We start from the raw sequence: 54,200 nt of genomic DNA, 5'->3' as shown, positions 1-54,200 counted from the left end.
CTACCATTATCAAGTTATGAATTTGTTGTCAAAATTATAGAAGTTAACAATACTAATAAGGTTTTCAATGCGCTGAAATCAGACATCTGATTTATCTCATAGAAGTTAGCTTGATTCTTTAGCTAGTTATGTTGTTTGTCAGTCTACGTTTTAAATGCTTCTGTACTTTTATCAGTTTATCAAATAAAAACAACTTGAAGTTATGATGATTCTTTCTGTAGAAAGAGCCCACATAGAATTAGGTCCATGTACCACGTATATAAATTAATAAAAGAAACAATTCTTCATCGAATAAAGTAATATGAAATAAGCGATGAAAACACAAAAAAGATTGATAAAGGAAAGTAGTTTTCATCATTTTACTGACATTCTACAGGCAGACATTAATGATATCACTTTGTAGTTTGATACCATAGCTGTCGATCTTTTACTTGTCAATTAAACTCTGGTTATTGGGTTATTAACTTCAAGTATCGATGTGGATCTTATCAAGTGACCCAGTTATATTTGATTTACTGGTTTGAAATAATTCAAAGAACACTTGCAGCTCACAAATTACAAAAGGCGATGCTTAGCGCAATAGGTAAGACGAATATTATGAACTAAAATATATTTCAGAAATATGTGTTTTCGTATATGTGTGATGTCATTCCTCAATTATTATAAAAAAAATATTTAAAGAAATTTATTTCTTTAAGAAATTTCTACGAATCAACAGTGTTACCTATAATATTCAATTTCTTTGGTTATTAATATACTGGTAAGTGTAACTATTAGTAGACTTCTTACACAGAATAAAAAAATAATATCAGTAAAAAGTTTATCTTTAAGATATAACACAGATAAGTAGATGTAATGGAATATAAAACACGTGAAAAAATATGAGACAATTGATTTCAGTACGCAAAGAAACCAATAGGTTTAATATAGTAACTAATCTTTGATGTAAAATAATTGCTTGTGTGATCATGCTAATTGGTCATTTCATTATTGATCCCATTACCAGTATGAAAAAAAGAATAATCTTTTACAACATATTTTGTAAAATAACTGTAATGTACATTCTAATATGGCAAGTTCACACCAATATAGTTTTTCTTTATTCAAACGTAAGCTGCCATAAATAATACATTTATGATTAGTAACCCTTATTAATATAAATATATAATTAGATATATGATGTACCTTGGAAATGAGACCTCTTGAACTCTTTCTATATGCAATGTTTAGAACGCAGTTCTGTACCAAGAAACGTACACATACTGGTGATAATTCATTACTGAGTGTAGTAATTCCCTTGTGGAAGTTTTCCAATAACGCAAAGGATAAATCAACTTTTGGTTGTGTAACTATCATTTTCTGAAAATTTTGATGGAGGACAAATTCTGAATGTCAGGTTTCTTTTTGTGTGTGAATAATTGAATAATCAGAAACAATCCGTTAATATATCCGCCATTCAATCTGTCTTTTGATCGATATGTTAAACTAAGGACAATCGTTTTGGCATTACTAGATTGTGCTTTGTGTTTACGAAATAAAGACATTAACTCAAATAAAGAGATACAGACTTTGTAATACATTTGATTAACTATGATTCTGTACACAGGAAACTGGCATTTGTCGACTGACATATGTTGTTGGAGTGAATTTTAGTAGCTAATCAGAAGTGTTAGACAAGGAGTGATACACAATAGGGTAAGTATAGTTTATATTTTCTTTGTATAGTATATTTTAGATATACGAAGATTGATGTGGTGATAACCGTTTTCCAAAACTAAAATAACACAATCGTGATAGGTGCTACTGACTGAGCAATACATGCATACCCTTTCTGAGTACCTCTGGGTAGATGAATGTAATGCTTAGGATTTTCAATCGAAACAAATTCAATTATCGGAAAGATCTGCAATATTTAAATAAGCTTGGTGTGTTAATACGTTTCAGGGACCTTCAGCTTCAAATAAGTATTACAAAAATGTGCACATAACAAACAAGGTAATACATGTACATGATGGACTGATTCATCCTAAGAAAAAATGAATTACTTAAAAATGGTTACTAGTATTTTCAATTTCCATTTAATTCATTTTCTAAAACAAATGTTCATAATTTTTGCATTAAACTATTTTTTTTTTGCAAAATTCATTGTACGTCCTTGATAGTATGAATCTATATAGTACATCAAATTTTTGCGTCCAGTATATTTTCGTCAGAATACTATAGCGAATATTGATATATGTAATGTATGGCATGGTCAAATAGTTCGTCCTGTGAGATATGGAATTTTTTTTGTCCCTGTTAAAATTGTACTATCACCATTAACTACAATGTGATTCAGTACCATGAATATTGTCTTGTTATGCATATAGGCTTTATTCAGATTGTATCTGTAACATTTCATGCACTAAAATGAAAAGCGTGTTTCTTTCTGTCGGAATGAATCATTTAAAAAATAATATTTTTCAGTTTCCGTAGTAAATAGATATATCTTATATTGTACTACTTAAACTACGAAATATGAGATCATATATACAGTATTGAATTCGGTATGTGAAAAAAAACAACATTAAATACTTTCAAAACTAGATTAAATAACGTTAAAATTTTTAAAAAAATGAAAAAAAAATGAAATGAGGCGGATGCAATTTACTGTGTGGAATAATTATTTCTATAATTCGCAGTGTCCTTTACTAAACTAAAAGTTCTATGTCAAGTTTTCGTTGTGTATTCCCGCGAAAAGTGTAAGCAACTATTTCCTGAGACCTAATTGCAAGTATATCATTATTATATTATTCTACTGTTTATTTTACCAAATGCTTTACGTCATATTGGTTCAATGCCAGTGGTTATATGGAATACATAAAGTAAAATTTTAATACAGAAACGTGAAATCAGAGTGCAAATAATGCACGATAACTTTATAGCTAACTACCAAGAGTTTGAAGTAAAAGTAGTGTTTGGCTTATCATGTAAACTGTTTTCAAATTCACTTCGGATTTTATTGATTCAAAGTAGTTTTGGCATGAATCCACAACAGATGAAAAGACAATCTGTTAAAATACGAAGAAAAACTATTTGACATAATGTTTTCTACCTTGCAACAACATTCAATAGTCGTCAGAGCAAAAGGATTCAATACATTATAGTATATATCTCGTATTTAAATCTTGATAATATGCAAGATATCGGAAGTCATACGAAAATGTGTGTGTAATTTTTTTTTTAATTAAAAACAGGAAGAAAAATTTCTATATCAAGATTCATCTGCTACAGCATTTCAAATTATAACACTTTCCCTAGATGTTTTAAACAATCTTTGCCAAAATCTTTTCACAAAAAAAATAATTTAAAATAAAAATAATCCCAAAAATTAAGTTACGAGAATACTTATAAAAGTAAAACATTCATAAATGAAGCAAATTTCTTTGAGTTCATCGCGTGATAATATTCTCGTCGTACGGTGAGGAGATGGCAGTTAACATTTTTATTCAATATTATATACAATAAAATATCCCAAACATTCTTTTTAGCATCGCCAAATTTTCCATTAAAAAAGTGTGTTCTTACTCAAAGCTGCTTTCTCCATGTGAAATGACTAACCATACAGTTGTTTTGATGAACATGAACATGAACATATCTTCTACATTCATATACAATGTATTCAAATATTTCCTCCAAGCCTAATGCTTGGAAGCGCTAGTAATAATTCATCATGTTTTATAAAATAGGAAAATAGAAATTTAAATAACATGTAGCTATGTTAATTAAATAAAAAAATTAACAATTATATTTTTACGTCATTATTTAAATCTTGTAAAGGTATAAAAGGAAAATGGGAGAGTAATCAAAGGAACCAAGGTTCTAGAGGAAATCAAACCAAGTTTAACCATTATTTTATTATTGTATAGAATTGACCCCCGAAAAAAGCACCACCAACTGTCAGATAGGTAGGATGACAGCAGTTTTATAAGTTGAACGTGTGAAAGAAATTTTCCCTTTTTAATTTACACATCGGCATAGAAAATGTCTAAAGCTTTAGATGGACAAGAACTATACATCAATTTACATACAGGAAATTCGCCTTCGTAGAACTCGTAATTATTGAAAAAAGTATTCATTACTTATGTGTTCGTATTAGGTAAATTGATTAGGATGAAGTCAATGATACCATGATACTAGGAAATAGAATATATTGATCCAATTACCTCCTTGATTTAATGATCGGCGAAGTCTAACTTATGATATACATTGATATTGATACAGACAATCAGACAGGACTGCCATTATTGTGTGACTTTAATAACCTCACTCTCCTGCATAACGACTGTTTCTTAAGAAACTATTCGATCTTGAAGTATTTTCCTATGATGTACCTGCTTCTTCTAAAAAATACATTTGCGACATAATAAGGCTAAGACCAAAGTTACCGAACACTAATTTGAACAAGTCGGGTCCAAATCAAATCTGACAAAATAGATATTACACCACCGGTAGCTTGTATCGCTATGGGCCTGAATGGTACGAGCATTTCAAACGAAATGATGGCTTTAATCTAGGTTTTACTGCCAAACGTCCTTTTCCAACTGCGGTGTAAATATAAAAAATGTAATCACCGGTGGCGATTATCGTCATAATTGGTAAATCAGTGGTTACATCGACACAGAGAATAATTTACGAAAATCAATAATTACTCATTGTTTTAGAAGAAACTAGGTATGTTTAAAAACGAAAGACTGATTTTGAAAAAATGTGGTAAGAGACATTTTAAGACGCAATTCCTCGTACCCCTGATTCAGGAGTCTGTTAGGTTTTTTGCTTTCAGAGAAAGAGTAGTTAGCACTTGATCTAGCATAGCGAATCAATTGTAAAATATAGACATTATTTGCAGAAGATGAAGGTATATTGCTGCACAGGTAAGGAAAATTAATAATTTTAAAACTGAAGTCGTCTTTATTATCATAAATCGTAGCACTGAGATAACCACTGTTTTCGAATTCGAAATGTTGGTAAAAGAAAACCATGCTGAACAAGCCGTTTCTGTAGTCTCCTCTATCTCGAGCTCTGGTGGATATACGGAAGGCAACCATTTACCAACAAAGGGTTGTTAATGGACAATACACCATCAATATATCTGTATATTTTTTATAATTCACGAAATACAGTAGAAACTCAGCCTCGTATGAATATAAAAACAAGTCGCATAGGAAAGAAGCACAAATAGTACCGATCGGAATTCTAACTTGTTGCTGAAAAAAAATGCTATCAATGAGACCATCAAGCATGCTGCAAACCTGCTTTGATGTTTTAGAAAAAATGTGGATATGTAACCTAGAACAATATTTTTATCGTATCAGCAAAAATTTACAATGTGTCCTTTTAACGAAATTTTAATTTATCATTCCGCAACATAGTGTAAAGAGTTTGGAATTCAAAAGTTTAATGTGAACTAATTTCCGAAAAAAAATACAGGATTTTATGTTTTGTTATTAAATCTTTAGAATTTTCAATTTTCCACATATGATTGATGCCACCACAAGAGTAGGTGGCAATAAAACTAGCTTGCTTGCTGTCCAGCTGAACTGCAGACCATTTCTTTGTATGGTGAATGCAGACCCTTAGAGAAAAATGATACTTAAAAAGACTTTTATAGACTGGATAACAAAGCATTCAAGGAGCACCGAATGAGTCGTGCGTAACATCTATGAATCTTTATGTGATATTAACGGTAAAGCCAATAGCCAGGGATCCCCAGAAATTAACATGTTCTCATAATTAAGATGGCTGATTTCATTGAGACGATGAAGGAAGTGTTTTTTTTTTAACATTTAAAGTTGGTGTAAACAAGTATCAATACACTTCCATGACATCAGATGTAACTTTAACATGAGTTTTGGGATCAATGGATTGATTTACGCATTGTATTTCCCATTCCCACAAAATATCTATGTTTATTTATCCTTTTATTAGAAAATAACCGTATTTGACATTGCTAGAGGTATCGGAAAGTAGACACAAGGTTCCGATTATTATTCAATCATAAAAAAAGTAACATGCGTTTGGCAAATTGTATTTCATGACTTATTCAGTAACTTTATTTCTTCATTTATATGACTTTATCTACAGTATAAACCCTCTCTAACAAAACCGTTTATTGCGTAGAATTCGTTCGCTTTATCAATAGGTCCGAATATGTGTCAGTAAGTTCTCCTAGGTTCTTGCAGACAGCTACTAAGGTTACTGTTCCTGATTAAATGGCTGTATGAGTCTTTGTATGAAACTTTTCGCAGAGCATATCAAGTGAAAACAGTTTGAATGGACATTTACAATATTTAATCATATACACTAAAATAGTTATTTCTGTTTTATTTGCACAAATTCATTTTATTGTAAATCTCTTCCATGTCACTTTTTACAATTTCTGAATATAGTACATTATTTTCAAATTAATTGCTTATTAATAGATGTATAATGGCAAAGGCACCATTAAGTATTTGACATTGAAGATGTAGCTCATATATGTACCGATATATAGCTCCAATCTAAGTTCGTTACAGTTCACAAATTTCAGGTATAATTTGAACGGGATTGGTTATAAATTGAATTACCCGTACCAATTTTCCACTGTACCCAAATCACATTTTCCATAAATATTCATTATTACATAACATAAAGATTTCCATATTGATCAAGTTATGGAGAAATCAGCCTTCATTCTTTATCCTGAAAGTTCATTGATATTTCCGATATTTCTTTTTTTAGTTGTTTTCATGTACCCGACTTTTAATGTATTTGTTTTAATTATGCAGTGCTTGAAAACACAAATATAGGTTATAGATTTAGTCGCGTTTTAAATAAGAAGCAACAGACGGATGCAAAATTTTATAGAGATATAAAAGACAGTCCCCCTAGTAGAGTTAAGTACTAGCTTCAAAAGGCTCATTTAATTTAAAAAAGAAACTGACATATCTTTTTTTTTCAATTGATGGTGTTTTAATTGTATTTTTGACGGGTGTCCATCTTAACACTACAATAATGGTAACATTTTAAAAGTCTAAAGTGATTCGTTTATATGCCCACTGGTCAAAAGGCTGAGTGAAATGGCGATAGAAATAATTGAAGTTAAAAGAACTATAGGTCAATGTTGACTGATCAATGCATTTTGATATAAAAAAAGTAACAGTCCAGCTAAGAATCATGTGAAGGCCAATTTATGCAATAATACGCAAAGTCAAAACTCTATTCTCTCAGACAATTTGCGCTGTTACAAGAGGCAGACAACTTACACATTTACATCATACGGATCAGAGTAATACATACAAAATCAAAGCACATATGTATCTTCATAATATGTTATATTTGGTCTTAAAACCAATCATTCATTGTTAAAAACGTCAGTGGTCCCCGTTCATCGGAGATATTTTTTGACTGGTCATACAGGTTGGACTTTGGCAGGAACACTTTCCCACACTTTCTTTCTTCATAACCAATCAAATTATAACTTTAATGATCGGAGGTAATTGAAGTTTTTATAACTGTAGGATAAGTTCTCGGACTTCATAAGAATAAAAACACAACTGCATAAATCACTTCTTCCTTATTCTGTATAATTCTTACACGGACTGTCACTTGACTAAATCAAATAGGGAATCTTTATAAAAAGATTCACAAAAGGGAACGTTCACGTGATTCTGATGAAATACGAATACTAGTACGGGTACTACTAATTTTCTTATGTGATAATTAATTTGCTTAATAGTATTATAATGAAGAAAATCATCGAAATAAAGCCCCTGATAATTTATACATTTCTCTGAATATAGTTGAATCTCAATAAAAAAAATCAGTTGTGTTTTTTTTTAATGCTAATCTTTGGGCAATGGAGATATTCCTGATACATCACGATCATTTTTTTAAATATTGTTGAAACGTGTATTCTTAACAATGATCCTAAATGCCATTGAGCATATCTCTTTACCCATTGAACAATTCCCAATTGACAAATGCAACATATTATCATATCCCATTCTATTGATGAATTCCCATATCCTCTCATAACATATTCCATTCACCATTAATCCCTTCCCCATTCCTTATTCAACATATCCTATTCTCAATTGATTCATTCCCTGATCCTCATTCCCATTGAGTTATTTCCCAATCTCCTGTTAACATATTCTATTCCCCAATTATCATTCCAAATCCCCATTTAACATATCCCGTTCCCCTTTGACCCATTGCCAAGTCCCTTATTACATTCCCCATTGATCTATTTCCAATCCCTCATTTAACATTTCCCATTCCCCATTGATCCATTTTGAAATTCTCATTCAACATATCCCATATCCCATTGATCCATTTTGATATCACCATTCAACATATCCCATTGATTAATTCCCCTATCCCCATTCAAGATACTCCATTTCCCATTGATCCATTCCCCAATTAACTTTCAACAAATCCCATTCCCGATCGATCCATTTCCAAATCGCCATTCAACGTATACGATTCCCCATCGATCCATTTCCAAATTCTCAGTCAACATAACACATATCCAATTGATCCATTCCCTTATCCCTATTCAATACATTTCATTCCCAATCGACTTTTAACAAATCCCATTCCCCATTGATCGATTCCAAATGTTCATCCAACATATCTTATCTCCCATTAATCCATTATTCTATCCACGTTCAACATATCCCTTCCCAATTGATTAATTCCCGAATACCATTTCAAAAAATCCCATTCCCTATTGATCCATCCCAATCCCCATTCAACATATCCCATATCTCATTGTTCTATTCCCCAGTCCTCATTTAACATATCCTATTTCCCAAATATCATTTTCCATTCCCCATTCAACATATCCCATATCCAACTGATCTATCCCAAATTAGCAATCAATGTATCTTTTTCTCAATGGATATCCCAAATGAATATCAGCGTTCCAACAAAGCAGTGCATTATAGACACGGTCAAGTTGGAAATCAAATTGAAATATGAACTAGAAATGAAACTATACAATCGATCACATCTTTCTAAATAATGTCAGGTCTCACTCTTATGGTGTTTACTGTGAAGAAAAAAAAACGTAATCATATTAATAACAAAATCTGAAACTGATTAAGTTGTACACTAAAAGACGTTTTCCTAACTCATTAGTACTACAGGGTCTCCAAATATCTATCTGTAATGGGTTATTAGGCTCATAGCATTGTATATGTTTATCAGAAGTGAAGACATTTTTTTTTCATTGGTGAAGAGGACGGAGCATCAGCTACATCCTGTATATGTAGTTGTTCCTCAAACTTTTTTTGTGTTGGAAGTGACGTATTTTGGCAATGAAGTATGTATTATTGAAGAGAATGTTTCATCCTTTAATCATTATGACATATATTACATATCTCTAGTATGTACAAGTACATAGTAGAAAAAAATCAGTTGCATTCAAGAATTACTCAATACCAAAACTTTCGAAATGGAACATGTGTGCAACATATCGAAATTTCCAATAAAAATGATTTGTACTTCATAGAACATTTTAAATGTTTCAAATCTCTTTTTACACGTAAGCATATAAACCATAATGATCATGTCGTCCATCCAGGTTTTCCTTGAATATTTCAGAGGATTGGATGGGTTCTTATTTGCACAGTATATGTCTTTTGAATGACAATAAATGATTGTATATGTTGCAGGGAAAAATATGAGTAGTAAAACATCTATTGTGAAAAACAAATTACAAGTCATGATTCTGCACAGTTATTAAACTTCCAATTTAGTTTAGTTTCTGAAATTAAGTGATACCTTTGTTTCTATATTTTGATTAAACTCTTAAATGATATGTTTGTAAATATAATTTATAGAATATTGTCAATAAACCTTTGATTTTTTAACTAATAAAACTATTATTCCGAATGTATTGGTAGGACTGAAAGGAATCACATATGATTGTTTCCGTAAAACAAACACACAAATACTTTTGTTGTTGGCACAAAGTATACATATGATTATTTAAAAATACAACAGTTTAAGACTCCATCAAATACTTTGACGAATGAGTTAGCAAAATTCATGATTATTTTGAAGTGTAGGTATACGTGGGTAGACAGGTTATATTGACAACAAATTGTCCACATTACTATGGGAACCCAAGTTGGGTCTTTTCTCTAAAGGGTCATTCTTTCCTCATTAGATGACAGCACATACCCTGTAATGTATGACTCGTACATAATGTACATCAAAGATTTTGTGATGTGTGCCCTGTACTTGGACTTTTTCATAATTGAAAGATAAACCTGTATACAGACTTGCTGCCATCATTTTGGATATTGGTTTCCACAGTCTCTTTAAGCAAGTTTGTGTAAAAGGTCAAGATGAAGAACCGTATATCAGCAAAGGTATATATTCAATGAATTTGACTAACATCTTCCATCACAAAAACCGTAAAGTCAGCCTCATATCTTGAATACACTTAGAGATCATTGGTAAAGGAAAAATATTGACCAAACTTTATAACAAACATAATGACTTTTCATTCAGAATTGTCGACTTTCCTTTCATCTATGGCAACATCGCTTCAGGACCTGCGTATGGAGTGTTCATATCACAACTCATACGTTATGCCAGAGATTGCCGCAACTACGCAGAGTTTTTGTACCGCATTAGACTTCTTACAATTAGGCTTCTTGAACAGGGTTGTGTTGCTACAAGATTGAAGTCATCACTACAGAAGTGTTATAGTCGTCATCATGAACTCGTGGATCGTTACGGTGTATCTATCTGTACCATTAAAATCTGATTTGTTCAATGTGTCATAGTTTTCCTGTCCTCTTTCGTCTACAACGGATTTAACTTTTTATGGACAACTCGGCGGGTGTTTCTAGAAAACCTAGATGACTCTTACCCTACCCGTTCACATGGTCCATGGTCCGAGTTGCTCATTGTACATTTTGTTACTTTGTATGTATTATTTTAGTTACATACTTTTGATTTCTGCTGGAAAGTTGGTTCCCTTGATTACTCTGACTGGATTATGATGCTTCCAAATAAAGTAGAAAAAAATAAACTTCATCTAATGAAATAATCGACCGAAATAGTATGGATGTCCTCACCATTATGCCAAATTAATTTAATTTGTCATATCATTCGTCTTCGTTTTAGGCCATTAAAAAATAACTGCATAAGATAGGCATTTAAAAACAAGGAGTAACGCTTCCCTACCCGTGCTCCTTGTCTAGCTCCAAAGCTATTGTAACAGATTCGACTACTCGTTGAAGATTAGTTTTCAACGTGTTTTCTGTTTACATCGATATGTTTGACCATTGTGTTTGTTAACATATGTTTGGTTTGATCTATCCTCATCCCTAGATCAATATTGGAATTGAACATTCTTGGTATCTACCAAAGTTCTCATGGTCGTCATCATGAACTCGTGGATCGTTATGGTGTATCCATCAGCACCATGAAAACTGATTTATTCAACGGGTCATAGTTTTCCTTTCCTTGTTTGTTAACCCCGGATTTGACTTTTTATGAGCAACTCGGCGGGTGTTTCTAGAAAAGCAGAGAACGCTTTCCCTACCGGTGCACCTGGTCCATGTTCCTAGCTTTTAATGGAGTCTGAGTTGCTCATTTGCTTTTATTACTTTGTATGTATGGTCTTTGTCCCTGGATTACATTCTTTTGATTACCGCTATAACCTTGGTTCCCTTGATTACTCTTGATTACTCTCTCATATAAAAGAAAAACATCTCCAGAACAATCTAACCTATACATGTCATCATACGCACGCAATTTCAATCACTTTTGGGAGTAATAATTGAAGTAAGATTTTTCATTCATCTATCTAATTCAACAATGTTTCCAAATATGCTTTCGAAAACTAACTCAATATTATTGGTGAATACAAACATACAACCTTTACTGTTTATTTGAACAAATCAAGTTTAATTCAATTTAAATAGGCATTGGGATTCTTCTTTTATTTTAAACAAGTATTCATAATCATTTGTGAAAATAAATAAAACGCAGGGTAAATTTAAAGCGAATCGAGAGGGTCATGGCAGTAAATCAATGCCAAGAAACCTCGACAAAAAAGCTTGAAAAGACCATCGATTGAATTATTGGCTTTGTAGTCTTCGATAAAAAACGGTCGTTATAATACACTACAATACTGTGTGATATAAAGATGTCCTTGAATCAAAACAAAATAATTTGTAATGAAATGGCACAGTGTCAAGTAAGCTAAAATAACATTCATATTTGTAGTTTATCACTTTCTGTTATATGAAGGTGGTGGATACGTTCCAAAATAACAACGAAAAGAAAATTACTTGGTTCCAGGTGGTAAACAAGCAGCAAACATAAAAAAAAACAAGAATTATTTGATACACTTTTCGTAGTATGAAATGTAGCATATAAACAACGTCGTTTCATAGATATTTGTTTGATTCGATAGTAGCTATTATTTATAGAACACTCTGCATTCTACTGAAGGAATCTGAAATGTGAACGTATTTGTAGAGATTCATCTGCTAATTGGTTTTAGGGTTAAAAATGAATAGGAGTTTATAACTTTTATATGGTGAGTAAAACGTAAATGTTTTTGAAATAAAAATATTTTTAAAAGCTTAATTTAACTCCTCTCGTCTGCTGAAAACATATTTCATTACATAAAATATAATTGGTGAAATAAAGAACATCTAAGTGCATGTTTCAAGCAATAATGTTATATTAATTAGCTTGTATAATAATCTAGGATATCAATGCAACTTATCTGAATCTATCAACTGTGTGATCAAAAGGTAGAATTTAATTAGTCTCTCTGCCTAAAGCATTTGTCGCATTAAGATGAATTTGATAGATTTTATCGATTCCATTATTTATAGATCAACTATCGCTCAAAATACGGTAAGGCATGGGAATATCTACACACTTAGTTTCAAAAGACGTATCGATGCGCACTTATAACTTATAGCTGTCTGTTACAGCTTTATTTGACTTTCACTTTCAGTAAAGTTTTTTGCAAATATAAATTGTTCTGAAATGACATTTTCACTTTTGTGTTCTACAGTTCTAGAAGTTAGTAAACATCTACATACAATAGCACTGCAAAGATTGACGGTCATTTAAAAATGCTTAATTTTTAACTCTTGGAATAAGCTTGTGAGATTTGGTTTCAAATGGGAATGTCACACATGATGAGGTAAGAAATTTGAAAGGCTATTGATTCTCACTCTTGATGCATGCGCTTATATGTTTATGAAGTATTCTTGCTGTCAAATATTTTTTTTGTGATACAATATGATATTGTGAACGTAGAAATATGAATGGGTAACATTGTTCGTGGTTTGGCGACATCTCGTGAATTCTTGGAGTTTTTTATCCATGGTTTGAACTAAACCTTATGATGCAAACATTCAATCTTAAATTCAGATTCATACCCGAAATTCAGATACATGCTTTTACAAACCACGAAAACCGCGGTATTGGTACCCCACGAACAATATTAAGTCCACAGTGTCTGTCTATTTATCTTTATGCATTACTCTGTAATAATGTAAAGAACATCCAATTTTTTTCCAAATCCATAATTCCGTCGTTCTTTGTTCTCTCTTACAACATTAAAAAAAATTAGTCCGTAGATGTTATTGAAACAAATCATAAGGTAGTCTCAGTGTAAGGTTAAATAGGAGGTCTTTGGATGATGTCAAAAAATAATCATCGACCAATTGATCGATGCTTGAAAGACAAGTACAAAATGTCTTCTAAACATGTCTTAAAAACTGTTGTTTTGTTACAGACTTAATAAGTAACACTAAATTGAAACATATATCATTCCACTTCTTATCACCCAAAATACCAAAAGGCAAATGAAAATTGATTAGAGAGTGTAGGCGAAGTCCATGATTTATAAAATCCCACTGGAATAGTTTCGACATGAGCTGGAACAAATCAATAGAAGAACTGTTTATTAGAAATCTTTTTTACTACAAGTGGATGATATAAAGTCTAAAGGCCAATGAAGCTAGGGACATAATCATTCAGTAATTTTGTTGAATGAATCGCCTTCAAAGTACGTTAAATCAAAATCATTCTTGTTTTTAAGTCTTATTTTTTGACATTTTAAAAAGATTATATCAATAAAAAAACAATTTTCATGATCAGCTTTGTATTTGTTTTGAATAAAATTAAAATAATTGTTAGCACTTTTGTGGATAACATGAGATATCTTTTCTCGGGTCAAGTAAGAAATATACACTTTTAATTTGCCTCAGGTGTAAGAAACAAGATTTTATTATATGAAATAATCATAAATGGAATGATATGCACTGTCTTGATAGGGAATATGCAAGGTAGATAATACCTATTACATGGCGCATTCTTTTCTGTCATCATGCGAAATCATACAGAGATATATATTTTCAATTGACTATTAGTGATTGAAATGATGTATACAAAATATAATTGAATCATTTAAAGATAATATTTGACAAAAAGTTTTGCATTGTAAAATACATTGGTAAAAGCCTTTTTCAAGGGAAATAATTGATGAACTTGTATGAACATACTTTAGAATTTAAATGTAAGAACAAAAGTCTTATCAAAGCCAATATTTTACTACATTTTAAATGGATAATGTAGAGAATATTCAATGTTTCACACTCTTCTAAAAAAAAAAAAAACGGGCATATAAAATTTCTTCATAAAATTTTTTCATATTTCAAGTCGAAAATGTTGTCATCGAACTCAATCAAATCAATATTATACAAACGAATAGAGTCGTCACATTCTGAGACGTTTGTATAATATTGATTTGTTGTAAAATGCATCATTAATTTGATCCTCTATCCTACATAATAACATCTAAAATGAACTGTCCCGTACTACCATACATCGTGTACTAAGTTAAATCCCTAGGTTAATCCTATGAGGAGAAATGACCCGGCCAGCGAAAGCTATATTTTATATAGCCTAGCTGGCCGAGTGGTCTAGGGCGCTGGACTTAGTGCAGGCGGTGTTGCCATAGATGTCACAGCGGTACGAGTTCGAGTCCCGCGGAGGAAACAACCAAAAATTTGCATCGCAAATTTGACAGTACCAACATTGTTGGGAATTTTTCAGACCTTTCTATACGTTTATATATCTTCCCTGTATCAATTTGATCCGATGAAGCAGTGTAGCGAATGGAGTCTCACATTCTGAGACGTTTGTATATATATATATATCAGGTTTTGAATATTTTGCGAAATAGTGAAAATTGCCTGCAGATTTCATATAAAGTAATGAAAATTGCTTTTATTAAGGATCTATTATCAATAAAGGTTTAGTGACCTATGTCTATTCAAAGACTAACCTTCAAATTGTAGTTGACCAAAGACATGATCTGTCCGAATTCGGAGAGGGAAACGGCTTTAGGAATTTTATTGTCATTTGCTACCCACCATCGAGTACACGTATGAAAAAAATCAAATGTTATCTCTGGAAGCACTTATTTTAGATACTTAGATATCCTTAATAACACGTTCATGACAAGATGAAATATAGACTTTCAAGAATCACTTAAGTGGACAAAACAAAATAAGAATACAAAAACATAAATCTGAGAATTTGAGAGCAAAATCTACATTAATACATAGTATGTGCAAACATTGTAAATCGTCAACTGTTACAAAAACAATATCAGGGAATTACTTTTCACCATTGTTAATGACCAATACAACATACAGGCTAAGCATCAACAGTATACATAAAACAAACCCCTTCAATATTTATGACTACCTGAAAAGTCTTTATATCTTTCCAATGTTAGACATTGACTATTTTATTTTGGTTGTTGATTCTATCATAACCTTATAAGGGGGTAACAAGACAGGTGTTAAAAAAGGTATCAGAAATGTTCGTAATGCTAAAATAGTTTACATTTCAACATAAATTCCCTATCATCCCCCCAAAAAATAAATTCATCACAACCCATTGTTTATCCGACCAATGTTCTTGAAAAGCTCTAATGGTCAGCTGATGTATGATATAGGTGTATATTAGGTACGAACATCTAGGGTACAAACTTTCCTTGAAAGTCACTTGTTTGTAAGCTATTGTAATGTCTCGTTAAAGGTAATTAAATGCAGTTTCAATCAAGCTGTGAAATTTGTATTTGAATGGAATTTAATATCAAGGAAGTTTAATTGAATAGGATCAGTTAGAATTCTATTGCATAATTAATCGCTCTTCTTTAACGAAGTAGCACAGCTTTTTGACGATATGTAAAGCACAACAAAAACTTAAGGATTCATGAATATTTTTCTGAATGGAAAGTGTGCTTGTTTAGAAGCATTATTTTTTTTTTATAAAACTTGGGTTGGAATGAGAAACTATTTTTTTTTCCATTTTTAGTTTAAAGCATAGTTGTTTGTCGAATTAACAAAACGTTATGACCTTTCTTTCGAAATCACGTTTTACTTTATATAGTTTAAAATATCACAGCATTTGTTCGAATGTTAGACTTGTATATTATGGTTTCAACTATTTTCTGGAAAACACTGGTACCTAATTAGACATAAATAATTGAACTATATAACATTTTCTAAATTTTGTGTTTGAACATGAGTACATGTATATTACAACGTGTGCATGATTGTGTCACGTAAATATTGCAATCACAATCATGCTTAACAAAACGTTTTTTCTTAAGTTGTTTGTACGAGTAACTGTATACTATGGGATGAATCGTTAATACAGTTTGTCTTCAGAAACTTTTCATGTGATTGAATGATTGAAACTGATATACCCAGAAAATTCCCCTCGTGGTTTTATTCTTACGTAATTGCGTTTAGAGATTAATGATGGCGATATGTTTTAACATGATTAAAGTTCTTAAATGCTTATGGTTTCTTTACGTTATGTAACGATAACACATAGATAGTTTTTAACACACTCAATGTTACAGGGTATTGAATAGAACTAATGTTTTATTATTAAATCTTAATTCACATTTTGAAGGCCTTTCATACTTTATCATACTAATGCAACAATAGTTTGTATTTGTACAAATAAGCGTAAATTTTTGGAAAAAAAAAAAAGATTTTGTTGGTGGCAAATGTTATCAATACTTATTCACAAAGCCTTCTCCCGATTTAAAAGCAATCGGTAGAGAGAATGCACTTGTACATTTTATTTTTCCCCTGAGTAAACAAATTTAAACTTACTTTGTTTGCTCTTGTCGTAATCATTTTAACAACGGATTTACTTAATGTTGCTTCATTGTCAAAATATTAAAAGGCATTTTATTATTTTTTTTTATTTTATTCAATTTTTTTTTTTTTTTTTTTGGGGGGGGGAAACCATTCTAGATATGTCAATACATAAAACGTATTAATGATGTGATCAGCAAAGGATAAATACATAATGTCTATGAAATGCAGTAGTTCATGATGAACTTTAACAAAGTGGTTGGTAAGTTTTTTTAACATTTCTGACGAAACTCGTAGCGTGAGCTTCAAATGTTTCATGTTGGACAAATTTGCAAATATTTCATCTTTCTGTTTAATCTCGAAAAACCTTTTGATACTATTGGCTAATTTCTGCTAGCAATTAAATATCAATAATAACTTCTTTGTTCAATAGTCAACGAATGTTTATTATAATAAATTGTGGTGCTTAATCAGGCAAATGGTTACATAATTCAAGTAAATGATATTGTAGAATCTTGACGTCAATCGTTCAAACAGTTTTATAAACTACTAAAATTAAAACAACACGAAAAGTAATCAAACAGATCCTAAAGGGAGAGTATTTACTAAAAGTCGTTGTTTAAACAAAACATGTTATGTATTGGAAATGTAATGTCGATTTTTAGCAACTCGCCTGTTACCTAAGATACCAAGCGGCAAGAGTAATGATCACAATTACATGTTGATCAACTAGTATAAGATCGTTGATACGGAAATAAGACAATTCGATCCGCGGACAACTTGTCCCAGGACCTCTCGGCCCGTATCTCCGGACCACTCCGACTGTCACATAAGACAACTCGAGCCGTCATATAAGACAGCTCGAACCGTCATACAAGACAACTTAGCCCGTGTTGAATGAGTGATATGACCGTATTTAAGGATTGTTTGGATTCTACGTCAGGTGTTTGCCTTACCTTTTCTGCCAGCTGACCACATTCCAGACGCCTTCGTCAAACTACGTACCCAAGCAACGTCCAGCACTACAAGCCGTCATGCAATACATCGGAGAAACCTCTGAATGACCAGCACTGTGTGGCCCGTGTCAGCCTGGAGTGTCTTTGGCAGGAGCGTTCGTACAAAAACAGGACGTGGATGGTTGGCATCACCGCCTTAACCGCCGTGCCAAAAAGTCGACCTTGTCTTCCTTCTACCTACTCATCAAGCTTATCTACAAAGAAGCCAATAATGTTATATTGCAGATCAAACTCATCAGCGAGGGTAAACTAAAACGTCACTAGAAGAAAAAGACCGTCGTCACCCAGGGTAAGCTGTTCCAGCTGTGGCATCAGTCGCCTCCTGAAAAAGCGTGGTAGTGTTTAGGGCCCGACCATCTAGACAGTGACTTTATAATTTGATCGTGTTAATGTGTTCCAAATAAACTCAGAGCTTTATTGTTACATGTATTAATAATGGGAATGTTGCTGTGCTTCAAATGAACTCAGTGCTTTAATTACTTTGTTCACGTGTATTCATAATTTGAATGTTACGCCTTATTTGTTGATTTTAATAAACATTTTAATAAACATATTGATAATTTGTCGCTTTTAAAAAAGTCTTAATAAAATAGAAGAGAAAATCCACACTGACTGAGCCACTACCAATAAACAAAATCCCCAGAAACATGAAAAAAAACTGTACGGACATTGGGTTACACAGGTTAATATTTCAATCGTAATAACAAAATCCATCCATGTCAACTGGTTTCACAGTCAAAATTGATTTATACATGCAGACACTTCAAAATCCTAGTTCACTTAGTGGTCCGGTCTTGTAATACGGTCCAATTTGTTCTGTATCATAATACTATTAGTCCTGTAACGAGATCAGAGTGGTCTTGTAACAGGTCAAAGTGGTCCTGTAACACCGTCTGGTTAGTTCTGAAACACGGGCCGAGTTGTCCGCGGGCCGAGATGTCTGTAATTCGTTGATTGTTAATATATGGTTCACGTAGGTCTGCTTTTTCTAGACACATCATAAAATAGACTCTTGTCAAGTACGTTTAAGTTAAACTATAGCTAGTCATTATTTTAGATTTGAAAAACTCATATCATTTCTTTTTTTTTTTAAATGGTCCATAGCCTTTTATCTTAGAAAAATACTAATCACCTCCTTGACAATGTAACATTATATATCTATACAACATACAGGATTTTTCCTATAAATAAATGTAAATGCTCGTAAGTCGAGTTTTAAGTAATTTTCCTAAGTTCTTCGTTGTAGCATTTTAACTATCTATCTCAAAGTGCATGTATTCATCATAAGTCCATATCTATTATAATGTCATTTTAGTTCAATTTGTCACTGTGTTTTTTTATATTCACAAAAAAGCCACGGCCTGAATTTACAAACAAAAAAAATTATCGTATTCTGCACTTCGTGGCGCCTGCTACTGAATATATTTCCCTGTCAATTTAAAATTTAGCCACTATTTCCAAGTTATCTACTACCCTTTAAACATGATACATAGATAAAAATGAATGATTACGCTTATGTGTATTCTTTCTTTTATTCTGTTCGATATATTGTGTATGTAGGTCGTCTCTGTTTCATGTGGTCACTTTCTGTTTTCACATCCCACTGCTGTTGCCTCGGTTTTTTTGTTTTTTGTTTTTTTGTTTTGGATATCTAGAAATACAAAAATACTACATATTTATCAATTATGAGCTAACGAGACTCGTTTTCTGGTCTATATGACGCACTTTTATATAGAAAAAAAGCATTTAAACGGAATTTTATATGTGTAGAATAAATTTCTGTCTTAATTTTCTTAATTGCAATGCAACTTTAAATGGATATTCGACCAGATAATACTTAGTGACGTAAAAGCTTTTTGTTGATATTTTGCACTTATTGTTGTGCATGTTGTTTTAGTAAATAAATCTAAAAGGTATACGTTTTTACTTTTTTTTGAAATTATTATACTTTTATTTGTTCAGTGTTTGTACATGATTTGGAATCGGTTTAGTTTATTGTCAGCCTCTTTTATAGGTTTTACTTATGTATAATCATTTTGAAATCAATTTAAAAGAATTTCTAGTAAAGGCATGATTTTAATCAAATCGCTTTAAACCGAATTCAAAGGATTCCTATCATTGAAAAAAAAACACTTCTAACGAATGTTGAATCAGCCAAAATAAAAAATATGGTGATAAATTCTTGAGTTTAGATCTCCGTAAAGTTCGCCTCACAAGTTTCTCCTTTCTTTAAAACTTTTACAAACAAATGAAACAATGACTAGGGATATTGGCCACCTATGTAGGAATTTATCATGATTTCATTAGTTTCCTTCATTTAACCTTTTGATGTATACGATGTACAGATAACGTCAGATAACTAACGATATATGATTAACGTTTATTGATTGGATCATATGTGAAGCTATCCTTTTATTTTTGGGATCGTAAGCCGTAAAAGAACGTGATTAGTAAGGAAAATTAAATACATCCGTTTAGGATTACTTTAGATGTTGCAAACGTCTAGTGGAATATGTCCACATTTATCAAAAAATGATCAAGAGAACCAAGACTCCAGCGGAAATCAAACGAATTTATTCAAAAGATAAAGATCAGATAGGGAAAACAGATACACACAATAAAGGACGTGAAATAATCACAACTACATACACACAAAATAAGAGCTAAGGATCAATCCGGACTACGCTAATTTTCTTTTTTTGAAATCCATGTCTACCCATCAGAAAAAAAATGATGACCTGTATGTTTGGTTTTAATGTTCAAATCAATTGTTTTAGCCTCATATTTCTATACAGTAATAAGTTAATTGGATTTTCTTCTTCCCTGTGAACAAATCATTATCTATATCGTATGCATGTTATATGTAGTAAAATTTCACATGCATTGGAACAGTGCTAAAACACAAATAAATTGAAATGCATGTTTGGCACTTATTTGTTATACAAGAAACTTCAAGCTTTAGTTGTAAGAACGTGCGTTATCGGCCACTTTTTGTTTGCTATTATTTACATAAGATTGAATGGTCTGCAAAAGCAACAAACTGTACCTTGTAAATATTACAATATACTTCATATAAGTAGTCTTGATGATAAGATTTAAGTGGATGTAAAAGGCTTTATTCTGAAGCTCTCTGGTGGCGTAATATTCATTTTGCCAAAATTGTTTTTGACTTGACTTGATTATGAATCGGATTAGTGTTAGGTAATTTTTTTCCTGTTTTTGGTTAGTTTATCCCGCCCACTAATAGTTGTTAAACATTTTTTGTAATTTTTTTTTCGATAAATGTTTCATTTTCAAAAAAATTATGAAGTCGTCAAGTTGCAAAATATGAATTTGTTTCATTGTAATGCTTATGTTGCTTTGAGCTGTTTTTGATGGTCAGTCTTTTGCTAACATTGATTGGTAAAGTAGTATTTGGTAATCTTCCTCCTGATTATAACGAATGGTTTTAATGCACTCATACCAAAAAGGTATTTGTTGCTAGATTCACAGTCAATAGATAAAATAGAATTCGAAAAGAGTTCGATTATATCCTTTGATAATAGAAACATCGGCTTTCTAAGATTGTTTGATCAATACTGTCGCAAAACACGTTATTCAATTGTGTTGTCTGTTTTTTTACATTGGTCAGGACTACTTTTCAAAAGATACAGCGCTCTTATAATTTGATTAAAAGTTAGAGTTTTAGTGAGGTAAGATATTGAGCAAACGTTAATTTTAAGATGACAAAACGAGTTCTGACTCTATCCTTTACCTTTCATTAAGAATTAATTTTAATGTTTAATTAATGATTTCGAAGATAATAAGTAAGTCGACAAAGTAATTATGACTACCTTAGCATACCTTTCATAGCAATATAAAATTTAAGCCAGCAACATCGTTCTTTGAATATTAAATATTACATGTCAAACAAGGCGTACAATGCTGAAGGATGTAAATTGTTATAACATTAGTCAGTTTTCTATTTGGACTAGAAGTTAATGCGGTACTCTCTTGAACAAAGCCGAAAAAAACGAGATGTTTTGAGTATTGAAAACTGTGTACTTTTGTTTTAGCATCATAATGGTTCTATGGCTGCCATCATGAACTAGTCGCTCAATATGGGTATTTGTCAATTGTTTTAATTTTCTTTTGCTTAAATTAATAGAATTATTTTGATTTTATTAAGGACATTCATGTTGAGTTGTCAACTGTTTTGCTTTTGACCCTTTATTTTTTTTAAAATGTCCTGAATATTCTATTGATGTAAAATATACTTTACGTAAATAAATTTATCAACATTTCAACAGCCTAACAAACTTAACTCTTATGAACATAGTGAGCAATTATTTTGTTAACTGTTTCACAGGCATACTACAACAGCGAATATCATTAATCGACTCCTCAAACAAAAGATCTGCATCAAAGTTGTGTAGTTGTTTAGTGCATTTAGTGTATTTTATTTTCATTATCGCTCAAACTAATGATCCAAGCGTTCCAGGACTTTATTGAACCATGACGGTTTTTTCACCATTGTTGTATTTGTTTGTTCAATAATAATTAAGAAATGTATGATACTGAAAGTAGTAAACTTATCTAACAACTGTCTGGTTGTACATTTATGCAAATTGTCAGTTTAAAAGTGTTAGACTGTTATTTGTTTTCTTCACCTAAGCTAGCATGTGAAAGCAACGATGAATATCGCTTACTTAAGCTTTTCGAGAATGTTAACATTCTGTGAAATATTGACATGACTTCACTCTTTACCTTAGATCAATACCAACAAGAAAAATCTCTAAATTAGGCCTACCATTGATACCTTAATAAACTATTTTCTTCTAGTAGACCTAATCAATAGATAACAAGGGCATATATCATGTCACTTCTCCCTTCTGATCGAAATACTAAGGGTCAAAAACATTGATTTCAAACATAGTTCATGATTTAGAAAAAAAAATATTAGACTTCTTCTGTTGATTAAGATATCACAGATTTAAGATTTAAAAAAAAAGGTAATTTAAAGATGTACTGACTAAGACTTTCTTTTGAAATCTTTATATCATAAGCGTCTCCTTTCGTGATATTGTGCAACTTTCAGTATAATACATATAACACCATGAGATCAAAGGAGGTCTTGACTGGAATAAGAAAGTTAAGATATCAATAGACCAAAAACAGTCTCACAGAAAAGAACTCGACGAATTCAACGAAACAGCTATTGAAACATGAGCTAACCACAAAAAAGAACAAATAGGAACCAAGTAAAGTATATATTTCAAACCAGGAATAAAAGTGAACAAATAGGGTTATCGACTTTTAAAGGTATGAATTACGACTAATTCTGAAATAAGATACATATTAACGCTATCCCTGTCTGTGCATTATTCCTTAATTAACTACCACCTTACTGCTGTTCGCTAAAACTAAATGATCCAAATTATTGATTAAGGGGTAAGGTGTTGCTTTGAGAAAATACCTTACAATTAACGTTTGCAGTGCCATTATAAAAGTGCTTCTTTGACAAGTTTATATATGCATTTGGATAACTAACACTAAAGGTGTTCAAAATTTGTACAAGTTCAAAGCTGAACACTCAATGACATCAATGTTTTGTCTATTTTCACAGCAATTGAAATGAATACTCCTGGAGAGTTGTGCTTTCAATGGTATCGGATATTACAATAAATAGTAATCATTTGAACACAATTAACTGCATATTATCGCTTGTTCAGTGGTTATAATGGACGCATGGATAATATACTGGACAATTCTCCTGCTATTTACAGCACCCTTGTGTACGGGTAAGTATTATCTTTTCTAGGCTAAATTGCCATGACATTTTACCTTATTGTTGTAATAATGTTGTTTGTACGTTTCAGAATTAATATTGAGTATGGTCATTTTTCTCAATGCAGTATTCTAATAAAGTTTATCAATGAGCTACATCACTACGAATTGTCAATGATATAACAAGTATCTGATAGAATTATAATACAGTTCCTAAAAATTCAATGTTCTTTTTATGTTTATTGCATGACGGATAAGAGACCTTTTAAGATCAAATAATAGCATAGTCTTCATTTGAAATTTATGACGAGAACTACTAAGTTGCAATATGAAACCTACAGCTTTAAAAGAAAATAATACGTCACAACTAATAATAATGTGTCACTGCATCCAAAACTTTAGAAAAGCTCTAAAATTCATGACTCGCGATTATATAAATCAATCTTGAGACCATTTCCCCAAAAAAATTACCATGATAATTTAATCTTAAGAATGTTTATGCAAAAAAGCTCTTTCAGTATTTGTTGTGTGTGCATGTTGTAATGTATATATTAACGAGCAGTAATGACGTTGCTTTCTTGTTTTAGACTAATGGAAAAGATATAGACGCTGTAATCAGATCATTTATTCTCTATGATGTTGTTTTATTTACTTTTTGGACAGTTGTGATACATAATGCAAAATATTCGTTAGTTATGATGATAAAATTGAATAACTTAAGTTGATACTTTGCGATATTTAACTTTCACTCGAAATAAACCTACATCTACACATATGGTTTATAGAGGGTTCTGAACCTGCCTTAGTAGTCCCAATCATTTCAATCCAAGCTGCTGATAGAAAGGCCAAATTTGTAGAAGTTTCATTTGTCGCAACCTTTTTAGATATGAATTCCATCAGAAATATTGCTTTTGTTTGATTTAATGTACTTGCTTCATTCTATTAAAGTAAAAAACAATTGCAGGAATACAGGATTTGTTTTTATTACTTTAAGAATATTGCTTTTATACATTTATACATTTCATTAGCTTGAAGTATGATTATATAGAATTCGATTATCTGTTCGAAAATAAAATTCATGTTACTTGATTATAATTGGAGTAAATTATTTTTATTGTCCCTCTTAACAGAACTGTAGTTTTTCCGATAAAATGTCAAAGTTCAATACAGTAGTTAACATTGCCAGTTTCGAACCTCAAGCGGAATCCATTTATATACCGACTACATCTATCTATTAATTTATCACCAAAACAGAATTTGAGCATACTTACTTTATATAAGGACGCTTTAAACGTTCTCAACACATAATGCTTTTTTCTTTTGTTGATAAAGAGAAAGTATAGTAACACTAACACTATTTCATATACACAAGAAATAAAACAAATGACTCCTTCTTTTCTTTCAAAACAAACCAAACAAAACATGGTAAACAAGACAACAATGGAAAATAAATAGAAGCTCAAATCACTGCTTATGTATATTTTTGTTTAAATTTTGTGATGGCTGTATGTTATAAATTTCAGGTCGATTAAGGCATGGTCGCAACCTAAGACAGGATTGTGATTGGGAGAGTGATTTGACTGATGAAAACAGACTCATAAAAGAAATAATGAAAAAATACAGTTACCGTGGGACATATAGCCGTCCTGTGGAGAAATACAATGACAGAATGACTGTCAAATTTGGTTTACAGTTGGTTCAGATCATAGACCTAGATGAAAAGGAGCAAGTGCTTACTATAAATGTTTGGGTTGATCATGTGAGTGTATAACATGTAAAATAGTGGGTAAACAACTTTAGTAACTGATAAACACTGCAACAATAACTTCTTTTTTATATTTACAATAACGAGCATTGCACAACAAATTCCTCACACCCCCTAACATGTGGAAAAAGGTTTTTACATGAAATCTGGATTTTTAACAATTTCTACCTCTCTTACTTAACTCGGCATTTTGGTCTATTAAATTCCGCCCCATCCCAACCTGAAATCCTGGACCCGCCCCGACGGAATTATTCCAGTCGTACATTTTAATATGTTTAAGAGGAATAGATCTATAGTTTGAGCATATCAATTTACAATGATATTCATCTTCTTCTACTGTATTACAAACACAGTTTGCATGTCCTGGTACTTTGTCTTTACCTATCTAGTTCAGTTACAAATTCACTAACGCTACTAATTTGTTAACAACTTTATCCGCGGGCAATTTGATGCTGTGTGTTCATCTTGTATTAATACCAAAATAATTAACTGTAATGGAAGCAGGATGGTAAGCGCGCCATAAAAGCCAGTTTAACAGTATTTTCGAAAATGCTTGTACAAAGTCAGGACCATTGCGGGGGTTTCATGTTTTACCTTGGTATTGGCATTTGCTTTACTGACTTTCCTTTTTTACTTTTCCTTATGACAATTGCATAGAAATTATCAGTCCGGTAATTTTGTCACTGCCCTTCATTGTCAACTATGATGTTTGATAGGAATGTGATCCACATCATAAATAAAAGTTTTATTCGGTGCAGTTTTGTAGATAAATTAATGAGAAATAGAATAAAAGTTCAATAACAGCATCTGAACTGTTTATGTCCTTTTTAAAGCCAAATCAATTTCATTTAGTACGTAGATATCTACTGCATACCGTCAGTGAAACCCTATACACTTAATGTGTTTTAAACTTGTCAGTACTGTACTGTTTGAAAGTGTCTATTAAAGGATACGTTGAGGTCTTTAATTTTGAAACGAATGAAAGTTTAAGTATGTCAATGAGTGCCAAGGCTACATCAGTTTTCAAAGACGCGGATGTAGCAAAAACATTGTCTACAATACATGACAAATATGTTGTCGTACCAGCAGACAAAGCCCAAAACAACATTGTTTTTGTCTGCAAAATGTTTTATATCTATTGTTTATTATCAGAGGAGAGGTAGACGTAGAAAATAATAGCAGTGATAAGACCTATACTGCTACCACTCTCTCCAAAGAAGAGATTGTGGAAAACCATAAGTCTGTGCTATCCTCTTTTGGTCTCTCTACCAAGGACGATGATTGTGATTTACCGTCTATGTACTGGATTCCTAAACTTCACAAGAATCCATACAAACAACGTTTCATAGCTGGATCTGCAAAATGTACCACCAAACCTCTTTCAAAACTTTTAACTTCTATACTCACAACTGTCAAAGAGGGTCTGCAGTCCAACCACGACACTTGTTACTCCCGTAGTGGTATTAATTCAATGTGGATCCTGAAAAATTCGAAAGATCTTCTGGAGACAATCCGACTTAAAAACATTATACATCGTTGTTTTTCCAAAAATGATGGTACACCTAGATACAAATATATAGTTCTTGGTGGAGATTCCTCATACTTTGTAAGAAATAATTCCAAATCATCTTCCAAATATACAGAGGAAGATGTTTACAAAATGCTGGAATTTTTAATCGACAACATATTTGTCCAGTGTGGTGGACATGTTTTTCAATAAACGGTCGTCATTCCAATGGGAACAAATTGTGCTCCTTTACTTCCTGACCTATTCCTTCACTCTTATGAGGCTGACTTTATAGCTGATCTCATCAGAAAGAAAGAATATCGTTTGGCTAGATCCTTTAATCTCAGTTTCCGCTATATAGATGACGTATTATCTTTAAACAATTCTAATTTCGGGGATTTGATACATCGCATCTACCCAAAAGAACTTGAGATAAAGGATACTACAGACACTGTGAAGTCAGCCTCATATCTTGACCTACACTTAGAAATCGGTGGTAAAGGAAAACTATTGATAAAACTTTACGACAAACGTGATGACTTTTCATTCAGAATTGTCAACTTTCCTTTCATCTGTGGCAACATCCCTTCGGCTCCTGTGTATGGAGTGTTCATATCACAACTCATACGTTATGCCAGAGCTTGCCGAAACTACGCAGACTTTTTGTGTCGAGCCAGAGCTCTAACAAATAGGCTTCTGGAACAGCGTAATGTTGCTACAAGATTGAAGAAGTTTTATGGTCGTCATCATGAACTCGTGGATCGTTATGGTGTATCCATCTGCACCATGAAAACTGATTTATTCAACGGGTCATAGTTTTCCTTTCCTCGTTTGTCTACCCCGGACTTGACTGTGAAGTCAGCCTCATATCTTGAACTACACTTAGAAATCGATGGTAAAACTATTGACCAAACTTTACGACAAACTTGATGACTTTTCATTCAGAATTGTTAACTTTCCTTTCATCTGTGGCAACATCCCTTCGGCTCCTGCGTATAGAGTGTTCATATCACAACTCATATGTCAGAGCTTGCCGAAACTACGCAGACTTTTTGTATCGCGCTGGGGCTCTGACAGATGGGCTTCTGGAGCGGGTTGTGTTGCTACAAGATTGAAGTCATCACTACAGAAGTTTTATGGTCGTCATCATGAACTCGTGGATCGTTATGGTGTATCCATCAGCACCATGAAATCTGATTTATTCAATGGGTCATGGTTTTCCTTTCCTCGTTTGTCTAACCCGGATTTGACTTTTTATGAGCAACTCGGCAGGTGTTTCTAGAAAAGCAGAGGACGCTTACCCTACCGGTGCACCTGGTCCGTGCTTCTAGTTTTTAGTGGGGTCCGAGTTGCTCATTTACTTTTGCTACTTTGTATGTATGATTTTAGTTACTTTATGTTCTTTGTTGTGTATGTTTGTTTTCCATGTCTGGTCCTTGGATTACATTCTTTTGATTACCGCTATAACCTTGGTTCCCTTGATTACTCTTTGAAAACATTACTTTAATTTTTTTGTTCCAATAACTATATTAACATATACATAATGCACTGTTTACATTATATTTCATATATATTTCAGCTGTGGAATGACAGGTACTTAACATGGAATAAAACGAAATATAAAGGTGTAACAGATATTCATCTACCTCCAAATAAGATATGGACACCCGATATAAAACTCTATAATTAGTAAGTAATAGCTGTAAGGATAAAAAAGTCAAATGCACATAAGTGTATTTTGTATCAACCCGATTTCGCCAGCAACTATACATTCACAGTTTGAAGGCACATTTAGTAGTACACATACGGAAATCTCAAAACATTACTGCAAAAATTCGATTCTTTATTAATATTCGGTCTTCATTACCTGACGGACGAACTTCTTCAGTTGTTAAGTAGGTGAAAAATAACATCTTCATGATACTGCTACCAGTAAATTGTAGGATAGGTGTAAAATGTTGAAATCCTCAGGAAACTAGTAGCAGTTAATTGTAGAATTAAAGAAACCCATCTGATACTAGTACCAATTAATTTGTAGGGTAGGTGTTAGATATCGAAATATTGCTGATACAAGTACCAGTTAAGTTGTAGGTATGTGTTCAATATCAAAATCCTCTTGATTCTAGTACCAATAATCTTCCAGAGTAGGTTTTCAAACATGTCGAATTCCTGCTGATATTAGAGCAAGTAAAAAAGTAGGAAAGGTTTAAAATATTCAAAGTACATGTATGTGTACAATTTAAAACAAGTTTTGATTCTTATAACACAAATGATATGCTCTTCCTTTTTAAGTACTGCTTTTATTCAAACATGTTGTTCCTTTTAACTTTTGAGTAATGCGACACATATATATGAGCACGTTTATCTACAGAAAGGATAAGGTAAAAAAACTGAACAATTCACAGTGACTGTATAACGATACAAACCTGAATTACAGCTCGTTAAATATCATGTTGAATAGCACAAATATGTTTAATGAAATATTGTATTGAATGAAAAGCGTTAAACAGAAAGCGTTAACTCAAGAATCTCAAGTATTTGCGAATACATTTTTTGCATACTGAATAGCAATGCTAAAAAAAAACAAAGGATCTTAAATACTATTAAATACTATTTGATAAGTAATACGAATTATGATTTGTTTTCATTTAATGAACTTAAAATAGATAAAATTTTACCATTCAATTATTAATCAAAATTTGCCGTTTTAAAAACCGTGACATACAGCATTTGGCCTATCGAATTAAGTCATCACATACTCATAATTGTAATTGCTTAGCCACTTGAGTCCGTAGTCAAACGAAAGACAGTCAATTAATGCATTAAATCGTTGGGTTGGGCTCATGAAAACATAATTCAATTTATCTGCGGTAAAGTGGTATATATGTAAGTGAAATTTCAAGATATTCCGCATATGCAGATTTTTTTTTACATCAAAACAAGATTAGACAAAAATGTGTGCCATGATGGTATTTACTTGAAACTGTGTTGTTTAAAACATTGAGGGACGATGTAAATTAATAAATCAGACAAACATAACAAAGAAGGTTGAAATAACCAACATAACATGAACAAAACAATTCGATTAAATGAGAAATGACTCCACAAAAATTAAACTTGAAGGTTAAACAAGACAGATTCAGTAAGTGTTGTAATAAAGACATTCTAAAGAATAGGCAGTAATACCGCAGTAGCCATTGAGTAATCAAAAGATAAAAACATACCAATATCACGTACGGGACAACAAAGAGAAAGACTCAATTTTTTTATAATACATGTATGAATTAAAAGTACAAAAGAAAACTTCCTACCATACTCTTTAAAAAAAACCACTTAAAAGGCCTGGCCTATTTTGAAATAATGCCTTACAACATTTATCACAAATGGAACGAATAACTTTTTGAATATGTATTTTGCTTGGACAGGTGTCTTATTTTCTATGCTTTATTTTCCTTGTCCATACGTTCTTCTTGGATTATATTCTTTTTATTACCGTTCGAATACTGTTTTCTTAAATTTCTTTTATAAATATTAATATCAAAATATTCCTTCGATCGTGCATTAAAGTGTTGACCTGTTTATACAAGTTTTGGTATAAAACAACATTTTCTATGTTCAATGGGATGGTACATTAAAGTCGACCATACATTCATATTATGAGTATTTTATCTCATTACTATGTCTAGTTGTGTTTATCTTTACTCCTTAGTGGTCTGTGAATTTATTGTCAGACATCATTATTTGGAATCGTCTCGCGGTAGGTTGCGTGCAGTCAACACCATAAGAGGCTTAGAAAACTTATCTTCAAATGTATATTCATTACTGATTAGTTGAACGGTTTTTAAAAAAATGCGATAGCTCACGAAATAACAAGTAATCGCTTTTCACATTTCTGAAGATACAAGAAATTACTTCGTCTCAAGAGAAATTATCATGTTTGTTATTGTTAATGACAACTTGCATTGCCATTAACAGTATATGTACTTGTTACTGGTAACTAGCTTCTATGACATAACATATTTTTCTGATACACCATACTTAATCTATGAATAACAAACTAATTTTAATTATTTAACGTTTTGATTCATCAACCTTTTTTACGTATCGTCTTTTTGCAGTATTAAGATTTTGCTTGTAATTTCTATTGAATTTTGGTCGGTATAAGCAATTTCAGTTATTCTCTATTTTTTTTTCTTTGACATTATTGGGCTTGCTTCGTTATTTACAAATTACATGTATAAATATCATTGTTACCATGGTTTCAATGGTTTTAATGTTGTTTTGTTTAGTGCTGATGAGAGACTTAGTGAATACAGGGATGCTTTGTGTATAGTAACCAGTGATGGTAACGTAACATGGCTTCCTCAGGCTGTTTTCAAAAGTCAGTGCGACATTGATGTCGGAACATTCCCTTTTGACAAGCAGAATTGCACATTAAAATTCGGTTCTTGGACCTACAATGGACTTCAACTAGACCTACAATTCAAAGGCGATGAAGCGTTCACTCTAGCAGACTACACCGAAAGCAACGTTTGGGAAATTATTGCTTCTCCTGCAAAACGAAATGTGAAGTATTATGTCTGTTGTTCATATCCTTTTATAGATTTGACTTTTGAGTTGGTGATACGTAGAAGAGCTACGTTTTATGCCAATATACTTATACTACCCTGTGTTTTGTTGACCTCTTTGACGCTTGTTCTGTTCTGGATTCCCCCTGAGTCTCCTGCAAAGATGCAATTAGGTTTGTATGTCATTACTGTTATATGTTTTGTTTTACAGACTTGAAAATAATGTGAAATATTTTCAATGTTTATTTGAATTCTCAAAAATTCAAAATTTGAAATTTATGACATCACGTCATTAAACATATATTCTAATGCGTTTACCTTTTACAGTAACGATATATGTTATGTCTACAAACAAACTCTTTAAAACGATGGTTTGGGTTATAGGCGTTGAGAAAAATATCGTAAAGATAAGAAATTTAATCACATTTCTTCCATACAATTATTCAAAATATTTCAAGAAAAAAATATCCTTTTATGTCTTTTGAGGTGTATAAACTTATAGAAACATTGTGGCTCTACTATGCTCTTTACATGAAATTAATCTGCTTAATCGTCATCCATTGAGAACTAATGTGAGAATAGAATTGCAATGTACGAATGGAAACTGTCATGGAATAGTTCAGTATCCATTTATTTATGAATATGGTTTAAGTAAAGCTGTAGTTCCAGGAATGCGTTAACGCTCTATAACAACTAATTGTTACAATACATGTCATATTAAGTACCTAATTTATGTACTAGATCATGTTGCACTTAATCACTTGAAGGTTTTAACTATCCAAGTTGTGATCAAGTTAATAAAGCAAGTAATTTACTCTGCTACTGTTATGTTATTATAAAAGATTTTCTATGGTGCTTTCAGTGCTTTTTGAATTCGTTTTTGATCATATTCATTTTGATTCTGAGGAGAATAAAACATCAGCATAGACATAATTTGATATCTGGTGGTTTAATGCATAAATTATTCGTTTAAATAATGTCTTAGAAGCATGTTTGTACTTGTAACATTTAACTAATTATATGATATGAAGTTTATGTTTCGATTTGCAATCTTACAATTCTTCACCACACTACTAAAAAATTCAATTATCATTGACAGGAATGAGTATATTCATGGCGTTTTTTGTTTTGATGTTGTTATTTGAAGCCAATATTCCACCAGCTGCACACAGAATACCAATTTTAGGTATGTTTGTATTTATCTGTAGTAAGTAAAATAGTAAAAGTTCAAACAAGCTAAATTGCGATATACATAATAAAAAAATAATTACTGCATAAAACATAATTTCTCAGAAGGTCTGTAATTGCAAATATAACAAAGACCAACACTGTTAGGGTATAAAAGTATATAATTAATAGATTTCGGATTAAAAAAAGACATACTTTTATGATTTTTTATTGAAATTTTGTATTGATGTATAATTTCAGGAACCTATTATTGCATAAATATGGTCCTCATAACACTGTCATCATTTCTCAATGTCTTTGTTGTGAACATGACATTTTTTGGAGCGAGAGCACCTGTTCCATACGCTTTAAAAAGAGTAAGTTTAAAGTCTATATAAAAAATTCACATAATAAGTTTGATCAAATATATGTATCAACGATGTATTCGACTTATCATTGTGATATGTATACTTTTCATAATATGGGAAAGTTGAGAATCGTGCAATATCAACTGAAAGTATTTAATTTCAAGATCATAACAAACGAGCCTCGACGAGTTTGTTATTATGCTGAAATAAAACAACGTGATTTAATATGTTGCGATATCAACTTTCATGAGTTATGAAACCTTTTTCTCTGTGATTTCTGTGAATTATTTCGACCGTTTGATATGCAGCATCTCCCATGGCGGAAATTCATTTTATTACGTCGTCTATAGTGTCAGGAGAACAACGTTGGAAACGTCGTGATGATGTATTCAACCAATTAGGTTTTATAGAAAGTGATACACAATCACAGAAAAAACCAATCACAACGTCGAAATTTCCATATCACTTGTTCATATCACATCGTCCAAGGCGTGATATCGTAAATATCAAGAAGTGGATAGAACGACCCAAAAAAGGTTTTTTTTTCTACATTGCTACCTTATCACAAGATTATTTTATATAAAAAAAATCCAAATGGGGAAGAAATTGATATTATTGTAGTTATCATAATTATAATCAGTTTTACGATTTCCATCACATGAATTGTTTATATATCAAATTTTAATTTCCTTGAAAGGACACTTCGGGAAACAGATATGTTTTCTACAAAAAATAATACTCAGGTAATCACAATATGATCTGTCCACAATACAAATCAGAGTATATCTTTTCTTGTTGTAACATAACTAAATTACATTTTTTTTTAAACTAGTTTGCTTTCAAAAGGTTCCCCACGTGTTTGTCTTGTTGGTTAAGTTATTGTTATTGTTGAAATTTTCTATTAAAAGAGTTCATTATTAACCATTTGTAAATTTTGTTGATGTCCTTGTGTAGAACAGGACAATGGTATTAATTTCTAATCAAAATATGTCATTATATTTTAATTGGTGAATGTAAATCTATATAATGTCCATTTCCATCTTAAGCATGTCACATTGAAATATTTGACTAAGATCAAGGGGAATAACACTCATGAAGTAAACACAGAATATACAAACTAATAGAAGTAGATTTACCAGAATTTTAACGCTTTGTTGACGACATTTGACAATGGCGATGTTAATATACAAATGAAGGGCATTTGCAATCTAATTCTTATCATTGTTGTCTTTATAGTCGTATAACATTTCTACTTTGGTAAAGTAGAGATTTTCTATTTCTTACGTCAACGCATAAGGGTACTACACATTATTCAACTTTTGATTTTGTTTTAGGTGATGTTCTCGTGTGTGGCTAAAATGTTATGCATGGAGAATCTAGTTCTACCATTTTTGAACGACAATCAGGCTACAAAGCCTCATTTTATGGGTGTCAATAGTAATCACAAATGGTCTAATGATTGGAAAGGCTCAAATGAGTGTCTTCTGGCAGATCAAAACGAAATAACAGACAATCACACACAGTTGGCTCAGATTCATAATAAGCTAGTCGATGTACGGAACTGTCTGAAATTACACAAAGACAGACTAGAAGAAAGGGACAGAAAAGAAAAAGTAACAAAAGAATGGAAAGCTCTTGCGTTGGTTTTTGACAGGATATTTTTTATTATATATCTTACCACCATAGTAGTTTCATTATCCGTAGTCATTCCATTCATATTCTATAGTTAATATGATAATCTCTACATCTCTGAAAAACAAGTTTTAAACCAGGTAATATATTAACATCATATGTTAAACTGATACTGAACATATTTTTTTAAAAAGTCGCTCCTTTTTGTTTACATTTGGTGTATTAAATATCGTTGTTTTTACTCACCATATTTCTAAAAGCTCTAAAAGTATCTGCAAACCCTTTTATACTTAAAACAAAATCGAAATTCTCAATAGTGTTTAAATTATCTATAGTTAACCGTTTGTTATTAGATCAACATTGTAATGTTAACAGCCAAGGAACGCTTTTTCTCCTTTTGGCGCTTTACAAGTCATGACTTGCACAATCGTTGAAATATATTGGTGATTAATATAAACTTTTAAAACATTGAATTACCTCCCTTAGCACTCAAATAGTATTTGATTAGAAAGGTCATTGTAGAAAATTTTAGTGATTAAGAAATCAAAATCGCTCATCAAGATTATTTTTACCATGTTTTGTTTTTCAGTTGTCACTTGTAATAGGTTTTTCTGCATTTGAGTCCTGATATAGTATTGTTGTGCAGTGCAAAGAGTTAAATATATTTTAAAAACATTTAAAACTATTAATAAATTTAATTCAACATAAAAATAATCAAAATTAAGTGTCATTTCCTTTTATACATTATTGAATTATAATTCCCATGTACAAATGACATTTTATGACTTGATTTAATTCTTACTTCCAATTTGTTTCAGACTTAAGCAACAGTTGGATCTGGTCATGGTGAGAGGGAATAGTGAAAAATTTGAAACTAACTGTTGTTGTTAAAGTTAATAAAAGTTGTGAATGTATACTCTTGGTAATTGTTATACGTTAAGTTTGAGCTACTATGGTTTACTTTCTTCTTTCCTTTTTTAATCCGATTTTTAGACGTTCAAGCATCTTGTTGTTACCTATTGAACAAGCAAAATTTATTAAAGTAGTTATTTATCACGTGTTATGATATTTTCTTTCGCAATTTATTCATATTTATTTGTATATTTGTATTTAAAAAGTAATTAAACAAGAGTTTAATTGTTTAAACTATGTTTCTGAAATTTTATGCATTATATAAATAAGACAGTTATGAACATTTATGTTTTGTTGTTTATATAAGACATGTTATATTTCATTGACAATGTCTTCCATTTTCATACAAACATAGTGTTATCTCCATATCATAGACATCGTTTCAAAGCAACGAAACGGTCGTTTTATTGTTTTCTTTTTTAATAAAATGATTTAACTCAGTTTTTTTTGTATTATTTTAGGTAAACATGCTAGTAAAATAATTTCATATCGGTTACGGTCGTTGGTGACCATGTAAAAATTTGGCAACATTCAGTTAAAATTGTATCATTTAAAAAGTTACAAAATGCTGGAAGTTTTAATCGACAACATATTTGTCGAGTGTGGTGGGCGTGTTTTTCAACAAACGGTCGGATTTTCAATGCGAACAAATTGTGCTACTTTACTTGCTGACCTATTTCTTCACTCTTATGCTGACTTTATAGCTCATCTGATCAGAATGAAAGAATATCGTTTGGCTAGATCCTCCCATCTCAGTTTCCGCTATATAGATAACGTATTATCTTTAAACAATCCTAATTTTGGGGATCTGATACATCGCATCTACCCAAAAGAACTTGAGATAAAGGATACTACAGACACTGTGAAGTCAGCCTCATATCTTGACCTACACTTAGAAATCGATGGTAAAGGAAAACTATTGACCACACTTTACGACAAACGTGATGACTTTTCATTCAGAATTGTTAACTTTCCTTTCATCTGTGGCAACATCCCTTCGGCTCCTGCGTATGGAGTGTTCATATCACAACTCATACGTTATGCCAGAGCTTGCTGAAACTACGCAGACTTTCCGTATCACGCTAGAATTCTAACAAATAGGCTTCTGGAACAGGGTTATGTTGCTACAAGATTGAAGTCATCACTACAGACTTTTTATGGTCGTCATCATGAACTCGTGGATCGTTATGGTGTATCCATCAGCACCATTAAAACTGATGTATTCAACGGGTCATAGTTTTCCTTTCCTCGTTTGTCTACCCCGAATTTAACTTTTTATGAGCAACTCGGCGGATGTTTCTAGAAAAGCAGAGGATGCTTACCCTACCGGTGCACCTGGTCCATGCTCCCAGTTTTTAGTGGAGTCCGAGTTGCTCATTTACTTTTTTGACTTTGTATTTATGATTTTAGTTACTTTATGTTCTTTGTTGTGTATGTCTGTTTTCCATGTTTGGTCTTTGTCCCTGGATTACATTCTTTTGATTACCGCTATAACCTTGGTTCCCTTGATTACTCTTTGATTACCACTATAACCTTGGTTCCCTTGATTACTCTTTGATTACCGCTATAACCTTGGTTTCCTTGATTACTCTTTGATTACCGCTATAACCTTGGTTCCCTTGGTTACTCTTTACCAATAGTAGAAACAAGATACATTAGATTTAATGGGACAGTTATTGCAAAATAAATTTCCGGAACAATAACAGTTCTCCAAGGAAGGCGGGAATATTTTTCATATAACCTATGCTGTAAACAGATGCAAATAAGAGATTTTAGATGCAGCCAACTATCTACTAGTATATTAAGAAGATAAATGTATTTCCAGTTTTAGAAAAGTTAAACTTTGATTTAGATTTTAAGTTTTATTTTTCCCCGAGACTGGTTGGTTCCTGAATACCCAGTAAAACTGAACAGAGCAGATACATGCATACGTGCATTTCCAGAACTTTTAAAACCTTATTGTCCATATTCATATATTTAATATAAAAAATAGAAAAGTCCTCAACACTAACAGAAAAAAAAAATCATTTATTTTTAAAAGGACGCTATCTTTTATTGGCTGAACAAACTATTAATTTTATCACCAGAAGGACAATAACGTTGTGTTACTTCGTATTGTCAGAACTGGCTAGCGATATTTGCTTTGAAGGAAATCTAGATATATGTAATAATCGTAGAGCCCAGAAGCGGTGTTCGCTATAAATACAAACAAAAATATCCATACAAAAGAAACAATCAATCAACAAACAACTAAACACAATGACATATACCTCTGCATTTTAGATAGTTTAGAAGTAACAAACAGATGAAACCAGAAGTCATGTTATGAGACATTGTGTTAGCGAGAAATAAGAAATAAGTACAATTTAACGACGAAAAAAATGCTTAAAGGATTAAAAAGATCAAAATTTGTACAGAACCAAATTAATTTTGATACAAACTTTTTTTGGATAAATCACAAATAAACTTTGTTGGCAACACTGCAACTTATAAAAGAGCTGTTAAATCAAAAATACCCATGCGACCTCATTCGAAATTTATCGATAAAAAAACTTAGTGGAAAGGTTTATTCTGATTTTTTTTCTGTTTTTCTGTTTTCGTAGTATAATGGCTATGATATTCTAGTTACGCGCTTGGTGGGTGTTAACAGATAAACATAAAATGATCTGATTTTGCACATTTTTCAATCATATCAAATAACATTGCATTCCTTTCATTTTCATGCCTTTGTAGAGGATGGAGTTTAAGAAAAAGTTCAACGAATTACAATTTTAGTCAGTAAAATACTAATGCCTTGTTTGTGACAGTCCATCTACTTTGGTTGCTTTTATTTTGATTAACTTTTTTGTGCTATAACAAACAGGTGGATTTTAGATATAAGGAAAATAAAGGAAAACAGTACTTCATTGTTAATCAAGTTAATAAAGTCAAAAGACTACAACCAGATAAAGAAAATAGACACACCCAACAATGAACATGCATTAACTAAAAGAACAAGTACAAAGAAACAAAGAAAAGAGCAACCCAAACTGTGAGCATGAACCAAGTGCACTGACAGGATAAGTGCCCTCTGCTTGCTAAAAAACATTCTCTGATTTGATCATAACATATCATGCTCGGGGTAGACGACAGGGTAAAGGAACACAGTGACACGGGTTTATGGTGACGATCAAAACTTTTTGTAGTGATTAATTAAACAATGTAGCAACCTGTGCATTATTAAGATTATGCTGATTTCGAAGGACAAACAGATAAATCAATCGGTTTATATAGAAATGTGGTAACAATGAAACTGTATTGCCACAGTTACAATGATTAAAACCTTTTGATCAATACTTAATCAGACAGGACCGATAATTCTATGAGAAGGGTTGATGTCTGATGATATAAAACCGCACTTGACAACATATGCTGAAATAATACTTTGAAACAAATATTAGTCTGCAGTGTATTACTAAATACACATAAGTGTAGTATCATATTTTTATGTGCATATTTTCTAATAAAAAAACAGAATCCTAAGTGGGCACTCATAACAAGATTTTATTAAGTAATATCACATTAAAAACGCTTAATATCTTTTTCTTAGAATTATTACTCATAAAATAATTTACTTTGAACCAATATTAACTTTATTGCATTAATGTGTGTCGCTCGGTACACTGAACTTTATCTTGTTGTTTTTTTTTTGGAATATGGAGGTCCAAAAGATGGTCCTTATTTGTTTTATTGTTAACAAGCACAATAACGGGACGTTACAGATATTGTTAATATTAAGGTTGAATGTAATTTATACAGTTGACTTAAAATATATATTTAAGTTATGATTTTCAATGAGATATACATCAACCAAATGCCAAGCAACGAACAATTAAAATTTTACGGGTTTCCACTCTGTCTTCAATGAAGGCCAAAACTCACACCATAAAACAAGATGTTAAAGGCCTCTAATAAATTATGTGAAACAACTATTCATGAAAGACCAAAATTAACATTGTTAATAGAAAAAAGTAAAACGAATAACAATTAACATTAAAAAACAACGACCACCACTGGACTATAAGTTCCTGGCTTAGGCCAGGCGCATAAAGTATAAGGCGCGATTAAACATGTTTTTGAACGCTCAACCCTCCCTTAACCTGGTAAAGTAATTCTGTTTAATAAAACAAAATATAAAAAATCTGTCAAACTCGAATTTAACTCTAGAGATCGCTACTGATTACACCTAAAAACATTTATTATATTTTCCCGGATTCTTGACATATAGATAACAATAGTACAAGCAGCTTTGTCGATTGTACATTTTTATGCATTACGTGGAACAGTAAAACTTTTAAATCATAGTAATTTTAATACAATAATTTATATTAATTATACTTCTTGATCTCAATTTTTTTGTTGAATATCAATCACAGCTTAATGCCATTGAAACTTAATGCAAAAATGGGTCATTTTTAACATTGAAGTGGCAATAGTTTTAAAACAGGATAAAAAAACAACTATTAAGTATAGCCGGAGGTGGTTTAAAATTTTAATTAATAAACATTAGGCCCACTACTCCAGATTTAAGAGCACTTTGGTGATTTTAATGTCTTAGAGTCAAACACGACTACAAATAGTACTATTTAAAGGTGTTGGGATATTTAATTTAATCGGATGTCAATTTTTTTAATTTACCTTTATATTTTGTCCTTGGTTCCTAATATATTTAGTCATATTATCTATCTCTTTACTCTAGGTTTTCTGTTATTTTCTAAACATCAACTGAAAAGTAAACCCAAATCGTTTTAAATTTTAATTCAAACATTTTGTTCAAGATCACAGAAGACATTGATAGAGATAGACAAGATTGAGCATAAAATTCAACCTAATTGAATCTCCCGAAAAAATACACACCATATATAATATCACATATAAGAAAAATAACAATAAATTTAACGCCTTTTTTAAATATTATATCATAATATTTGTTTTAATGTCTTGAATACAAAAGACCTGAAGTTTTAACATAGGTTTTCTGTTATTATTTCATTACAATGAAGAAAGTTCTCTCCCGTATTTACAATGTATTAATTATGGTCTGGATTTATTTATGACACAAACAGGTAAGTCTTTTGAAAACATAAAAAACAAAATTGAAAATATCGCCGCCAGAAATTAGCACGTTTTTGTTTTATTATTATTATTATTGTTTCATTTTTTTTCGAAGTGTATCCTAAATGACACATCAAGGGAGATTTTATCAAGGAACGGAACAAATATTATAAATAATAAAAATATTCTATTTTGTTTAATATCCCAGCAATAACAGTAGTTTGTAATGTGTAAAAGACGAAAATTATAAATATTCGTAATAAAATAGGCATTGTCAAAATAATGAAAAATTTATATTGAGACCGCATAGTGTCATTTTATTTTATCTACCAGAGTCGATTAATTTTATGGTGTAAGATTCTTTTTGCTCAGTTTTAACTAAAATTGGAATTGAAATTGCCACCAATGCTTCTTCTTTACTTTTACAGCTCTTGAATGGTATAAAGTCCCCACGTACCCCATGGCCCATTTCCATACTCCACATCCCAATTCCTCATTTGAAATGCTGATTTCCCTGGAAAACTCCCCATCCCCCTATAGACGTCTTACTGCATATTTCCTATCAGATATTTACATTATAATATCAAATTTAACATTTTACAGATCAACAAATAAAACAAATCTGCATCCTCTCAATTCAAAATCCCCATTCCCCCATACACCATCCCCACCACCCCCATACACCACCCCATTCCCACTCCTTCCCCATTACCGATCTCCATATACCATAGAAAGTTTTTCCATACAAGTTCTATATTTTAAAAAATGGGAAACAAAAACGATCTACTATCATAATGTAGCGAAAAGAATCTAATTTAATGACATATAAAACCTAGAAAATGGAAAACAACACATCACTAAAAATAAAAATCAAACAAAAATCAAACAAAACAAAACAAAAACCAAGCATTGACAGTGTGAACTCCAATGGTATCAAGAGCTGGACTGTAGAATTTCGTAAAAACAAAATTGTTTTCGGACAATGAAAAAATGAAAATTTCAATTTTTTTAACTTTTAAAAAAAAACCTTACTTTAAAAGATGTTTTCACAACACTTGTTACTCCCGTAGTGGTATTAATTCAATGTGGATCCTGACAAATTCAAAGATCTTTTGGAGACAATCAGTTCAAGACTATTATCTGAATACAATAACATTAAAATATATGATTTTTCAACACTGTATACTTCTATTCCCCATACTCAGTTAAAATTCCGACTTAAAAACATTATACATCGTTGTTTTTCCAAAAAAGATGGTACACTTAGATACAAATATATAGTTCTTGGTAGAGATTCCTCATACTTTGTAAGAAATAATTCCAAATCATCTTCCAAATATACAGAGGAAGATGTTTACAAAATGCTGGAATTTTTAATCGGCAACATATTTGTCCAGTGTGGTGGGCGTGTTTTTCAACAAACGGTCGGATTTTCAATGCGAAAAAATTGTGCTACTTTACTTGCTGACCTATTTCTTCACTCTTATGCTGACTTTATAGCTGATCTGATCAGAATGAAAGAATATCGTTTGGCTAGATCCTCCCATCTCAGTTTCCGCTATATAGATGACGTATTATCTTTAAACAACCCTAATTTCGGGGATTTGATACATCGCATTTACCCAAAAGAACTTGAGATAAAGGATACTACAGACACTGTGAAGTCAGCCTCAAATCTTGCCCTACACTTAGAAATCGATGGTAAAGGAAAAATATTGACAACTCTTTACGACAAACGTGATGACTTTTCATTCAGAATTGTTAACTTTCCTTTCATCTGTGGCAACATCCCTTCGGCTCCTGCGTATGGAGTGTTCATATCACAACTCATACGTTATGCCAGAGCTTGCTGAAACTACGCAGACTTTTTGTATCGCGCTAGAACTCTAACAAATAGGCTTCTGGAACAGGGTTATGTTGCTACAAGATTTAAGTTATCGCTACAGAAGTTATGGTCGTCATCATGAACTCGTGGATCGTTATGATGTATCCATCAGCACCATGAAATCTGATGTATTCAACGGGTCATAGTTTTCCTTTCCTCGTTTGTCTACCCCGGACTTGACTCGGCGGGTGTTTCTAGAAAAGAAGAAGACGTTTACCCTACCGGTACACCTGGTCCATTCTCCCAGTTTTTAGTGGAGTCCGAGTTGCTCATTTGCTTTTGTTGCTTTGTATGTATGATTTTAGTTACTTTATGTTCTTTGTTGTATATGTCTGTTTTCCATGTCTGGTCTTTGTCCCTGGATTATCTTCTTTTGATTACCGCTATAACATTGGTTCCCTTGATTGTTCTTCCAAATAAATGATAGTAATTTTACCATATATAAGTTTACATCAAAATTTCTGTTTAGATATATCTTTCTACATCAATTTTGAAGATTAAAAAAAAGAAACTTCGTGTAATAGGTGTGTTTACCTTAAATTGACTAGATTTGATATTTTACATTAACATTCTCCGTAAGTTGGTTAAGCTGGCTATCTCAAAAGATTTTGAAAAGTTTATGATGACTGAATTGATCGATATGCCTAATGATTTAGTTACTTCCCGTAGAGTACAGACCCTAAGGTGATTACAAGGAAATAGACAATTGAGTTACTTCCCTTAGAGTACAGACCCTAAGGTGATAAGAAAGAAATAGACAATTGTATACTTAAACAGCAGGCTAGTTTTACGACTTGTTTCACAAGCTTCCCATTTTCTTATTTAATTGTCGCAGATTAACAGAATATGAAAATCTTACAAAACCGGAATTACTTTTTACTAAAATTGAAACGATACTGATTTGAGATAATTAAATATGTTAATTCGCATTTCTTGTAAAACAAAAACCTTCACATTCCATTTCATTATAATTCATGAGGAATAATATATTTTAAGCGAAATCATGTGTATAATATAAGACCGTATATATTTGATAAGTCGATAAGTTCTTATTTCAATTCTTGTATATGTTTTGTCTAAAACTTGGATCCTTCTCTTGCTTGTTTTGTTATGTTTATATTTTTCTTATTGTAAAGGAGGACACACGGATTTTTAAGCGTAAAAATGAATAGCATAAGACTATATAAATACTTAGACAAGGCATTACCACACTTAAAAAAACACTTAATGAAACAGGAACGTCTTATTAAAGTATAATCATTTGAACAAATATTTGAATTTTTTCTCCAATTGATTGATTGATGTTCGGTGCCGGATGTCAGATCTATCTGTAAAATGATTGATTAAATTTTAGATACACCAAGTTTCAATTACACTTCATTACAACGAAATCCAATGATAACAAGTATAAATGATATTTACTAATCATTTCTGACAGTTAAAATTAATGAACTTTCATTTGTCTTACTGGTTTTACAACAAGACGTATACAATGATGGTCTGTTGAAGACTAAGTGAAGCATTCCTTGCTGGGATCATTAACTTTATACTGCTATTTAGAAATCAAATCACACATAAAACGGAGCTCATAAAAAGCTAAATTCGTTTTATGTAACCGCGGGGAAGCCAATTATCGCCAAAATTGAGAATTTTAAAAGGACAATGTCTAATCGGTTTCAACCTGGAAACTATCTATATGTATTTTTTTTTTTGTTTTTTTTAGTATGCTTTTTTAGGTAATCAACTTTTTATGTTGAATCCATAGATATCCGATTGAGGAGAACTGATACGAATAAAATGTAGTAAGTATCGTAATCAGAGTTGCAAGACAAAGAAATTTCGGACAGGCTACATTACGATTTCAATGTTATCTTAATAGGCAGCCTGTTGGAGTTCCTTTTTTCCCTTCGGTGCAGCATTCTAAGTGGTAATATCTATTCTATTAAAAACAAGCTTGAGTCTATAACAAAGTTTATTAAATGCCCATAGTTCCTGGTCGACAGATGCATCTGATGCTTTTTTTTTGTGTACATTTTTAATTTTTTACATAAAATGTAAGTTCCTGTGTGTTGTTTCTACATGTATAGCGTGAGAACATGTAACTTCATTGTCAATATTCTAGCCTGAAAGATTTTGATGAATTAGGATGGTATTGATATATAATACTTGAAAAAAATGGTTACAAAATATGGTATCCATTATTATAATCAGATTCACAGTGTTTGAAGTATCAAATTTTTCAACATTTTTCTAATAAGTTTAAATAGTATGATATCATACCATAAAACTATTGATCAACGTTGTTTTGTTTGACAGATCCTTAACTTACACCAACCCATTTATTTTTTACAAGATCTTCTGAGGTTGTGTTTCAACTTAGAGTGACAGTTACATGCTAAAGACATACTAAACTTGATAAAAGGTTGTATTTGGATTATCAATCATCAAGTGTTCGTTATTTATCTTAAAGATAACTGGCTTTTCTTAACTTTTGATATTTTCTCATACTTCAAATTTCCACATTGTAAGGATACGCTTCATAGATAAGATATAAATATTTTTTTAAAAAACTTTCTTCTCACATCGCTAACTAGATTATGATAATAATTATGGGTTATAATTAGTAACCTTTGGAATCGATTTAACATGATTTATCTTATATCGGAGTTGATCATCATGAAAACAACTTTAAATAGTATCATTATTATGTCAGAAACATTTTTGCAGGAAGGTTTATTGTTTTTAAAAAAAATTTTGTAATAAAGTAATAAAGATGTGACGATTTTCTCGAGCTACAGTCCTAAAGTAGTCTGTAGTTTTTCAAAGTGCGTTTAATGTCATGCATTACCCAACATGAGATCTGCATTTTGATCATTTTATGGTTTCAAGGAAGTAAGACGTAATGGAAACATCAAGATTTTTCTGCATATTATCTTCTTGTATTTGCTTGACATCAGTGGCAAATCACCATGAAACCATAAACTTATCAAGTCACAAACCTTAAAATGTAGAACAAATTCATAGTTTTAGCATACATACAAAATAAACATTATTATGCCATTTTAAAAAATGGTGCCCATCACTGTTCTCTCGCCACACATTTTTTTTCAACATACATTATTCCATATATCTTTTTTTAGCGTATTATCTACAAGGACTGATATTAACAACACGAAATTTCATGCTTTTTCCATTTTATTTTGCTCTTTTCCTCTGGTATTGGACATAGAACGAAATCATTTTGCATGATAATTATCAAACAAAAAATACTGTTTTAAAATTTACCATAGCTTTATTTGATCAAATACTTAAAAATGTTAACGTCACTAAGGGTGCTTTATAAACTAAAAAGCAATAGACACCGCCAAACGTTAACATAATTGTAGAAAGTTTACTATTTATTACCAAATAAAAACACACACACACACATACAAACTGGAATGTTTCCTGCTTAATGTGTGTCGTATTCTATGTCAGGTCTTTTATCCGGTATTTTGACTGATTAACAATCGTATGTAAAAGCCTTTTTCACCGACACCGCAATAACATACATTGTATCAAACAAACAAAAAAAGCGCCAAAGGGTATGACCAAAACATCCTTCCAAAAGGTTAAATTCAGCATTTAAGATTAGTCGTGTTATCGATTGCACAACATGAGTCACAATGCAATAAAACATTACAAATGATTTCACATCATGACAACACATCAGCGTTAATTCTTCTCTCCTGCATTCCTGGCAACATTTAGTTACACGTTTTTATTAGCGCCAAGATATTAGATAGATCTTCAGGTTTTTTTGCCAATAGCTATAGTTAGGTACCTGTTGAGTTACCACTTTGATCTGATACAACAAATCACTTACTTTACGGGTGTAATACATTTTGTGGAAAGTACGTTGGCAATTGTTCACATATCACGTTCTATATACGTTATGACATAAACTTAAATGGTTGCTATTGTTACGAAGATGGGTCACTGAAGTGTTTGTGCCTGAGACAATGATGTTTATGAAAGTAATATCTTTGTAGTGCCTCTTGCAAAATACTTATCATTAAATTAACTGTAAAGACTGCACTTGATCTTGCGGAATGATACAAAATTCATTTAGGTGGATCGTAAAGCAGAAATATAGATGGCCCACGGCCAATATATTGCGACTTGAAGGTATAAGCTGTATCCCTACAAGATATATGTTAAAACCACATTCCATGGAAGTTAACTTAAGGTTTCCCCCAGTTCCAGGGTTTATAAAATCATTGATCTTGTTTCTAAATGTCTGTTGTAGATATTTTTATTGTTTGATTAACTTGCTGGTATCTTCTTCTGCAATTAATAGAGTACCTGCCGACACTCTAACATTACAATCTGACATAATCAAAACCTTAACTGATTTATTCTATTTTTTTCTTGGCATCGGTGAAAATTATGGTGATATTTACACTACGATATTGAAACAAGATGAAATTGGTTCTATGTTTTTGATTAGGAACAATATTACGCTTCATATCGTGGTATTTACTTGACTGACATTTCATTTCTTTAATGCACCGAATTACTTTAAGACAAAATTCAAAATAACTCAAGATGTGAAACGGTTGCACACCAAACATTATCGGCCTACGTCTTTCGTTCACGTATGACGTATATGAATACATTCCTTTTTTCAAATAAAAGCCTTATATTGACAAATGCTTACACCATGCATCAGATTTCTCTCCCTTTGTTGTCATAATTTACACATATTTATATTGACGTTCTAAAATATTCATAATTTGATTGTTTCCCTATTCTTTATGCTTATGTAGTATGACTAAAGGTGTTAAGGCAAAAACCTGAGTGCTGCATAATGGATTTTACTCTCTGTATATTAACCAGACAAGTTATCGACCATAACAGGCTATGCCTATAATTAAAATTTAAAGTTATTCACGCAAAAAATGCACTTTACGTAAATGCAAGTTTTACACCTCTATAAATTCAGTAGGTTTTTATTGTTAATGCATTTCTATAGATATCAAAACGTATTTAAAATGAATATTCTGTGATCGTTTAGTTAACGTTGGTGTTCATTTTTATCGGGTGTTTTTGGAAATATAGGGAAAAAAAGAAGCTTTTGTTCCTTTTGTTTAATTGTTTTGGCTGGGTGAAGCGTCTGTCAAATTATTAATTGTTTTGTACAATCTTGTTATTGCCTTAGGTTTAGTGATAGGTCAAAGGGAAACCATATGGCTAGCCAAGGATCATTTACTCAGCCAATATGGAAAACCTCACACAATTACACATTTATTGACAGTACAATACGTGATATTGGCCTAGGACGGCTAAATCCCGTATTGAACACTTAATCTCGTATTGGATGGCTCCATTCCGTAGTGGCGCATTTTTGTATTTTGTATTGTATTTGCAGTTTTGATCATATTAAGGCTAATGTTCGGGCGTTAGTCAATATAATGTTGCATTGATTAATAAAGACGGTTTATAGTAATTCCAAAATTACATTCACAATTGACGATTTCAAGGATAAGTTACAGTTGATATAAGTAAATTTACTTGAAATTAAATAGAAAACGATATAAGCGCATTCTTCTGATTTATACCCAGAACTAAACATGTACATGAATTATACAGACCATTTGAAATCGAACCTTTATACAGTTCACAGTGGATCCATTACTGTTTCTTTTTCTCTGATCTGTACACACTTTTTGTCTAATTAGAGCTTGGAGTAAACCAAATTTTAGACATACAGAAAAATGGTAGTTTTGTAGTAAGCGCGTTAGGTCTGTTGAGTGGATCAGAACTGACGTTATTCTGTTTATCACAGATGACATAGTCGATTTGACGTAACTATGCCATTGAAAATTGCCTATATTTTTCAGTCTCGCGGAAGTAGACTTAGATATATATCAGGAGGAAGTAAGAGCAAACGTTTCTGATAAAGTGAGTATATATTCTCTGTATTGATCTTATTAGATCTTTACAAAAGGTTTTCGGTAGGTTTTATTTTCAGATGAGACATGCCATCTTAAATTTGATTTCATGTCTTACTGGATTACAACTCTCTGAATTCTTACCCTTCTGGACCTTTGATGGCAGTACTTGTATTTTTGTGTTGCAAATCCTTAATGTTTGGTGGGGTCTTTATTTCCTTATTTTTAATTTTGTATGCAACTGTATTCTGTTGTCTAAACTGTATTTGTGGATTGGCTTTGTTCTTTTATTTTTCTCTTGGTTATGTCATTGGATTCTGAGGTTTCTGAATAGACTTTAGTATGTCGTTGTGATTGTTATAAATCGTGTACTTATGTTACACATATAAGCATAATCTTGGTTTTGATATTTTAATGAACCTGGTAGCGTAATTTCTGTAGTAACGAAATTAAATACATAAAATGCTTAAATTAAAACAAAAAATGTTATACCTGCCTTTATCTACCATTACCTACTTTTATCTACCATTACCTGCCTTTATCTACCATCATCTACCTTTATCTACCATTACATGACTTAATCTACCATTACCTGCCTTTATCTAACTACTTGTTTCTGTCGCCTCTGATTCAGTTGTCAATAACAAAAAGGCTTATGAACGCAATCCTTAAGTTGTTTTATGGTCCTTTTTATTTATAAAGTCCTTCTTTAAATTAGAGATGTTCTTAGTCACTCAAACTTATTTTGATACTGTAACTGCTTTGAGCTTAACCTGGATTATTCATCAACAATTAATGTTGGTGATTCAAGGTCTGTTTGTTTTTCTCGGCTTTGGTTTGATGCTTTTATAATGTTTTAACGTGCGACCACACAGCAAACCCAATTTTCTTTTGATAATGACTATGTTTGATATCCGGGTATTAATATTTTTAGATAAAAAACGTGATTGTTGATAACTTATCTTAAATCATTGAATTTACCATAATTAAAGACGGCTGTTTTACAGAAAACTCCCAGGAGTAATACTTGAATCAAAAGTTTAATATATATTTTTTTCATAATTATCCGTTTCACTTTTTATTTTTTCTTTATTTACATTTTGTTTGTCTTTATGTTTTGCTAGAAAAATATGATGTCATTCTTTGAAGTGCAATGAAATAGTAATCAAGGGAAACAAGATTCGAGCAGAAATCAAAAGAATATAATTTAAGGATAACAACCAGACAGGAAAAACAGACACACAGGGAAAACAAAGGAAATGAAAATAACCAAAAATAACAAGTAACAAAAAGAAACAAAGTCCGGGGTTGACGAAACAAGAAAGGAAAAATATGGAATGGAGAACAAATCGGTTATCATGTAGCAGATAGGAGCACCGTAACGAGTTTGTGATGACGGTCATAAAACTTCTGTAGCTATGAGTTCAATCTTGAAAAGTCATAACTCTGGTCCAGGAGATTTTTGTAAGATGTTGAGCACGGTTCAAAAGCTCCAAGCTCTGGCATAAGATATGAGTTGTAATATGAAAACTCCATACGCAAGTGCTGAAAGGATGTTGTCACAGATGAAAGGAAATGAGAAGTCGTCGAGTTTGTCGTATGTTTTTTTTTTTCATGAGTTTTCCTTTACCATCAATATATGTGTAAGATATGGGAATTCTGTAGATTAGGTCGAATTTTGTCTTTTAAAATAGTTTTACATCATGTATTTTGGGTGCTTTTACAGCTTGTTTTATGGTATGGCTTTTGCCCATCATTGAAGATGTTGTGACCTGTAGAAGTTTAATTGTTCGTTGCTTGGTATTTAGTGGATGACTATGTCATTGACAATCATACCACATCTCATATTTTTATATTCATAGTGTTCGTATTGTCGTTCATCTTAATTCTCGGGTGTAGATGCGAAGCATAACATTCGAAACTAGGATTTTTAATAATAATACGTCCTTTATAAAGCAAAAACTGATATCAAAATATCTGGCTAAATGATGTTCCTTCTTCTGGATCAGATTAGCTATAAAGTATTAGAAGGAAATAAACCGTATCATAAAGATGCTAATGGCATTACTAAAACTGACCTTTAATTAGCGGTTGATAATCTGTAATGTACGAAATGCATTGATTATTTGAAATGCGCAGATACGGCTTTGAACTGATAAATTTAAACTAAGAAGTCAGTAATGTCGGGTTAGAATATCGAAATGTCAACTTGGATATCAGAAATGTTAAGTCGGAAGTTGAAAAATGTCAATTTAGAACTTGTAAATGTCAATTTAGAACTTGTAAATGTCAGTAATCGATAATATGTATATAGCAATAATCGAGAAATGTGATAGTCTTGGCATTACCTGTTTGTCGTATTTTTTAACTGTTATTTAAACTTTGTATTATTCGATACGATGTGTACCTCTTACCAGCCAGTTCAATGACACTGCACTATAATATAAATATAAGGTTATCGTTTAAGGTGTGTTATATCCTAATTAAAGACACATTAACAAACCAAAATTAGCTGCTAACACTCAAGCAATTCCTAAATCTAACAATCATGCTGTTGATAAAATGTGCTATATCTTGATTAATCCCGGTTATTGGATTTATTAAATTTCTTTTTTGAGGAGTGAAAGATAAGTGATTGACAAGACAAAGAAGGGACATAAACTACTCGCTTTAGTTGTTCAAATGTTAAATGGGGTTTTTATTGTTAATTTCATTCATAATTCTTATGCAAATTATTGTAGTTGAGTTTAATTGCGTGTTTTCCCCTCTGTCTCTAGTTTAGAGTGTTCCTTCAAACATCCTTTACCACCTACAATACAACCTTTGAACACGAAACATAATATATTCTGTTCAAACTTTATTTCTTATGAATCTTACAACTGTTAGCGACTGAAATTCTAACTTACATCTCAATCTGACCTTGCAAAACGTTAATTGGTTATTTAAGACTCATACGTAGTAATGAGGACTCTTTAGTGGAATTTCTTTCTTTGATTTATGCAAATAATGACCATAACACTTTATCTTTACAAGACTTTTTGAGTCAAATATTATTATAATTGAAAATATACTTTCTCAGCCTCCATTATTTAAACGTTATATTTTTTTTTATTTTCGTGGTTTTTTTTTTTTGTTTTTTTTTTTTTGTGTGTGTTCAGTAACCCATCCTTTGAGAATAATATTTAGCACTTATTACTTCAATAAAGAAAATACATCTGCTAAACTCACAAATATAATTCAATTGAAGGAAGAAAATAATTAGTACCATCCTACAGTTAATTGCATAAAAGTGAAAAATGATACAGTCCTGATCGTTTTCTGATTCCCAATGCATATGTCTTCTAGGATGGATAACAGTTATATAAGAAGTGCTCCTAAGGATCGGGCATATTGTTGTTAGATTCTGGAGATTTTAAACATTCTAAGTTATCAGTAATTCACGTGGAGGGTACAATGATTAGACGTTTTATGATAAACTAGTTCCTCTTCTCATTTCATTATCTATGTATGTCTACTATATTATCATGTAAAATACGTTTGATTTTATCGTTTACAACAAAAAAAGAGAACATTCTTCAGGATTTCAAAATAGTTTATGCAATTAAACAATAAAATCGAAAGAATAAGTATAAATTTTCCCTGCTAACTTTCGCTTGCATTTGAAGTTTTCTTGGTTAGATCAATAATTTTGATTGATTGAGATAGGTATAGGTGGTTTAACCTTTAGTGAAGTATACCACAGGTATGTTACATCCATTTTCAGTACGTATTTTTGTTAACTCTTTTTCTTAAAACTGACAGTCGTTGGATCCTTACAATTTACTTTCCAACTGAAATTTGCATTTTTTTATTTTTTTATTTTTTTTTAAGAAATAATATAGCTTAAAACGACCAATACTTTTAAGGGAAATTCAAGATTATCTAAATAATAAACACTCTTTAAAATAGTTTCCAGTGATTGTGTTTGTCACAATGTGAAAACTATATTCGTCATCACAGTACTAAACAAATCATCTTGGTGATATTATTACCGTGCTTGTGATGGAAAGAAAGAAAATCTGCTAAAAATGTTTATGTTTCATATATTGGTTATTTGGTGCATTGCCTCGCATATTGTGATGTATTGTTATTTAGTTTATGTTCGTTAGGAAACTGTGTGGACGCATATGAACAATAACTCTTCCGTTTTGAAATACTTTCGTTTACAAATTAAAGTATATTGTACGATTTTTATCAAATTTTTAAATTTGACGACAAATTTTCAGGGTATATAAACAATGGCAGTGTATTTACTTGAAGTAAGAACAATATAAAGATGAAGGTCAGAATCAGGGTAAAACTCAAAGCTCCGAGCTTTTTTCGATTTGTGCCGAATTATTAAATCGTTTTTATTTCTATTCAACATACTTTTTAGTGTCTTTATACTGCAATCGTTATCATTTTTAAATCAAGTTTAATTTTTATATGACGAGTGTATTACAGTTCTTACCCAGTAGTGCCCCCCCTACGATAGTAGCAATACGATACATACAAGTTCATGCAAGGTCAGGAAAGTAAGCGGAGTCAAAGTGCTAAATACTGTCACTAATTATGCCTGTTTATCATCAAAGATATACTCTCAGTGCATTTAATGCGTTTGGTCTAAAAAACGATTGTGGTATAAATATTATAAAAATAATCATGATAACAGTTAAAACCAATTTTTTTTTGTCAAATCATCCCTTATCCGCTATATAGATGACGTTAAACAACCCTAGTTTTGGGAATTTTGGGAATATCATACATCACATCTAATCCAAAGAACTTGAGATAACAAATACTACATATAATATATAGTCAGCTTCATATCTTGACCTACACTTAGTATTCCATAGTAAAGGAAAACTATCGACCAAACTGTACGACAAAGACGATGCCTTTTCATTCTGTATTGTCAACTTTCCTTTCATCTGTGGCAACGCCACTTCAGCACATAAATATCAAAACTCGTACGTTATGCCAGAGTTTTCCGTTACTACGCAGACTGCCTTTTTGTATCGCCTAGAGTTCTTATAATTAGGCTTCTGGAACAGGGTTATGTTGCTACAAGATTGAAGTCATCACTACAGAGGTTTTATGGTCGTCATCATCGTTACTCTGCACCATGAACATCAATTTGTTTAACGTGTCAATTTCCCTTTCCTCTTTCGTCTACCCTGGACTTGAGGTTTTTTATGAGCAACTCGGCGGGTGTTTCTAGAAAAAGCAGAGGACGCTTATCCTACCGGTGGTCCATACCCCTAGATTTCAGTGGAGTCCGAGTTGCTCATTTACTTTTGTTACTTTGTATGCATTATTTAGGTTATTTCATATTTTTGGTTGTGTTTGTCTGCTTTCCATATCTGGTCTATGT

General features: G+C 31.7%; 1 protein-coding gene across 6 annotated transcripts; it reads left to right on the top strand.

Annotated features, from left to right (window-relative positions):
- Positions 1-1,235: 1,235 nt before the first annotated feature.
- On the top strand, positions 1,236-36,336 carry LOC148618710 (neuronal acetylcholine receptor subunit alpha-9-like). Of its 6 annotated transcripts, none has more exons than XM_088577880.1 (9): positions 1,236-1,695; positions 23,817-23,991; positions 25,501-25,736; positions 28,829-28,938; positions 31,539-31,990; positions 32,917-33,003; positions 33,246-33,361; positions 34,687-34,991; positions 35,803-36,336. In XM_088577880.1, exons 2-9 carry the CDS (start codon positions 23,931-23,933, stop codon positions 35,873-35,875), a joined length of 1,440 nt encoding a protein of 479 aa, XP_088434006.1. In that variant the 5' UTR covers positions 1,236-1,695; positions 23,817-23,930; the 3' UTR covers positions 35,876-36,336. The 6 variants fall into 6 exon arrangements, with proteins under 6 accessions (XP_088434006.1, XP_088434002.1, XP_088434007.1 ...); XM_088577876.1 differs by having other exon boundaries at positions 34,687-35,124; positions 35,803-35,937; XM_088577877.1 differs by lacking the exon at positions 1,236-1,695 and adding an exon at positions 12,447-12,586 and having other exon boundaries at positions 34,687-35,124.
- Positions 36,337-54,200: the final 17,864 nt, after the last annotated feature.

Source organism: Perna viridis, chromosome 4 (genome assembly GCF_037379345.1).
Source record: "Perna viridis isolate PV_CMFRI_1.1 ecotype Kerala chromosome 4, ASM3737934v1, whole genome shotgun sequence".
Lineage (NCBI taxonomy): Eukaryota > Metazoa > Mollusca > Bivalvia > Mytilida > Mytilidae > Perna > Perna viridis.
Note: the sequence above shows the minus strand (reverse complement) of the source record. Positions and strands in the feature narration are given on the sequence as shown.

Bases quoted from the DNA above. Each gene is read 5' to 3' on its own strand.
- LOC148618710 (XM_088577877.1), top strand. From the start codon at position 23,931: ATGGACGCATGGATAATATACTGGACAATTCTCCTGCTATTTACAGCA. The intron at 25,737-28,828 runs GTGAGTGTATAA...TATATATTTCAG, and splicing joins TAAATGTTTGGGTTGATCAT to CTGTGGAATGACAGGTACTT. The intron at 28,939-31,538 runs GTAAGTAATAGC...TGTTTTGTTTAG, and splicing joins GATATAAAACTCTATAATTA to TGCTGATGAGAGACTTAGTG.